The sequence below is a fragment of the Ovis canadensis genome, chromosome X (genome assembly GCF_042477335.2).
Source record: "Ovis canadensis isolate MfBH-ARS-UI-01 breed Bighorn chromosome X, ARS-UI_OviCan_v2, whole genome shotgun sequence".
Taxonomy (NCBI): domain Eukaryota; kingdom Metazoa; phylum Chordata; class Mammalia; order Artiodactyla; family Bovidae; genus Ovis; species Ovis canadensis.
Window position 1 is genome coordinate 115342066 of NC_091727.1, and position 71212 is coordinate 115413277.

The 71212-nt window shown below is 47.9% G+C and overlaps 2 protein-coding genes and 1 long non-coding RNA gene across 4 annotated transcripts in view; 2 read left to right on the top strand and 1 right to left on the bottom strand.

The window, feature by feature from the left end:
- Positions 1-5590: 5590 nt before the first annotated feature.
- LOC138930488 (uncharacterized) lies at positions 5591-43289 on the bottom strand. The gene is made up of 3 exons (XR_011446200.1): positions 43088-43289; positions 30029-30128; positions 5591-7051 (listed from the first exon to the last, which is right to left on the bottom strand). It is a non-coding gene; the product is annotated as an uncharacterized lncRNA (long non-coding RNA).
- On the top strand, positions 33436-60366 carry XPNPEP2 (X-prolyl aminopeptidase 2). Its single transcript, XM_070290801.1, has 21 exons — positions 33436-33747; positions 36792-36862; positions 38164-38274; positions 39396-39459; positions 40276-40380; positions 40583-40669; positions 41692-41838; positions 44500-44601; positions 45251-45332; positions 45616-45811; positions 46585-46674; positions 48377-48486; positions 49147-49224; positions 50296-50367; positions 52610-52670; positions 53888-53957; positions 54402-54506; positions 54942-55001; positions 55263-55339; positions 57898-57987; positions 58261-60366. The coding sequence occupies exons 1-21, from the start codon at positions 33699-33701 to the stop codon at positions 58453-58455; spliced, it is 2022 nt and encodes a 673-aa protein (XP_070146902.1). The 5' UTR covers positions 33436-33698; the 3' UTR covers positions 58456-60366.
- Positions 60367-66712: 6346 nt separating this feature from the next.
- Positions 66713-71212, top strand: part of SASH3 (SAM and SH3 domain containing 3) — a 15104-nt gene continuing 10604 nt past the window's right edge. Inside the window, exons 1-2 of one of the 2 annotated variants that reach the window (XM_070292096.1) lie at positions 66713-66803; positions 67521-67815. In XM_070292096.1, coding sequence (XP_070148197.1) covers positions 67759-67815 — 57 coding nt within the window. In that variant the 5' untranslated portion in view covers positions 66713-66803; positions 67521-67758. The remainder of the gene's footprint in view (positions 66804-67520; positions 67816-71212) is intronic. The other variant, XM_070292097.1, reaches the window with a different exon arrangement.

Below are 71212 nucleotides of genomic sequence, written 5' to 3' on the forward strand. Positions count from 1 at the left end.
CCCAAGAGGCTCCCCAGTTCAAAGGAACACTGCAGTTCATGACAAGTCAGTCAGCAGGCCACGCATCTGAGTTGACTGCAAAGTTGACGGCAAAGCTGATGAAGAAGGGTCCCTTCAGCGTGGCCCTGGCATGTTTCCAAGCTAGGTGGACTGTGGAGAAATCAAGCAAACAGCAACTGCTGGCAGGTCCAGGGCTTGGGAGGGCCCCCCAGCCCATTGAAGAGACAGATAAGAGCCAATGGAAGAACAATAGGCCAACAGAGAATGAATTCAAGTCAGAGTTGGGTGGTGACACCATGGCTAGTTCCTTAGTTCCAGGAGGCGTGAGTGAGGTCAGGAGAGAAGAGTCAGGGAGACCACTGAGGGTGGGCACACAGGATTGGGCTCACCATCCCTGCCAGCACCACACAGAGCGGTGGCCTTTCTGCTGCTCCCTGTCCCAGTGGCTCTGGAGTCCTCCTACTCTGCTCCCTCGGCTTGGCCACATGGCGGGCTGCCTGGGGAGGCGCTGGCATGGTTCCCAGTGCCAGAAGTGGGGGAGAAGATATGTGGGCGGGTTGGAGTGTGGCCAGCCCGCAGGGCCCAGCTGCAGGGCACAGGGCCAAGTTGACAATGCTGGCCTGTGGAGACGGAGTGGCAACTGCTGCCTGTCGCCTCCAAAATACCAGTTGAGGTTTTCTCCTACTTTGGGGTTTAGAAACTATTTCTATTTCTATTATGCGTTTCTTTGCCCTAGTTTTCCATTTCTTTGTCCTACTGTTAATGGTAGTGCCTGGAGGTGAGACAGGCAGGGCCAGACAGAAACCAAAGGAACACTGAAGTGAGCAGAATGGGCCTTGGGACCTGGTGACTTCTCTCCTAGCATCCCTACTCCTATCCCTGGGCTCTGAGCCTCCAGGCAGTACCCCCAGGGCTTCTTCTCCAGGGACAGGACCAACAGGGCTCCCACTTAATCCCATTTCCTCCCCATCACAACTTCCCTGAGCTGTGCCCAGTCTCTCAGCATCCAGCTCTCCAGTAGAAATGAAGACATTCACCAGAGAAGGGCTGCCTTCTCTGGTCACTGGACACCCTCTCCCTGGACAATTTCACCCATTCCCGTGGCCTCACTTACCGTGTCATGTATATGCCATAAACCCCACATTGATGTTTTCAGCCACCAGCTCTCCTGTGAATCTAAGGTTTACATATCTAACTGCCTCCTCTGGTAGGGCAGCTCACCAGCAACTCAAATTCCACATGTCTACAACTGAACTCACTGCAGACAGTATACTCCTTTAAAAAGAGAAAAATAAAGCTTCTTCCTCAGTCTCAGTAAATGGCACTACCATAAGTGGGGGTCATCTTGAATCCCTTATTTCACCTGTCATGTACATCCAATCTATCAGCAAGTCTTGCCAGTCCCACCTCCTAAAGAGCTCTCACATGTCTTCACACCTCTCCAGTTCCCCTGTTGCTCTTCCCATTCAGACCACCATCAGCTCCTTCACAGATAGCTTAAATAAGCTCCTATTCTGTCTTTCTGTCTAGGTATTTACCTCTTGTCCATTCAAGAGATTCTCAGATGGCCACCAGGTTTTCCTTCAAAACAAATATGATCATATACCTGCTTAAAAATCTCTACTGTGACTTCTGATGCCAACCATGTTGGAGCAAATTGTATCAAACTTTTTCTCCTGCCATCACAAAAAAAAAAAAAAAAACACCTAAAAAACTGAACTATATGAAACAGCTGTTTTTAGATATTGGACAACAGACAGTGATCCCTGAGAGAAGGAAAATAAATGAGGTGAAGTCTGTGACAGCCCTTGGCTTCTGTCTGGAGTCACTTTCTGGACCTCGAAGTGAGAAGGAAAAACCCTTGAAGAGCACAGTGGTCTCTGTGAGTTAAAGACAAAGACATTAGAGTTTGGGAGACTGCGGAATCTGGAATTTGCAGGGCAGAGTACTGGAAAAGAGGGAGCAACACAGAGAAAGAGTTTTAGATATCTGCATGGGGACTTGATTGGATTGCTTGACACTAAGCTATTCACACATAGGATGGAATGCCACAAAGTCAGGCAAAGAACTACCACGAAGCTGTAAGCTGACATTCCCAGGGCTCTCACAGTTCCCACCAGCCAGCATAAAGAAACCTTTTGAAAATCCAGGGCATTCAGTAGAAACCCCAAGAAACATCATACCTTAGCAATAAGGATAAGCTAGCCCAGGTTTGGTTCCTGGGCCAGGAAGATCCCCTGGAGAAAGGATAGGCTACCCACTCCAGTGTTCTTGGGCTTCCCTGGTGGCTCAGACAATAAAGAATCCACCTGCAATGCAGGAGACCTGCGTTTGATCCCTGGGTTGGGAAGATCCTCTGGAGGAGGGCATGGCAACCCACTCCAGTATTCTTGCCTAGGGGATCTCCATGGACATAGGAATCTGGTGGGCTACAGACCATGGGGTTGCAAGAGTCAGAAACAGCTGAATGACTAAGCACAGCACACACAGCCCAGGAATAAATGCTACTCTAGATCTGCTCTGATGAAACCAAAAAAAAGCCTGCAAAAGCTCAGGCTGACGTGCAAGTAACTCAACTGACTTGTAGAACAGAGTTAAAGGAAGACATGAAATCCAGATGTTCAAACATTCACAGTATTTAAGATCCAATAAAAAAATTACTAGACATGTAAGGAAGCAGGAAAATGTGCTGCTTTCAAAGCCAGGGCAAAAATCAGTCAGTAGAAACAGAGCCAGAATTGACAGAGGACTTTTATTAATAAAATGCCTAATATAAATATATTTGAGGATTTATAGGAAAACATGAAAATGGTGAGGAAAGAAATTTTAAATTATGTATTTAATGTGCTTATTACTTATTTATTTTTTAAATTGATGAATAGTATATATTTAAATATACAGCCTCATCACTTGGTATAGAGACACGTACTGAAGTAGGTAAGCACGAAAAGACATACTTGAGATTCGTTTAAAAACACTATTAAAACATGTATATTAGCATATGTGAAATAGATCGCCAGTCCAGGTGCGATGCATGAGACAGGGTGCTCAGGGCTGGTGCACTGGGATGACCCTGAGGGATGGGATGGGGAGGGAGGTGGGAGGGAGGGTCAGGATGGGGAACACATGTACACCCATGGCTGATTCATGTGAATGTATGGCAAAAACCACCACAATATTGCAAAGTAATCAGCATCCAATTAAAATAAATAAATACTATAGAAATAAAGAAAAAAGAGGTAGCAATGTGATATACCTATATCTATCACATTTTCTTTATCCATTTATCTGTCACTCATCCATCAACAGATAATTAGGTCATTTCCATGGTCTTGGCTGTTGTGAATGATGTCACAATGAACATGGGGCTGCAGATATTTTCTTGAGATTCTGATTTCATTTCTTTTGGATATATACTCAGAAGTAGGATTACTAGATCATATGGTAGTTCTATTTTTTAACTTTTAAATTATATATTTAAACTTTTAAATTATATATTTTAAAATATTTTTTTAAGTGAATAGGTGAAAATAACAATATTTGAAATAAAAAATTCACTAGATGGGCATAATAGCAGATTAGATAGTGCAGGAGAAAATATTAGTGAAGTGAAAGAAATAGCAATAGAAACTATCCAAAATGAACCACAGAGAGGGAAAAAAAAAGGCTGATTAAAAGTTAACAGAATGAATGGGTAACAAAGTGTGGTATATGCATACAAAGGTATATTCAGTTCAGTTCAGTTGCTCAGTCATGTCTGACTCTTTGCAACCCCATGAACCACAGCACTCCAGGCCTCCCTGTCTGTCTATAAAAAGTCACGAAGCATTGATATATACTACCATATGGAAAAACATTGAAAACATTATGCAGAGTGAAAGAAACCAGCCACAAAGACCACAATTTATATTATTGCATTTATTTGAAATTTCCAGAATAGGCAACACTGTACAGATAGAAAGTAGATTAGTGATTGCTTAGGGATGGGGGATAGCCAGCATATGGAATTTCATTGGAGATGATGAAAATATTCTAAAATTGACCATGGTAATGGCTGCATATATCTATTTATAACTAAAAGCTATTGCATTCCATACTTAAAATGTGTGAATTGTATAGTATATGAATTATATCTCAATAAAACTTTTTTTTATGTTAACAGAGCCTCAGTGACCTATGTTTCAATATCACAGATACTAACATATGTGTAATTATTGTTCCAGGAGGAGCTGCAGGCAAAAAGAAATATTGGAATACATAATGGCTGAAATTTTGGCAAATCTTATGAAAACAATAAACTACAAATTCAAGAAGCTCAACAAACCTCAGGAAAGGTAAAAATGAAGAAAATCATACCAAGGCACGTCATAGAAAATTGCTGAAAACCACAGCTAAAGAGAAAATGCTAACAGCCCTAGAAAAAAGACACATTTACATACAAGGACACCAAGCTGAAGATTACCATGACTTCACAACCAAAATGTTCCAAGCCAGAAGACAATGGGTGACATCTTTAAAATATTCAAAGGTCTATATACTACAAGAAATGTTAAAGGAAATTATTTGGATTAAAGGATAATGATACTGGATAGAAAGTCAGACTTATGAAAAGCAATGATGAGCACCATATATGGTAAACATGGATAAATATGAAAAGACTTGTTTTCAACCTTTAATTTTTTTTTCTTTAAAAGATAATTGACTACTAATTGCCACTGAATTGTTTACTTTAAAATAGTTAATTTTATGTTCTGTGAATTTCACCTGGATGACTTATTCCAAAGATCTAAATGACTATTTAAATATTATTATATTAATTATTATGACTGTTTAAATAATAATATTATTACCTAATAAATATTATCAGGTTTATAATATATGTAGAAGCAAAATGTATTACAACAATACCACAAAGGATAGGAGAAATCAAAGCATGCTGTGTTAAGGTTCTTACTTGTACATGAAGTCATATAACAGAATTTGAAGATAGATTATAATAAGTTAAAAATGCTTATTTGATTTGATTTGGTTTTTTAGTTGAAATACAGTTGTATGGTATTATATAAGTTACAGGTATACAATTTAGTGAGTCACAAATTTTAAAGGTTATACTCCATTTATAGTTATTATAAAATATTGGCTATATTCTGTGTTGTACAACATATCCTTGTAGCTTATTCTATCCCTAATAGTTCATACCTCTTACTCCCCATCTCTATCTTGCCCCTCCCCCTTCCCTCTCCCCACTGGTAACTACTAGTTTGTTCTCTCTATCTGTGAGTTTGCTTCTTTTTTATTAAATTCACTAGTTTTTTGTATTTTTTAGATACCACATATAAGTGACAGCGTACTTATATGGTATTTGTCTTTCTCTGATGTATTTTACTTACCATAATGCCCTTCAAGTCCATTCATATAGCTGCAAATGGTAAAATTTTGGTTTCTTAATGGCTGAGTAATATACCATTGTGTGTGTATATATATATATACACACACTACATCTTATCCACTCATCTAACGGACACTTAGTTTACTTCCATATCTTGGCAATCGTAAATAATGCTGCTATGAATATTGGGGTTCAGGTGTCTTTTTATTTACTTATTTTTTAATTTTTATTTATTTATTTTTCACCTTTTTGTTTTTGAATTAATGTTTTTGTTTTTTTCAGATAAAAATGTTTGCTTTAAGCCCTGGAGAAACTCCAAAAAACACTGATTACAGCTAAGCAGCCAATGGTGGAGTAAAAATAGAAGATAAAAGATTTAGATTATTCCTAGATGCTTTGTCCCTCCAGGAGGTGAAGCTGAATTCCCCTCCCTTTGTGTGTAGGCTGAATTTAGTGTCTTGCATATAATTTAAATTTTTTGAAAAGGGAAAAATTGTAGCTTTATAGTTTAGAAATCTGACAAATAGCCACCTTAACCAAGTAATGAAGGTTAACATCACCAGTAAGTCACATTAATGTCATGTATCCCCCAATATAACAGGATGTCGGGACACATCCCCTCAGTGGTATTCTTGCCCCAAATCCATAACCACAGACTAATGAAGAGAAAATACCAGACAAACCCAAACTGAGGAACAGGCTTCCCAGGTGGCACTAGTGGTAAAGAAACCACCTGCCAATGCAGGAGACAGAAGAGACCCAGGTTCGATTCCCAGGTTCGGAAGGTACCCTGGATAAGGGCATGGCAACCCACTCCAGTATTCTTTCCTGGAGAATCTCATGGACAGAGAAGTCTGGCAGGTTACAATCCAGAGGGTCTCAAAGACTCAAACTCGACTGAAGCAACTCAACACTTCTTGACCAGTACTCTTAAAAACTGTTCAGGTCATCAAAAACCAGAAAAATCTGAGAAACTGCCACAGCCAGGGGGAACCTAAGGAGACATGATGAATAGCTGAAATGTGGGATCCTGGATGGGGTCCTGGAATAGAAAAGGGAAAATCCAAACGAAATCTGTAGTTTAGTTAATCATACTGTACCAATGTAAATTTCTTAGTTTTTGATAAATACACTAACATGTTTATGTAAGATGTGAACATTAAAGAAGATTAGATAAAAAGCATTTGAGAACACTTTGTACTATCTTTGCAACTCTTTCATAAATCTGTAATTATTTCAAAATACATTTTTTTCAAAAGATAACCTAAAACAAGGCAGAGAAAAAGATAAAAGCTGATAAGTATAGATGAGAAGAATAGGAAACAAATAGAGAAATGGGTGACCTAAAGCCAGCCATAACAACAGCTACCTTAAATGTAAATATACTCTAAGCAGGACTATTAAAGGAGATCATCCTGTTGTTCAGTCACTCAGTCATGTCTGACTCTTTGTGATCCCATGGCCTGCAGCATGCCACGCTTCCCTGTCCTTCACCAACTCCTGGAGCTTGCTCAGACTCCTGTCCATTGAGTCCTTGATACCATCCAACCATCTCGTCCTCTGTCGTCACCTTCTCCTCTTGCCTTTAATCTTTCTCAGCCTCGGGCTCTTTTCCAATGAGTCAGTTCTTTGCATCAGGTAGCCAAAGTATTGGACATCATCCTAATGTATTAAAAATAAAATTAACCTCAATTTTTTTGCTGTCTATATGAAATATATTTCAAGTATGAAGATGCAGGTTAAAACTAAAATGATGGATAAAGATATACCAATGGTGGCTATATTAACTTCAAAGTAAGCTTCAGGACACAGAATATTACCAAGAGTAAATGATAATGATGATATAAGGGTAAAATGATAATGATAAAAGGGTTGCCTCATCAGAATAATATAACATTCTTAAACATTTAAGTACCTAGTAACAAACTTCAAAATACATGAAGCTAAAACTGCAGATCTGAAACAATAAGTATTTAAAGTCATAATTATAGTTGGAGAATTCAACAGTTCTCTCTCAGTAACAGATAAAAGTAAACAGGAAATCCATGATGATGTAAAAGATTTGAACAACACTATCAATCAACTTGACCTAACTGACATGAATGAAACTCTGCACCCAACATCTGCAGAATACACATTCTTCTCTGAACACAGTGGAACATTCTCTAGGATAGACCACATGCTGGGCCATGAAATGAGTCTCAATAAATTTTAAAGGATTGAAATAAAAAAGAATATGTTCTCTGACCTCAACATAATTAAATTAGAAATCAATAACAAACAGATGTCAGAAAATCCTTAGCTGTTTGGAAATTAGATGACGCACTTTTAAATAATCCATGGGTCAAAGTGTAAATCAAAAGGGAACTAGAAAGTAACTTTAAATGAAAGAAAATGAAAACAACATATAAAATTTGTGAAACACCCCTAAAACAGTAGTTAGGATGATGTTTCAATGACTTCAGCTTCAAATTTAAGAAGCTAGAAAAAAGAAGAGAAAATTAAGCCCAAAGTAAGTAGAAGGAAGGAAATAATAAAAGTAAGTGCAAAACCAATACAATATTGTAATTAGCCTCCAATTAAAATAAATAAATTTAAATTATTTTAAAAAATCAATGAAATAGCACATCCCCTCAAAAAAAAAAAATTCAATGAAACCAAAAGCTGGTGCTTTGAAAAGATCAGCACCACTGATAAATTTCTAGATTGGTAGTACTAGTTATGTGGTTGTATGTCAGGGTTTCCCTGGTGGCTCAGACAGTGAAGAATCCACCTGCAATGCAGGAGACTCGGATTCGATCTCTGGGTTAGGAAGATCCCCTGGAGAAGGAAACGGCTACCCACTCCAGCATTCTTGCCTGGAGAATTCCATGGACAGAGGAGCCTGGTGGGCTACAGTCCATGGGATCGCAAAGAGTTGGACATGACTGAGCAACTAACACACACATGCACACGCACACATACACACACATTCATTTGTCAAAATTCATTGAATTGCACACTTTTAATGGGCAAATTTTATTGTCTGCAAATTATACCTAAAGAACAGATGACATACAAATAACCAATAAACACATGAAAAGATGCTCAACATCATTAGTTAGTGAAATGCAAATTAAAGCCACCATAAGATACCAGTACACATCCATTAGAATGGCTGAAAATTTAAAAAAATAATAATTACAATACCAAGTGGAAGCAATGGGAACTCTCTTACATAGCTGACTGAAGTATAAAATGGTACAACCACTGTGGAAGTCAGTTCAATAGTTTCTCATAAAATTAAAGATAAGCCAATGCTTTGGCCTAGTAATTCCATTCTTAGGTATTTGTCCAAGATAAACTAAAACATATGCCTACAGAAAGCCTCATTCAAAGTAGCTTTATTAAAAAAAATAAAATCAAAATGGAAACAGGCTAGATGACCAGTAATGGGTGAATAGATAAATGAATTGTGGTATATCTATACAATGGACCAATGGTATATCAATGCAATGGTATATCAATATACATTACAAATTGTATTGATATGCAACCTATATAATGGTATATTAATACAATGGATAGTCAGAAATAAAAAGGAACAAACTACTGATATATGCTACACCATGGAAAACCTCATAAGTACTATGCTAACTGAAAGAAACCTGACACAAAAGGCTAGATATTGTATGATTCCATTTATTTGAAATTCTAAGATAGGAAAACTAACCTAAAGTGACAAAGAGTAAGACAGTGGGAGTCAGGGATACAGAGTGGGAGTGAGATTGATTGCAAAGGTCTTCAAGAAAACTTTTTACCACGAGGAAAATGTTGTCAATCCTGATTGCAGTGGTGGTTTTATCGTGGCTGCTCCCTGGGTGCTCAGAACATGGGAAAATACACTTTTCATGGCCCCTGTCTATAGGGACTATCTGAATCATCCAAAACCTGTGTCAGTTGGTTGCCCTGTTTCATGCATTGTGTCAAAGAAACACTGCAGTGGCTGGAGGCTCAATCTCCTTGCCATGCTGCCCTCCAGAAACCAGGTCCCAAGAATGTAAGTGCCATAGATGAGAATCCTGAAGTTCCCTGGGGTATCTGGGGGGCCCAAGCAGGAGGGGTAAGGGTCGAGAGGTTCAAAGTGTGCCTTGAAGGGGAGAAACTGGTCTCCCGCCAACCTGCAACCCATTCTGTACTCTGGCCAGCCCCTCCCGGATGATATTGCTGACCCCTGACCAGGCACGAAAGGGGACCTTGGAAAATTGTAATGAAGGTGTTGCAAAGCATAGTCCCCCACCCTTGAGATGCAGGGTGTGGAGCAGGGGCCCCATTTGCCCAAGTCTAAGATGGTACTGGTTACGTGGGTATAATATCTATTTGTCAAAACTCATTGAACTGTACACTTACAATAGGTGCCTTCCATTATATATAAATCATGTCTCAATAAAGTTGAGAATTATTACTAACAATTAAAAAACCCCTTCTATGTCAGATTCCCAGGACCTACTCTAGATAGAATCAGATTGTTATCTGTTTGCACACTCTGGGAAACCCTTATGTTGATTCTCAGTTGCCCACAGGATCACATCCAAGCCCTTTAGGTGGGCCTACCACACACTTCCTAACTCAGCCCTAACCCACCCGTTCAGCCTCAGCTCCTGAGACTCCCTTCCCCACCCCATACTCCAGACACACTGAACTTCAATCACTCCCCGCTCGTAAACCTGTTTCTCTACAGGTCAGGTTTCCTCTGCTTGAAATGTCCTTCTAGTGCCTCACCTTCTCCATCCAAGGAATTCCTATCTTTTAAGGTCCATCTGGCATGACATGTGTTTTTGTGTGGCCTTCTTGGATCCCTAGGGTTGGTTGATCCCTTCTCAGTACTCCCACAAGTCGTGGGACACACTTTTCATGACGATGACACTTGTCAGCAGTGGACTCTCAGTACCTGTGCTGGGGTTTTCTCTTATACCAAATTGCAAATTCTTCCAGGGCAGGGACCAGAGCTTCTTCCACCCAGCACAGTGTCTGACACATAATAGGCTCTTGATCCTGTTGTTGAATGAATGAATGAGTCACTGATTTACTCTATTCCTCTTTTGTGACTCTTAATTGGGAGCCATTATTGGAGAGTGGCTTTACCACAAGAGTGACCTATAATAATCAAGAAATTTTAAGAGCTGACCCAGACCAAAGAGGAGGAGTATTTGGCCAAGGTTCCATTTTAACCCCTCAGATTATGTCACTGATATATTTTGGTTTATCCAAGACCTGTATTTGTGAGATGGCCAGACCTGGCCTCAGTCTGTGGCCAATATTAGGTGTCAGATACCCACTGTCTTCATCGTCATCACCACTACCCTTTAGCGGGCACTTATTAGTCAGTGGATACTTTAGTACCCACTTATCCCAGTGGGCACTGGGATAAACAATTTTGTATCTTGCCTTTATTTCATCTGCACAACAACACTGGAAGAAAGGGGCTATTGGGTTGAACCAATATGACATTGGCACTTTTCAACCTTTCTTAACCTACAAAATAGCATTTTCATATGGTTCTACCTAATATTACCATCCTTTTGAGGGAGCTAAGGAAACCAGAGTTCAAAGAGGTGGAGTCCCTCACGGAAGTTGATCACCTAGTGAGAGACTGAGCTCAGATGTGAATGTCTGTGCCTCTGACTCCAGAGCCTGAGCTATTGCCCTCACCCTGCCCGGCTTCATCAGCTGTGAAATTCCTGCTATAAGCCAGTCCACAGAGGCCAAGAGGTCAGCCAGGGGCGGGCCTGGCTAGTGTTTCAAGCACTCTTTTGCAGGAGGGATGAGTTGGCTGGGTCTGTGAATGTTAGCCTTTTAGTGGTCATGTTTCCAATTTCTCTTCATTCTCTCCCTCCTCCAGAATCCACCCCCCACACATACACACACATCCAGAAGGGAAGAGCCAAGCAGCTGACTCACACACCACACTGCCACGGCCTTGACTTTGTTCACGTACGCTCAGCGGCTTGAGACTCCTGCCCCACCTCGGTGTTGTCCTCAGTTGGCACCTTGAGGAGCCACTGCATTCTCCCTTGCACTGTGAAGATGGCTGCACTGATGGCCCTGGAGAAAGCCATAGAAGTTGGCAGAAGCTCAAATCCTAAGTCAGAGGTGATGCCTGGCATCTGACAGGGCACAGGCAGAAGTGGATGAGTCGTGCCAGCTGGATCTTTGGGTCTGGAGAGGAGCCAGCAGCAAGTAGCACAGACCCCAACCTCAGCAACATCTCCCCTGCCCCAGCTGCCTCTTGGAACCACAGGCCTGGCGATGTTGGGGGCTAGGAAGGGAGAGCCATGGTGCAGAATCCAGTGACCTCCCAGGAAGAGCTCCCAGTGGCCCCAGTTCATAACATGATGGCAATGATGGAGCAGGGCTGGGACTGGGATGGGCAAGGAATGGAGGCAGGGACAGGAATGCAGACTTGGACAGTGTCTCAGGCATCAGGTGGACCTGAGGGGGTGGGCTGAGGGATGGAGGGAGAGGTTGGAAGCTCAGGCAGACCTCCTGTGACGTTCCATCTTGAGATGAGTGTTGGCGTGGGGGTGGGAGAGTCAGCCTGGCCATGAGGGAGTCTGGGGCTACAGAGCCTGGGCCACAGGATGAAAGATGAACCGGAAGGGCTTCCTGCAAGAACTCCTGAAGCCCCTGGCCTATCCTGGCATAACTAGAAAGAGAAAAAGACCCCAGGATCTCACTAACAGACGGCTCAAAGGCTAGTCTTCCTCTTTCCTCTCTCATGAGGGGGTTGCCTGAGATGCCGCAAAGCACCCTGGGCTAAAGGTCAGGAGGCCTGGCTGCTAGTCTGTCCTGCTTCCTGGAACTCTCCCTTTCTGGGCCTCTGTGTTCCCATCTGTACAAGTGATGAAGCAGGATAGGTAAAGTGGAGTCATGGCTTTCAAACTTTTTCAGTCTGAAGTACTTTCTTTAAACAAAGCCTGACAGAAGAGCTCAACATATAACTCAGATGAAAATTGGGCTACTCCTCTCCTCCCCAGAGATGCCCCCAGAACCTCCACAGCAGCGGAGATTCCCTTTTAAAGACCCCTGGGTTAGAGTACTGGTCTCTAGACTTGAATATGCATCAACATCCCCTAGGGGGTTTGCAAAATACAGCTTTTTGGGACCCCCGCCTGAGTTTCTGATGCAGTACATATGGAATGGGGCCAAGAATTTGCCTTTCTAACAAGTTTTCAGATGATGCTGATGTTACTGGTCCAAGGACCACACTTTGAGAACCACTGGGTTATATGACATACATGTGCCTTTCTATGATTCATGCTCAATCAGTGTTTACACTAATCCAACTCAGATGTTTTAAGATATTCAAGAATGGGGGAGCACCCGGCCTTGTGAGCATGGCATCTCTAAATGCTCTGCCTATGGGTCTCTTTAAGTTTAAAGCCAGGCTAATGACTGGTCCAGGAATTGACAAAATCATAAGCCTCTTTAATGAGTTTACAGTCTGATATGGCCCCTCCACTCCCCAGGAAATAACTCCCCCGCTAATTCCAGCAAAGGAGGTTATTCCATGTTAAGCATTATCCTTTCCAGACATCCCCTTTTTTCCAGGTAAACACCCTGGAGAAGAGGTGGCCATTTGGTCTCTGACCCCTCAGTATTTCTCAGATATTTTCTTCGGGTATAATGAGCATCACCTTTGTCCTCTGTGAGCTTTCCCAGGGTAAGGACCTCACCTGTATCATTCTTCCCAGCATCTCCCATGGCTCCTGGCCCAGTGCCTGGCACACAGTGGACATTTGTTACAAGTTTGCTGAATAGAATAAAGAAAGCATGAGAGCCCCAACTGGACTCAGCCCTCGCAGGCCACCAGCCCCCCTCCCAGGCCTGGCTCACAGCCTCCAACCCCAGCCTCTGGTCAAGGTTGCTCCCTTGGGGACTGTGGAAGGGCGTGTGTGGAGGGGTGGTTTCCCCATTCACCTGGGATCACTGCCGTTTTGCAAACTGCTTCCAAGAATGTCGGGGGCCTCCCATTCCCTACATCCTCCTTTTCAGCCTCACCACTTTCTTAAATAAATTGGCACTGACCCTGGTGACAGACTTGATCATTTCCCTTTGCTCCGTGATTGTGTGAAGTGACTGCCAAAGACCGTTCCTGAAGACTCAGCACATTCCATGGGAGGCAGTGGGGAGCCCATCTGCTCCCCCCCCCACCCACCCCCGAGCGCTTCCTCTCCTTTATTGTGCTATTTTGGCTTCAATGTCCCATTTGGACCAGAGCATCTTCCAGCCAGTGGGGAAGGGGAAAGGGTGGGGAGGAGTGCCTGCTTTCCTTCTTCTCTTACTTGTCTCCCTGGTTTCTTGGGAAATAAATCAACAATGCTCATACTATGTGCCAGGCACCACTCTAAGCTCTCTACACATGTTTAGGTAGTTAATCCTACAGCAGCCCAGATGGGAAAACTGATGCCCAGAGAGGTGAAGTCACTTGCTCCAGGCCACACAGTCTGCGCAAGATGGAAGATGGGCCCCAGGCGGGTCTGGCTCTGGAAGCTGAGTTATTCGTCCCTATGGGCTCTACCGCCTTGCAGGCCTTGAATTCTTGAGGCTTTGGATCTGGGCCCAGTGGTACCTGAGGCCATGTCCTCTCTCCATCGTTACTATCAGCAAAGCCTAAGGTCAATTGCATTAAAAATGAAATTCTTAACAAACTTATGGTTACCTGGAGGTAAGAGGGGTGGAAGAGATAAATTGGAGGATTGGGACTGACATATTCACACTCAGTTCAGTTCAGTTCAGTCGCTCAGTCATGTCCGACTCTTTGTGACCCCACGGACTGCAGCATGGCAGGCTTCCCTGTCCATCACAAACTGCTGGAGTCCACCCCCAACTGCTGGAGTCCACCCAAACCCATGTCCATTGAGCCGGTGATGCCATCCAACCATCTCATCCTCTGTCATCCTCTTCTCCTCCTGCCCTCAATCTTTCACAGCATCAGGGTCTTTTCCAATGAGTCAGCTCTTCGCATCAGGTGGCCAAAGTATTGGAGTTCCAGCTTCAACATCAGTCCTTCCAATGAACACCCAGGACTAATCTCCTTTAGAATGGACTGGTTGGATCTCCTTGCAGTCCAAGGGACTCTCAAGAGTCTTCTCCAACACCACAGCTCAAAAGCATCGGTTCTTCTGTGCTCAGTGTTCTTTATAGTCCAACTCTCACATCCATGCATGACCACTGGAAAAACCATACCCTTGACTAGACAGACCTTTGTTGGCAAAGTACTGTCTCTGCTTTTTAATGTGCTGTCTAGGTTGGTCATAACTTTCCTTCCAAGGAGCAAGTGTCTTTTAATTTCATGGCTACAATCACCATCTGCAGTGATTTTGGAGCCCCCAAAAATAAAGTGTGCCACTGTTTGCACTGTTTCCCCATCTATTTGCCATGTTAAATAGTGATTTCCTGGTGGCTTAGTGGTAAAAAATCCGCCTGCCAATGCAGAAGACTTGAGGTCAATCCCTGGGTCAGGGAGATCCCCTGGAGAAGGAAATGGCAACCCACTCCAGTATTCTTGCCTGGGAAATCCCACGGACAGAGGAGCCTGGTGGGCTACAGGAGTCGGAAACGACCTAGTGACTAAACAACAACAATATGTAAAATAGATAACTAATAAGGATCTACTGTATAGCACAGGGTTGTTGTTATTGTTGTTTAGTTGCTAGGTCATATCCAATTCTTTGTGACTCCATGGACTATAGCCCGCCAGGCTCCTCTGTCCATGGGGATTTCCCAGGCAAGAATACTGGAGTGGGTTGCCATGCCCTTTTCCATGGATAGAACCTGGGTCTCCTGCATTGCAGATGGATTCTTTACCACTGAGCTACAGGAAACTCGAGACTAAATACTGTGTAATGGCCTATATGGGAAAAGAATCTAAAACAAGTGGATATATGTATTTGTGTAACAGATTCACTTTGCTGTACACCTGAAATGAACATAACATTGTAAATCAACTCTACTCCAACAAAAATTAACTTTAAAAAATTCTTTGCATAGCAAAGAGTGTTCCCCATCCCTTGCCAATGATCCACTCATTTAATGTTTGAACTCCCAGACTGACATCAACAGGAGAATGTGGATTCTAGGGTGAGTTGCATAGGCTGATGTAATTACGCAAAAACAGCTGTGGGGAATCGAGGACTCACTGTGCGCCCTTCTCTTTCTGCACCGCCTGGTTTACATCTCACAGGAACCCCAAAGTGGGTTGCAGGGAGGAACTAGGGCTCAAAGAGCCCCCAGTCAACCACAGCCCTAACCCTTGTGCACTTCATTGCCACACAAGATGCTAACTAGCTAGGTGGTCCTCACCGGGATGTCAGGCATTGATTCATTCAATCCTGTATTGATTCGTTCAACCCTCACAACAACCCCAGGAAGTGGGTTCTATGATTATCCCTACATCCCTATCTCACAGATGAAGCAGCTGAGGTATGGAGAGGTCAAGAAACTTGCTCAAGGTCACAAGCCAGGAAGCAGCAGATCTGGGATTTGAACCCAGATGAGTGACTGGGACTGTCGGCTCACCGATGTATGCTCTTCCCCACGACACTGTACTGCCTCTTGGTGTGGGGGCCATCTCAGGGCCCTTGAGGTGCCATGCTACCATAAATCCGGCCCATTCTTTCTTCTCCATGTTTCCCTGCTATTCCAGGTGGACTTGATCTTTCCAGTAACCACAGCTGGAGGCTCTGGAGTCAGTCCTCGGTTCAAATGTCAGCTCTGTAACTTACCAGCTGTGTGATCTCTGTTTCTCTCTGTGCCTCAGTTTCCTGATCTGTAAAGTGGGGATAATAAAGGTAATGACCTCCTAGGGTGGCTCTGAGCATTTAGATCAAGGAGGGTAGATTCCCCCACTACCACCACCTCCTCTTCTCCAGGCCAGCCCCAGCATCCTGCCAGGGAAACAGTGCTTCACGCCCTTGAACTTATCAGTCTCACCCTCCGTGTCTGTCTCTTCCTGTCCCCAAAGAAAGGCAGCCTTCAGTTACAGATTCCCTAGGCTTTTCAAAACTTGGTGATTACAATTCCTCCCAGGAGATCAGAGAAACCCATTTCCCTAGCATTCTGAGCAGGAATTCTATTGTCATTCAGTAAGTCAAACATGGCCAAGGTGGCCCAGCCCATCTCCCTTCCTCCCCACCCTGACTATAGGCAGAGAAAAGACAGCTTCGCTGATACAAGCTCCAGCAGCTCCCCATGGCCAGAGCCTCCCAGGGAGGAATTCACAGCAAAGGCACCCATTTCAAATATTTATTTGGAATCTGAGAAGGCCTTGCCAACACCAATGATTGTGGAAGTGACCCTCTCCTTCTTGCCTTTTTCACAAAAAGTGCTTAAGTACTGGGCAGGGAATAAGAGTTATCCAGCATCTTTGCCCACCTTCCTGAATGTCTTTGTCCTGTAATTTTAGTCTCCTCTAGTGTAGTGTCTCTTATCTTAAGCTTAGTGGGGTAGAGCATCAGACTGCGTATGAGCAAGCAGTCAGACCCCTTTGCTTAGTTCTTCATCCACCCGGTTGAGCCCTAACCCTGGCCACTGACTGCCCCTAGTCACATTCACAGGCTAAGTATACTGTCACAGAATGAGGGAACTCAAACCTAGAGAGGTAAAGCAACTTGGTCAGTATCACAGAGAACCAATCCTCCATCCCAGCCGCATACTGACCATGAATTTCAGACACATTTTATATGGATGTGGGGACTTCCCTGGTGGTCCAGGGGCTAAGACTCTGAGCTCCCAATGCAGGGGGCCTGGGTTCAGTCCCTGGTCCAGGAACTAGATCCCACACATGCCACAACTATGAGCTTGCATGCCATAACTATGAGCTTGCATGCCACAACTAAAGATCCATCATGGAAGTTTCCTGGTGGTTCAGTGGTTAAGATTCCATGTTTCCACTGCAGGGGACACAGGTTCAAGCCCTGGTCTGGGAAGACCCCACAGGCTGTGGGGCAGCTAAACCTGAGAGCCCTAAAGCCTGTGCTCCACAACAAGAGAAACCACCACAGTGAGAGGTCTGCACCGCAACCAGAGAGCAGCCCCCGCTCTCCACAACGAGAGAAAGCCTGCACAGCAGCAAATCCCCAGCACAACTGTAAAAAATCAATTAAAAGACCGAAATAATCAAAATAAGACCCAGTGTGCTACAACTAAGACCCGGCACAGTCAAATACATAAATATTGTTTTAAAAACGAGTATATGGGAGAAGGCAATGGCACCCCACTCCAGTACTCTTGCCTGGAAAATCCATGGACAGAGGAGCCTGGTAGGCTGCAGTCCATGGGGTCGCGAAGAGTCGGACGTGACTGAGCGACTTCCCTTTCACTTTTCACTTTCACGCATTGGAGAAGGAAATGGCAACCCACTCCAGTGTTCTAGCCTGGAGAATCCCAGGGAAGGGGGAGCCTGGTGGGCTGCCATCTATGGGGTCACACAGAGTTGGACACGACTGAAGCGACTTAGCAGCAGCAGCAGAGGGAGGAACAGATGCTCGCCGGAGGCCCCAGAGCTTTTGATGGTGGAGCCAGGACTGTGGCTGAGGACTCCCAGCTCCCAGGCCTCTCTCACCAGATAGGAGCATGGAAAACTAGAATCTAAAATATGCCCAAGGGCTTTCCTGGAGGCTCAGTGGTAAACACTCGCCCCCCTGCCAAAGCAGGGGATGCGAGTTCCGTCCCCGCTCTGGGAAGACCCCATGTGGCACAGCAGCTAAGCCCATGCATTACAGCCACTGGGCCGGTGCTCTAGAGCCCGGGAGCCACAACTACTGAGGTCTGTGGGCACCGCAGCCCGTGCTCTGGAACAAGAGGAGCCACTGTGGTGAGAAGCCAACGCACCACCACTAGAGAAAAGTCCACGCAGCATGAAGACCCTGCACAACCATAAATAAATAAAATCATTAAAAAAAAAAAAGTATATGGATGTATCAGTTGAAAGGGATCCCTGTTACTAACATTGCAACTGAAGGACAGGTGAGTGGCCAGCACATCTTTGTCTCTGAGGGGGACCCTGTCTTCCCACAGTGCTGGGGCTGTTAAAAAGTGTTCTTGCCTAGTGAGAGCGATTTCTATGATGAAAGAAATCAATAAATTGCTGTTGAATGCAGTCCAACTTCACTTACTCAAACTAATTGGAGGTAGCCCTTCAAATTAGTGATTCATTTGTATTGTAGGTTACTTGTAAAGAAACAAAGCTTTATTGCTTTGAATAATTCACGATCACCCCAAGTAGGCTAACAAATTGTAACCTAATCGAGCTCTTAGGAGACTTGCCTGAATGAAAAGATTCCCCAGCATCAATCATTTGTACACAAATGATGCTGCCAAAGGAATAACAAAGTTTGTTGCCTTGAAGTATGGAAATTCAGTGCATGGCGCCCATTTATTCAGATAACTCTTGCTGCTGAAAGTGAGCAAAGTAAGGCCAGGTAAGGCCCAAGCCATCCACACTTGGTACTCGTGGAGTGTCTTCTAATGAGGTTTTACTGTAAAAGGAAACAATCATAGAGTGACCTTAGGAGTAGCAGGTGCAATCTATCCACTGATGGAATAAAAGATAGTTTTGGAATACTGTCACTTCCTTTCATTTTTATTCCTGAGAAGACATTAAGGGGGAAAAAAGTTACCAACGCAAGTCAAGTACCTCAGCGCTTTGTCAAAACCCGGAACAAACATTAAAAGGAAAAAAATCTGAAGGTCGAAGAAGGGAAATAAACAAGAAGAGTAAGTAAAGCATGAATCATCCACCACCACCTGATGGTTCCTTAAAAATAAAACCAGGGAAGGAAGTAGAGTCCGTGCCACAGCTTAGCATTTTGCTAGAGGACCTGGCACAGACTCTGCACCCTTTATCTCACAGAAGGAACTGACCTTTGGCTTTTGACTTGTATTGCCTTTTCCTCAAGGCCCCAGAGAGCCCAGAATGAGATGATGCTCGCCCACAGTACTGGTACTCACCTCTCTCCTGGATGCTGGGAGTGGAGACAGAAGAAATGCATCCTATTTGCATCAAATTGAATTACTTACACCTTGTTTCCCAAAGATTTCAGGTGGCTTACAGCAATAAAATAACATTAAAATAGAAACAGAGAGTCAGGAGCAGTGGAAATATCAATAGAACTTTTTAAAAGCCAAGTGTAAAATACCCTCAAGGCCATCTCGTGTTGAACCCCAGGGAGCTAAAAAGAACAGAGCTGAGATTCAATCTGGCTCAGTACAATGGACCATCTCCTGAAAGAGCACAGGCTCCCCAGATGGACCAATCTTTAAGTGCAATCTTGGGCTAGATCACTGACCTCTCTGAGCCTCAGTTTCTTTAGAGAATTCAGTGAGATGATGGCTGCAAACCACTGAGCCCCACTGTCTGGCAGAGAACACATGCTAAATAAATGGTAGCTGTGAGGACTCACATGAAGACAGCCTCACATTAGGCAACACAAAGCATTTGCCCATGATGGCTCTTGTCTGATTCTCACACCATCCAGGACCTAGACCCAGGATCACAGAGAAGGGAAGCAGAAAAGGGTGGGGTGTTTTAGGGCAAGCATCCTGCAGGCCATGGTACCTCTGAAGGATGGATGGGATTGTCAGAGATGGAAGTGCAGTATGGCCGTGGAATGAGGCAGCACTGTATAGGGACATTAAGAAGACCCTCCTTAGAGCAGAGGAACAGGTAGGAAATAAGAGAGGGGAGGGGGGATAGAGCAGGATGAGCTTGCGGAATTGCTTGACTCTGGCCAGATGGTGAAGGAATTTGGATCCCATTTAACAGGAAACGGGGAGTCATTGAAAGATTTTGAGCAGGTTGAGCAGGGAAGGATGTGACATGTTGAAAGGGATGTTTTCAAAGGTGGAGTCCGTCTGCTGCTGTCTGCTCTGTGCAGGCTGGGGTGGGGGTTGGGAGGAGGCAGAGATGGCAGGCCAGCTCCAGGGACCCAAGGAAGAGACAGATGGCAAGAGCTCAAGCTGAGGCGGTGGGGATGGAGAAGGCGGGCGATGCCCAGTCCCAGTGAGAGGGGCACATATTGTGCATCTAGACTTAACATTCCATGAAGGCAGGAACAGTGTTCACTTTGCTCATCATGGGGTCCCCAGGATCTAGCATAGTGCTTGGCACAGAGTAGGGGATCAGCAAGTACTGAATGAATGAATGAATGTGTTTCTGCATGCCTCCATGCAGACAGATACTGAATAAGCATAAGAATGACTGCTTGGCAGCCAACAAGCAATAGTACAAGGAAAACAAAATAGATGATCATCCTCCCAAAATCTCATTGCTTTCACTAACTTTCTTTCACTGTTCCTGGACCTACGTTGACAGTCTGATATAGGAAGGCGTCCCAGGAAAGCCAGAGCAGGCTGAGAAAGATGCCACTTAAAGCAGAACACGTATTGACATTAATGTTCTGTAGGAAGCATACCAAATGCACATTCCCCAGACAGTTCACATAATACAGGAACATCACAGAGAAGGTAAATTATGGATGAGAGGAGATTTTTTCAATGGGGGTATTTACCTTACAAAAGAATTAACTGAAAATCCACTTAAAGAAGCAAACTGCCTTGTTATTATACTTAAGACCAGGATTTGACTTACTAAAATTGGATTTCCATCCAAGACAATGTAGAATAGTGATGAAAAGCCCTGATTTGGGAGTCTAGAGACCTAACCTTTGGTCTAGGTGAGTAGCAGAACAAGGTAGTTAATAAAACAGCCCTAGGAAACAGCCTGGGTTTACGTCCTGGCTGCACCTCGGGCAAATGGCTTAGCCTTTCTGAGCTTCAGTTTCCAGTGATAAGAAAACATCTGATTCAGCCTCATAAGGTTACTGTGAGGGTTAAGTGAGGTCATGTGTATAACGTGTGCAGCAGTACCTGTAGGGTCTCGGTGAGGATTGCCTTTAACATTGAATCTTAGCTATGTGACATTGGCAAGTCATTTCCTCTTTCTAGGTTTTGGTTTCTCTTCTTATGAGCCTGAGGTTTCTTTCATCCCTGCTTTAGGAATATGGTCCCTACCTATACTACAAATTCATCACCAAACACATATAAGGGTGTCTCCACCCTCTAGGGTCCCCAGTTGATAGTTCTGCCCTTAGAAGGACCAGTGGGACTCCAAGAAAAGTGAGAAGGCCCAAATGGACACAAGACTAGGATAGATGCATTTCTTTAATATACTTTGAGAACATTCCAACTTACTCAAGTTCCATCCCTAATTTCAAGCTTTTTCGGCCCCTTGAAAGCTTCCCTACTTTGTGAATCATCTTCATTCCAGAGCCTAAGGGAGCGTGATCCCGAGAGCATGTCCCTTCTCTGAACAGCTTCCCCAGCCCAGTTTGAAATTAGGATCCCGAGTACTCTTTTAGGGTTTCTCTTCCCCACCCCAACTCTAACCCAGGGAACTGTGATAGAATCAACCTCTGCTGCCCTCTGCTGTCTAGCCCCAGGCATGCAGGCTCCACTTGGGCAGGTTCAGTCTCCCCAGCCCCTAGCTGCCACCCTGAGCTCAGGAGCACAATGCTAATGTCATCTGCAATATTTGCCCTCAACCCTAATCAATACAAACGCGCACTTAGTCTTTCCTATTCAGAGCCAACAACGTTCCCAAGCCACAGCTGCCGTGGTCCATGAGTTTGGAGCTGCTGCCTTCAGCAAAGAAACAGCTGCTCGAGCCAGCCATGTTCCCATCTACGCCTCATTCTTAAAGGTTCCACAGTCATTTGTTGATCCTGAGCCTTTGCTGTGTGCAGGGCACTGTGCTAAATGTTGCATATGCATTATCTTAATGAATCCTGGCCACAAGCTTGTAAACAGGTAAAATTATGATCTCCTCACATGCCGTAACTAAAGATCCCACATGCTGCAACCAAGATCAAAGCTCCTACATGCCGCAACTAAGACCCAGCACAACCAAATGATTTTTTAAAGTTATTGTTATCTCCATTTTACAGAAGAAAGTGAGACTCAGAGAAGTGAATGTCTTGCCTAAGGTCACAGAGCCAGGGAATGGCAGAGATGGAGCAATTGCCACCAATCCTAACTGGTTTGCCTGCCTCTACTCTCTTCCCCTCAAACTGCCCTCCACACCATAGTCTGTGGGTGAGAACACAGACTCTGGAGCTGCTCTAGCAGCTCACCTTCTTGGCTGAAGGAAACAGTTCCAAGCTCTTGGACCACAGCAGCTGGGGCTTGGGTACATCAGTTCTGATTATGGAAGATTGTATGTGTGTCCGTGCTGATCAGCGGAGACTGCAGATGCTTCGGAAGACAACCACAAAGATCTTCAAAAGAATTAAGAGGTGGAATTGACAAAATATGGTACCTGACTGACTGCGATGGCAGGGGAGAAGGAAGGGTCTGAAGTGGTTGTCTATGTTCTGGCTGTGGCAACTGGGTGGCTAGGGATGCCAGTCACAGAGTTGGGAACTTGGAGATGCTGGATGAAAAACCTATTGGGGTACAGGAGAAATGAAGAGATCCATTTTGGAAATGGTGAGTGTGAGAGATCCAAGGGGAAATGGTCCAGGGGCAATTGGTTTTATGAGTCTTGAGCTCAGAAAAGAGGTGTGGACTGGCATCCCCTTGGTAGATCAGTGAGATTGTCCAGGGAGAGTGAGATACAAGAGAAAAGAAGATGGCTGAGGGCAAGGCATCAAAATTGAAGGTGGAGAATATAAAGCAGTGTAGGGAGAGGACTAAGAAGCAACCATGGAAAACCAGGAAAAATTGTCAAGGACATCAAAGAAAGGGAACGTTTAAAGGAGGGGACATTTCTACTAGATCAACTACCACAGAGAGGTCAGTGCCCTTAAAACGGTCTTTTAAATTTTGTCACTAGTAGGCTATTTTGGTTATCTATTGCTATGGTTTTTGTTTGTTTGTTTGTTTGTTTGTTTGTTTTTTAAGAAAGTCACTCTAAAACTTAACGGCTTAAAACAACAAAAATCATTGTATTACCTATCCTACTTGCTTTTGTAGTTTGCACGCGTTGGGAATTTGGGGCACTGAGCAGTCAGGCTCAGGGTCTCTCGCACAATCGCAGTTAAAGTGACTGGAGCTAGAACGCTGGGTAACAGAGGCGGTGGAGCAGCTGAGGCCTAGCCAGGCAGCTCTCTTTCTCCATGTGGTCTCAGGGCCCATCCAAACCACGTATCTGCATGGGCTACCTTAAGCTTTCTCACAGTGTGGAGGTCTCAGCCTATATATAGGTGGGCTGCTGACATGGCAGCTGAAGGCTTCCAAAGTGAGGCTTCTGTATTTGTATATGCCAGAAACAAACAATCCAAGAAGAACTTCAAATAATTCCAATTATAATAGCATGCAAAAAGATAAAAAATATATATCAGTAAATATAGCCAATGAAGTGAAAGACATGTATACTGAAAAGTACAAAACATTGCTTACAAGAATTAAAGAACACCTAAATAAATGGAAAGATATTCTGTGTTCCCGGATTAAAAGACTTAATACTGTTAAGATGGCAATACTGCTCAAAGTGATCAACACGATTCCTGTCAAAATTCCAGTGGCCTTTTCATAAATAGAGACACATAGAGAACAAACATATGAACACCAAGAGGGAAAGAGGGGGTGGGATGAACTGGGAGGTTGGGATTGACATATATACACTAGTTGTTGTTGCTCAGTCGCCCAGTTGTGTCTGACCCTTTGTGACCTACTACGTATAAAGCCTACTGTACAGCACAGGAACTCTACTCAAAGCTCTGTGGTGACCTAAACAGGAAGGAAATCACACAAAAAGGGACTATAGGTATATGTATAGCTGATTCACTTTGCTGTACAGAAGAAACTAACACAACATTGTAAAGCAACTATACTCCAATAAAAATTCATTTTAAAAAGTTCTAATGGCCTATTTTGCAGAACTGGGAAAGCTGAGCATCGAATTCCTGTAGAATCATAAGGGGCCTTGAGAGCTAAAACAAACTTGAGAAAGAATAAAGCTGAAGTACTCACATTTCCCATTTTCTAAACTTACTAGAAAGCTAGAGTAACTAAAGCAGTGTGATACTGGCATAAACACACACATATAAGCCAATAAAATAAAATTGAGAGTCCAGAAATAAACACATATCTATGACCAATACATTTTCAATAAGGATACCAAGGCTGTTATATAAAAATTTACTCAAAATGAATCAATGGTGTAAATATAAAAGAAATAATTATAAAACCCTGAGAACAAAACATAGAGGTAAATCTGCATGACCTCCCAGATTTGACAATGGATTTTTAGCTGTGACACCAAAAGCACAAGCAACAAAAGAAAAAATAGATTAATTGAATTTCATCACAATGTAAAACTTTTGTTTATCAAAGGGCATATCAAGAGAGTGAAAAGGTAACCTACAGAATGGGAGAAGATATTTACAAACCATGAATCTGATAAGGGTTTAGTGTCCAGAATATATAAAAACTCTTACAAGTCAACAAAACCAATCTTGAAATGAGTAAGATACTTGAATAGGCATTTCTACAAGAAGATATACAAATAGCCAAAAGGCACTTGAAGAGATGCTCAGCATTATCAGTCATTAGGAAAATGTGAATCAGAACCATGAGCTACCACTTCACACTCCCATAAGCATGTCTCTAATTTTAAAAATGGAAAATAACAAGTGCTGACAAGGCTGTGGAGAAACTGAAACCCTCATACATTGCTAGTAGGAGGGTAAAAAGGTGTGAAAAATACTTTGGTGATTCCTTGAAAAGTTAAACATAATTACCATATGACATAGCAATTCGAATCACTCCTAGGCATAAGCGCAAAAGAATTAAAAACTGGTGTTAAACAAAAACTTGTACATGAATGTTCCTGGCAGAACTCTTCACAATGGCTAAAAGGTGGAAATAACCCAAATTTGGATTGGATCTATGGATGAATGGATGAGAAAATTGTGATATATCTATACAATGAAATATTACTCAACCATAAAAAGAATGAAGCACTGATACAAACTATTGATCCAACTTGCATGAACCTGGAAGACATTATGCTAAGTGAACGAAGCCAGGCACAAAAGATCACATAATGTATGATTCCAATTATTTGAAGTTTCCAGAATAGGTAAATCTACAGAGAGAGAAAGGAGATTAGTGGTTGCCAAGCATGGGAAGATGAGAGGGAGGAATGGGGTGTAACTGTTTAAAGGGTGTGGGGTTTCATCTTGGAATGGTGGAAATGTTTTGAACTAGATAAAGGTAATGGTTGCACAACGCTGTAAATGTACTAAATGTCACTGAATTGCTCACTTTAAAGTGATTAATTATATATTTTGTGAATTTCACCTCCATTAAAAAAATGTTCCAGCAAACAGGGCAGGAGCCGTATAGTCTTTTCTGACCTCTCCTCAGAAGCCACATGGTGTCACTTTCATCACATGCTATTGGCCAAAATTGTCACAAAAACCTGTTCAGCTTCAAAGGGAGTAGACACAGTCCCCCAGTCTCCGTGGGGGAACACCCAAATCTCCAAAGCTCATGGCTGACTCTAACAAGAGCAGCTGGAGTGGAGTGGTAGGGGCTAAAATCGGGCCACAGTGGAGGAGGATCAGGATGGAAAACATAACCAAAGGGCATAAAATATCTGAATCAATAAAAAGACATGAAATGTTCCAGAATAAAAAGAAGTCATCTTAGAAAGACAAACACTTACCCCAGATTAACCCATACATTCAAGGCAATCTCAACTTGAATCATGACATAGATTTTTAAGGGACTTGAGCTGATCTTGAGATCATGTAGAGCAGAAAATATGTAATTATGACAAAAGAATTTGAAAAGGGTTGGGAGGGGGAAGGCTTGCACTACCGGCTCTCAAAACGCAACACAGATTCTACTAATTAAAAGAGTGTGGGACTTCCCTGGTGGTCCAGTGGTTAAGAATCCGCCTGCCAAGGCAGGAGACATGGGTTCCATCTCTGGTCTGGGAAAATGCCACGTGTCACCGGGCAACTAAGCCCATGTGCCACTACTGAGTCCTTGAACGCGAGCCTGTGCTCCGCCACAAGAGAAGCCACCCCAATGGGAAGCTCGTGCACCACAGTGATGAGTAGCCCCTGCTAGGCACAACTAGAGAAATCTCACATGCAGCAACAAAGCCCCAAGGCAGCCAAAAATAAATTTTAAAAAAAATTTTTAAAGAGTGTGATGGCACAGTAACAAACAGATCAATGGAAGAAAACAGTCTAGTACAGTCCCAGGTATGTATGAGAATACAATACACACTAAAAAGGCATTGCACATCAGTGAGGAAAGGTATACTAGTCAATGGGCTTTCCTGGCGGCTCAGATGATAAAGAATCTGCCTGCCATTCAGGAGACCCAGGTTCAATCCCTGGGTCAGGAAGATCCTGGAGGAGGGCATGGCAACCCACTCCAGTATTCTTGCCTGGAGAATCCCATGGACGGAGGAACATGTCAGGCTACAGTCCGTGGGGTCACAAAGAGTCAGACGTGACTGAAGTAACTGAGCATGCACACACGTACACTAGTCAATAAATGGTGTTGCGACAATTAGTTCTCAAAATGGGGGGAGGGGAAAGCCGCAGTACTATTGGATTTGTACCTCTTACCATATCCAAACATAAATTCCAGATGAAATAATGAGCTATAAGCACACATGCACTCATAAAAAATAATCTAAAACTCTGAAGAAAATATGAGATAACATATCCTTTTCAAGTAAGTCACAAATTCTAGAAATTCTAAAATCATCTCTTGATAGATTTTTTTGACTACATAAAAAATTTAAGTCTTTTAAATCAAAAACAGACAAAGCTAAAAGGAAGAAAATATTTGTGGTTTATAAATATTTGTCATATGTCAGATAATGGAAAAATATGTAAAGTATATAAAGATCTCTTTTTTAGCCATGCCATGCAGCATGTGAAATCTTAGTTCCCTCACCAGACACTGAATCCATGCCCCCTGCAGTGGAAGCTTGGAGTCTTAACCACTGAACCACCAGATAAGTCCCAAAGATTTTTTTTTTTTAATCAATAAGAAAAAGACAAACCACCCAATAGGAAAATGAGCCAAGACTTTCCTTGGTACTTAGAATGAAAAAAGTAAAGGGCAAATAAAAGCATATAAAACATATAAAAATATAATTAACATTTACTAGCAATCAGGTAAGTGTAAATAAAAGAATGTGAGGCTACTTTTCACCCATCAAACTGACAAAATTCTAAAACATTGAAGAGGGACTTCCCTGGTGGTGTAACTGTAAGGGTTAATTTTGAATTCACACTGGATCTGCTTCTGTGACTGTAAGTAACCCTTATTTTGTCGCTTTTGTTATTATAGGCATACATAATGACCTGCCTCAGGGAGATAACCTAAGCCCACCCACCTGTGAAGGGCTGTGACATTCTTGAATTCTTTATGTGGCAAATGGCACTGCGCCCCTCGTCTGCTGTTTACTGGCATGGCTCAGAAATTCCCATTTGGGGAGGCCTGAATCACAGATAGATGTGGCATCTTTGTTAATATGATAGGAGATACTCCGTTTCACACCACCCATGAAATGGCTGTAAGGAAGTGAAAGTAACACATCCTCCTGCCTGAGGCTTGCCATTCAAGGAGATTTTATTTGAAGGATATCTCCTAGAGGATTGAATGGTCTTTTTACTTTGTTTCCTCACTTCCCTCATCTCTGATTCATAAAAGAACTTGGCATCCAGGCCCCAACAAGATGGTTCTTTTGAGACGCTGGCTTTCCAAATAAAGTATTCCTTGCCTCAACCCCTGGTCTCTCAGATTTATTGGCCTATCCTGCAGTGAGCAGAGAGCTTGGACTCTGGTAACAGCAGCCCAAAGGTTAAGACTTCACTTTCCAATGCAGGGGGTGTGGGTTTGATCCCTGGTTGGGAAGCTAAGGTCTTGCATGACTTGGTGCCAAAATATAAAATATAAACAGAAATATAAACAAAATATAAAACAGAAGCAATATTGTAACAAATTCAAAAAAGTCTTTAAAAATGGTTCACATCAAAATAAAAAATAAAACATTGGTGAGATCTAGTGTTGATGAGATTGTAGAAACAGTTATTTTCATACCCTGTTGGTAGGAGTGTGAACTGGTACAGCTGTTCTTGGAAGGCAATTCAGCAGAATCTATTAAAGTGAAAAATGTACACTTTTCTACTTCTAGATATGGGAACAAGAAAGGGAGCTAAGGCAGGATAAGTAAAAGGATTGCCAGGAAGCATCGAGAGACCTGCTGAGGCTGGACACCATGCATTCGGAGTGGCTCCAACCAATAGAGTTGTGATATTTTCTCCTGTGGAGAAGACACGTGGTTCAAAAGCCCTGGGGTTCACTCAGTCATTAAACAAATATCTGAGTGCCTACTAAGTGCTAGACAGTGTTCTGGGCTCTGGGATACAGCAGTGAACAAGATAAGCAGGGTCCCTGCTCTGGTGGAGTTTGCATACTAGTAAGAGAGATGGACAAAAATAAACAGATACAAAATATAATGTCAGGTGGACGCTCTGAAGATAAAGCAGAATAAGGGGATATGGAATGACAGAGGCACTGTTTAGATAATGAGATTAGGGAAGGCCTCTCTGCAGAGGTGACATGTGAATGGAAGTCTGAATGAAGTAGAGTGAGCCATGTTGATATTTGAAAAAAGAGCATGCCTATTAGTGGAACAGTGTATGTAAAGGCCTTGCAATAGAAGCACACTTTGCTTGAGCATGGAGACTGGCAGGATGGATGTGGTGGAAGGAGGAAGGGACAGGAGAGTTAAATGTGCTGGTAAAAAGGCTGCAGTGATGGGTTCCATCATTTGAACCTAAGGAGGGAAGAGAGACCAGGGGATGCTGATAAATGGAGAGGGAGAGCACAGGGAAGTTTGGTGACAAGAAGTTTTGGTGACGTTGAAAAGCAGGTGTAATAGAAATGAGGGAAGGAGAACTATTGCCAGAAGGGTAAGAGGATGTGGTCAGAAAATGGGAGGCCAGAGTTCATATCAGAAGATGGTGATCCCAAGAAATGATGAGGCCAGAGAATACTGCCATGGCGGGGTGCGGGGGGCGGGGGGGGCGGGGGCGGAGCGTTGAAGAGGAGTGGAGGAGAAAGGGCTCTGAACTTGAAAAACTAGGACATGAAGTGGATCATGGACAGGAACCTTGACGTCACCCATAGTAAAGGCAGACATGTGGGGGAAAGGCAGCCAAGAGCTGGCTGATATGGTCATCTCCACGGCTGGGGAGGTGCTGGGAAGCAGGCGGCAGGAACCATGACAATGGCAGCAAGAGAACCAATGGGAGGTTCGACCTAGCCAGGGGGTCAAGGAAAGCTCCCCAGATGAAGGGACATGAGACAAGACCTGAAGGAGAAGAAATTCACAGGGCAAGAGAGACAGGAAGGGCACTGAAGGCAGAGCAAAGGTCCTGTGGCAGAGAGAGCACTGCGAGTAAGAGGCACTACTGGAAGGGCAGTGTGACTGGAGAGGACAGAGGCAGGGGAAGACAGACAAGTAAAGGGCTCGGGTTGGGAGAGTGCCCAAGGACCACGAAAAGGATCCTGAAGTGGAATTGGCAAGAACCTTGGTGAGCCGGGGTGAGTTCAACTCACCAGGCTCGTTTTGAGGCCACTCTTTGCTGGGCTCTGTCTTGGATGACTTGGTGCATACAGTGGTTTATAAAAGCAGGTTCTTGCCCTCAGGGATGGTGACCTAGGAAGAGATAGTCAAGAAAGCAAAGGGTCAATGCAAGCTTTTAATATAGAAGCTCAAATGAAATGTTTTGGGAGCCTCCACAGTGGAGGGATGAATTTGAGATAGGGGTCAGGACTGCTGGACAAGGTGACCTTTGAACTAGACTCTGATGGTTGGAGAGAATGTGGGAAAAAAGAGATGGGTGATGGGACATATCAGGGAGGAAGGACTTGACTGCTCAGCTGGAGAGATTGACTTCTATCCTGAGGACAGTGGGAACCATAGAGGAATTTCAGATGGGGGTGACAATAAGGTCTAATGGAAGGAGCAGGGGCTTTGAAGCCCCCAAATCCAGATTTGAGTCCCAGTTCTGCCACTGATCAGCTCGGACCTGGGCCACACCACTATTTTTCTCCAGCCTGCCTCCTTTTCTGCAGGTGAGGACCACCCTGTCTCGCAAGATGGTGGACTAACATGATGGAAGAGTGGAAAGGGGCTTGGGAAGCAGCAGACATGGGCTTCACCCACATGGCAAGGGGGGCTGGTCTCTCGCCTCAGAGGTCACATCAGCAGTTAGATCCGAAGTCCCCTCCCACCTGCAGAACCACAGGACCACAGGTCCCCTTTCAGGCTTCATCCTCAATACCTTGCGACATCCCCAGCATGCTCCAAGCGCACACCCTTTGCGTCTCTGACTTTCCGGCTGCCACAGGCTGCTCCAGGCCATGGTGCCACCTGCCTGCGCTCTCTCGGGCTGTTGTTTATGTCAGCACCACCAATCTGGCCCTGACCCCCATGACCACTGCCTGCGGTGCTGTTTCCATGCCTCTCCTGCCAATGCTCACCTCACTGGTACTGCACAAGGCTGCCAGGATGCTCTCTGCAGCTCTGGCCTGCTGGCTTTCCCTTTGCTCTTGGGCCATCCTTGGATTCCACTCTTCCAGAGAGTCCCACAGCAGGACTGCTTGCCACCCTGGTGCTAGACCTCCTGGCGTGCTAGTCACTTTACATGCATTTTTCTCAGTCACACACATGACTCAGGACATCTATTTTCACCCAGTGGGAGAAGACGAAATTTAGGAAGATACGTTCTGATGAAGTCAGTGTAAGGCCCCAGGGCCTTGATGGGCCGCCCCTCTTCTCTCTCTCCCGCTGGCGGGGAAGTCCCTAATGGAAGGAACCTCCCAGATCCCGGGGACCAATGACAGCACATTTCGCCAGCTAAAGCCGCCCCACCCCAGCCACGTAGAAGGACCTGTCAGCCCGCGACGCCTCAACCTGGCGACCTATCCGAACCCCCATCCACTGGCGCGGACTTCCTCGACAAGCCTCGTTTGGGTCCGGGAACCCCGCCCAGGAGCGCTTCGCCATTGAAAAGCCTGTTAGACGCTTTTTTGGGGTCCTGGTCTTTTACCTAACAGTCAGGCCATCCTGGGTGCCCAGATCAGGCAGATCCAGGTCAAAAGGCAGAGTGGCAAGCCTAAGGTGGGATCAGGGTGCCAAAAAAAGAGACGTGGACAGGAAGGACCCTGAAGAACACCTTCTCCCATTTCAGAATTTGGCCTCGAATTCAGCTGGACTCGGAGGACTTGGCTGCCTGCACTGTCGCAGCCAGACTCCAGTGGGCAACGGGTCACCTGAACAACACTGATACAAAGACTCTTGGCCACTCACCCTCTCCACCCTGAGTCACTCTTTTCCACATCAGGCCTACTGCCAATGCGGGTTCAAGTCCCAAAATTGATGAGTAAAAACATTGCTTTTGAGATAAGGGAGGAGCTGAGCGTGAAGGGAGATGAGGTCATCTTTACCACCAGGGCCAAGACAGGGACCGTAGGGACAAAATCAGAGGGCTGAGTCCTGTGTGCAGCCTTGGGACCATCCCAGGGCAGAGTCCAGAAAATGGGGGAGGGATGTCTGCTCAGGTTATTTTTTCCAGCTAATCTTGGCTAAAACATTAACTGCCATTTCAGCAGTACTAGGTGCCAGGGGCAGAAAGCACCAGGTACAGATGAGAATGGTTTGAGTTCTAGTTATGCATTTGATTTAACAAACTCTTAGACAGCATTTACTCCTTGCGGCAATGCACATTCTGAGAGCTTCACAATCATGAATGCATTTTGTCCTCATCATATCCCTAGGAAGATACTAAAAGTATTACCCATTTCACAGGTGATGAAACTGTGGGCTCAGAGAAGTAGCATCATTTGCCCAAGACCATGAGGCTAATGGTCAAGCCTTCCCTGGTGGCTCAATGGTAAAGAATCCACTTGCGATGCAAGAGACAGGGGTTTGATCCCTGGGTTGAGAAGATCACCTAGAGAAGGAAATGGCCACCCACTCCAGTATTCTTGCCTGGGAAATCTCAAGGACAGACGAGCCTGGTGGGCTACAGTCCTCAGGGTCATAAGAGTCAGACATGACTTAGTGACTAAACCACTAGGAGGCTAATGGGTGACAGAGCTGGGATGGAAGCCCTGGCAGTCTGGCTCCTAGGCGATTGGTCCAGGCAGGGCTGCTTGTCCTAGAAGACTGTCTTCAGGGCCCCTCCCCTGTGTGACCCATGAAGTCCACCCGCTTGCAGTTGAGGATGGCAAATACAGTGCACAGGAGAGGGAAAGGCCTTTGAGGGGGCCTTTCCCCAGTCCTCCGGTCTTGGGCATAACCTCAGCTCCAGTCCTGGTCTGTCCTCTAAGGCCCTGGGCTCTGCCTCTACTTTTATTCCTGGAGGTGGAGTTTCCTGAACCACCTCACTCATTTAGATTCCCTTCCTTCAACAAGTCCCAAACTCCTCTTTCTGGGTGTTCCCTCTTCGATGTCATCCCCTGATCCCTTCGAACAGGACTTCATTCCGTCAGGTGCAAATGGCACCAGCAGCTGAATGAACTCCACCATCCCGGTCATCCCAAGAGAAGGGAATCTCCCTCTCGGCCAGTGGCTACTGCCACTTTTGCAGAAGGGGCTTTCCTGAGGTGATTCAGCCCTCAGTTCAGGAAAGTCAGTCTCCGGCCGTAACTAACTCCCCTGAGGGTGCTGTGGCACTTCGCAGGCAATGGGGAGAGAGGACACTGGCTTTTCCTGAGTCAGGCCAGCTCAGAAGAGGCGGAAGGATAAACATCCATCTCCATCTCGAAGCAAAAGTGGGGCCGTAGCCAGAGCCTGGGTGGGGGAGCTAATGGGAAACAGCTTGCAGGAGGGAGGGGGACAGAATTCGGGAATGGCCGAGGCTGGCTGCTGAAGAGGGGGCTGGGAGAAGCAGGCTGATTGAGACCAGCTGCCGCTCCTCTGTCTCAGATCTTTGGACTCTGCCCCGGGGCGGGCTCTTACCCTATTCTGGATGATTGGAAGCCAACAGAGGCTGCCTGGGGCAGTTGAGTCTTCTCCACCCAGCCCGACTCCTGGAATCCTCAGAAACGAAAGGCCAGAGGAAGACTCTCCATCCACCAGCTGGACACCTCCTCCCCATTGCCAGCCCCCACCCTCTGGCTGCTGCTGCCCCGGAAAGGCCTGGAGGAAGAGGCCAAGGAAACAGCCTTGTCCACTTTCCCTTGACCCTACATCCACCCAGCACCAGCATCTGAAGACCCCATGGCCTGGGCTCGCTGGGGTAGCCACCCCTGGCTTGTCCTCCTCTGTGGTATGTGCACCCTGGCCTCCCCGCTCTGGGCTCAGAAAGGGTTGGCATGAAGGCTGGGCCCAGGTTGTCTCTCTTTTCTTGATTCCTCTCTGTCTTGAGCAAGAGGAACCCCAGGACAGTCCTGGGGACCCTCAAGACCCATCTCAAGTCTGGTTTGGCACCTTTCCATTCCCACCTGTTAAAGAAAAAATGATTCTGGCACTTGTTAAAAGAGTAAGGAAGATTTTATTCAAAACTATTGCAATAAGACTATTGGACTTATAGTCCAACTTACCAGACTTCCTTGGTGGCTCAGACAGTAAAGCGTCTGCCTATGATGCGGGAGACCTGGGTTCAATCCCTGGGCCGGGAAGATCTCCTGGAGAAAGAAATAGCACCCCCCTCCAGTATTCTTGCCTGGAAAATCCCATGGATGGAGGAGCCTGGTAGGCTACAGTCCATGGGGTTGCAAAGAGTAGGACACGGCTGAGCAACTTCACTTTTACTTTATTGCAATAAGCTAAAAGTTAGTCACTCAGTCGTGTCCAGCTCTTTGCGACCGTAGCAAGAATACTGGAATTCCTTCTCCAGGGGGTCTTCCCAACCCAGGGGTCAAACCTGGGTGTCCTGCATTGCAGGTGGATTCTTTACTGTCTGAGTTACCAGAGAGGCCCTAAATTGTTAATTGCTCAGTCCTGTCTGACTCTTTACAACCCCATGGACTGTAGCCCGCCAGGCTCCTCTGTACGTGGATTTCTCCCAGCAAGAATACTGCAGTGGGTTGCCATTTTCTTCTCCAGGGGATCTCCCTGACCCAGGGATCAAACCCAAGTCTCCTGAATTGCAGGCAGATTCTTTACCCACTGAGCTAGCAAGGAAACCCTCTACTGCAATAGGGGCACTGCAATAGGGGACAAAGGGCTCAACTCTGAAAACAGTAAAGATGGATGAGAACTTCTTGAGCAGAGTGAGAGGGTCAGTGGATGTAAAACTACCAAGAGGAGACATCAAGGGTGAAGCAATTTTTACTAAATTGACTTCATAGGATTCTTGCTAAAGGCAGGGTGATGAGATATCAAGGGTGGGAGATGAGGAATTTGATCAGATTTCAAGGCTGATAAGATACAAAAGGTGAGTGATTCTCTCTAAAGTGACTTACCAGGATTCTTGCTAAGGCTGCTGCATGCAGGCTCAGTAAGGACAGGATGGAGGTGGAACTCCAGACCTAATGGAGGAGACGGCTTGGAGGAGCCTAACTACAGTTTGGTCTTTGTCACCATTATGGTGCCCTGTTCGTTCTCTTTGTTCACAGTCAAGTGCCCAGCTCAACATCCTCCACATCCACTCCACGCTGACCTTACGAAGGCCTCCTCTTTGCTCTGTGGCAGCAGGTCCCTGCTCATTCATTCAGTACCCAGCTCCTGACACCTCCCCAGTACCAGGGACCACAGGTTGCAGAGCTGGCCGTTGTGAGCCATAGCCCAGGCCTCAGACAACAGTAATTGGGGTGTCCAGAGGGACACAGGTCGGCTGTGTCTTGCTTCTTATGTAGGTGTTTTAGCCTCACTATTTTGCCAGATCTGCTCCTATGGAAACAAGTATTCACTTTCTGAAATCAACGGGTGGGTCTTATCTCCTCCTTGAGTTTATGTGACTGAGAGAGACAGCCAGGTGTGGCACTGACAGTGTTAGAACCCAGGTGTACTAATTCTGTACTCAGAAAGGATTCCCCCAAAACATGGGGGACTGGAGGGAAGGCCTATCAGAGACCACTGGACTTTCAGAGTGTGAAGGCCCAGAGCCTGCAGGAGCTAGCCCAGGACCTGGCACACAGCAGGCACTTAGGAAATGTTTGCTCCATGAATACTGGGCGACTCTTCTTGGAACACACCAAATTTGTGGCAGAGCCTCAAGTAAGTAAATAAGGAAGTGTTAGTTGCTCAGTTGTGCCCAACTCTTTGCAACCCCGCGGACTACAGCCCACCAGGCTCCTCTATCCATGAAATTTTCCAGGCAAGGATATTGGAGTGGGTTGCTATTTCCTTCTCCAGGGGATGTTCCCAACCCAGTGATTGAACCCGGGTCTCCTGCACTGCAGCAGATTGTTTACTGACTGAGCTACAAGGGAAGCTGGTGGCACAGCCTCAAATGGAAACTAAGGCTCCATACATTCTGTCCCTTCTGGGACACCAGCCTTCCATGGTTGGCTCTTTTGTACTCAGATGGCCCAGTTTCAAATTCCTGCTCTGCCACAGACTCACTGTGGCAAAACTTGGGTGAGTAACTAAACATATCTGGGCTTCGACTTCCTCCTCTGTAGAAAGCAGACAATAAGACCCAACTCACAGGGTTGTTGCAAGTTATCAGATGATATATAGAGTTGGCCAAAAAGTTCATTCAGGTTTCTTTGTTACAGCAGATGGGGCTGTAATCTAATACTATATAGATAAGTAGCACAGTTCAGTGTCTAGCACACAGTAGGAGCTCTTTAAATGCTAACCCACCTTACCCCACCAGGGGACGATGTCAGCCTGGGATTGCTTGTCTTCTGTGGCCTGGAATGAGCCGCAGTGATTTGGAGTGTAAGAAATGGTATAAGTGGGCCTTGAATTTAAGTAAACCCAATATATATATAATTAGATTTATAGAAGGGTAAAGCGAAGGTGGGGTGATTATTTAGTGAGATCCTCTAGAGCATTTAAGGGAAAATCTGATTACAAAAATTTAATTTACACACAACTTTTCCAGTTTGGTAGACCCTGAAAAGACCCAATTAGATTAGAAGGGAAAAATTGATTTAATGAGCACTAAAACCCATCCAAAGGTGGCAATCACTTGTCAGTGAAACAGGTTTCTTTGATTGTGACCCAGAGTGCCATGCAATTCAGCCTGATTTCCTATGAAATGTGATTATTTTTATCCTCAAGTAGAGTTGGACAGCATCTCAGTGCTACAAAGGATGGCGGCTCTGCTGGGGTTCAGAGGGGCGTTGAGGGAACATGTTCCCGTGCTGTCTAGGACTTATATGGTCTCCGAGTGACCCTGGATTTTTCTCCGGTTTCTAGTTTATGCCTGGGGCCACCCAAAGTCACTGGACCAGAGAGAAGATGTGAGAAACTGTTCCATCAGCCCTCCGGTGAGGCCCTCCCTTCGCCCCGCCCCACCGCTCCCACCTTCCTGCCCATCCCCCACGGGCCCAGCTGCTAGCCTCGCCCTCTGCCAGCCTTCCTCCCGATTTCCGGACTCAGGGGCCACAGTTTCTGATTAACCTCCCCCGGGGCGGGCGGCTCATTCTCAGGTGTCTGACATCCGCCCCATTCCGCCCTCTCAGCCATTCCCGAGGCAGGCTATCTAGCCTTCCCTCCAGGCCTGGGCCTGGGCAGCCCCTGGGAGAGGGAGGGGGTGGGAGGAGGGGCGGTAAGGAGGCGAGAGGCCCCTAGCTAGCCTAAAGGCTAGGCAGAGGCCGGCAGGAAGGGAGGAAAGAAAACAACAGTTCTGGAGGAACTGGGAGGAGGGCGGAAGACCGAGGGCTAGAAGAGCCAGCGGAAGGTCAAGAAAGGGAGGCCTCGGGTGTGAAGACTGGTGAGAAGGCCCAGCACATTGGAGCCGAACGGTCGTCAGCTCCTACTTGGAGACCAGAGCAGTTCTTTCCACAGCTAAATGAGAGTGCGAAAGAGCTGCCTGGGCAGGAGCAGCCCAGACGTGAGGGCTCATGGGCCTGCCAGCAGGTCACTACAGTCTCAAGACATGGGACACGTGTGCGTGCCGTGCCCACTGAATGTGACCCGTGGGGCAGGCAGGTCGGTGGGCACTTTAATATTACAACCAACACGGATGTGTCCTTGAGTAGAAAGCAAAACCAAACAGAAAACCCACACTTTTTAAGATCAAATAACCTTTAACAAGGTAGGGCTGCCAGGTGAAATACAGGACAGCCCAATTACATCTGATTTGCAGATAGTGAATCATGTTTTTAATATAAATATGCCCAAATAGTACATGGGACTTCCTTATATGAAAACATGATTCACTGTTGACCTGAAATTCAAATGTGACTGGGTGAACATCCTGTATGTTTATTTGCTAAACTGGTATCCAAAGAGGGACCATCCCCTGGCCTGGCCCAGTGCCTGGGCTCAGACCCCTACAGTTCTTACCCACCCCTCCCCACCTCAGGTCTCATCACTGTCACAGAAAGTCCCTTTCCAAACTTGCAAACACCTCTATCCAAGCACCTTAATCTAGAATAATCCATAACATCCGCTGCTGCCCCATCTCTGGCCAGGCTGGCCCAGCCTATGCACCCCCAACCCCTACCTAAAGGGAGGCTGGAGGCCCCTGCATCCATCGTTTTCTCAAAGCAGTGTGTGTGTGTGTGTGTGTGTTTGTGTGTGTGTGTGTGTGTGTATGTCTTCTTGTCTTCCTGTCACCTGTCAGTACCTTCCAGTTACTGCGGTCAATACCACAGCGCAGCTCACAGCCCTCCGCCAGCAGATGTACATCCATAATCTCTCTGCCTACATCGTCCCCGACACGGATGCCCACATGGTGAGGGATGACTCCTCTCCCCAACCCCCACCCTCTCTGCTACCCAGGCCACAAACAGGACTGTTGAGACTCAGAAGATGGAAGACAGAGAAAAGGTTTGACAGGCAAAGGAAAGGGAAGTGGGTAACCTGGACACGGGTGTTTTAGGGCAACTGAAACAATGTATTCCTTTACATAGGACAGAAGACATTGCCCAGTCTTCTTGAACTCAGGCCATGAAACTATAAACAACTTCAGAACAATTTTGATCAGTTCCTAGATGGTGGATCCAGAATGAATGTTTAGGATACCCCTGCCCTAGAAGGTTAGAATATAGGCTGGAAATTGAATTAGAGGAACCCTGAGATGCCTTCTGGCTCAGCCCTTCCCATCAGCTGATGGATGGAGTGCTGAAATGATCACACGTCCAAGAGTATGAGGTACAGGCTGGAAGAGGGGGAGTAGTCAGGGAAGATGCTTGTCTGAACCAGAGCTGCCCAGCCATCCCACTCTTGCCCACCCTGGCTCAGCCTCCACCCCATTCACCCTGCCAGCACCAACCCAGTTGGAAGAGAAGGCATTTTTAGAGTCAATATCATTACTTGAATTAGTTTCCCCACCTGCTGAAAAGGGCTAAGAAGCTTAGGTAAGGATCTGAACTTCTCAGAGCCTCAGTTTTCTCTACTGCAAAATGGGAATAATGAGATCTGTCTCCAAGAATTATGGGGACCAAAATGCAATAATGTGTAAAGCTCTCTGCAGAAGTTATTTATGATAGACCCATTCTACTGTGCTAGACTGGGGAGGAGGACTATTGCAGGGGAGAACCAGTAGAACAAAAAGGCATGATCCCAACTGTAGAGAATTTGCATCCTGGCTGGGGAGACAAAACTTCTTGGCAAAACAATCCAGTGCAGGACTGTGGGGTTTTGATGCCAAGAAATACAGTTGTTCAAAGGACGGGAAGATCCTGAGAGCTGGGGGAGTTCCAGAGGGCTTCCTGGAAGAGGTGTCCAGTGAGCTCAGGCTTGTAGGACTGATTGATTCTGACTAGACAGAAACAACTGGGATGTGGCTGGGGGCCTTCCAGGTGGGGTGTCACTCCATGAAGGAGACTAATGACAGTGTTGTTGATTTCCTAGAGCGAGTACATTGGTGAATATGACCAGAGGCGTGCATGGATTACAGGCTTTACAGGGTCTGCAGGTAACAGCTATTACCTGCCCCTCATTGCTTCTGTTGGGAGACCAAGAGTGGTCAGAGAGGCCCTAGTGTGACTAATTCTTAGCAACCAGGACCCCAGGATTTAGTGTCCAGAGGCCCCTGCTACTCTCTCTGTCTCCCCTCCATCACTCCTAAAGGGGTCACCAGGGCACATCTTAAAGCCGACCAGCCACACTTCTGCACGAGGCAAATGGCCCTCCTGACTTCTTTCCTGTGCTCACGGCCTCAGCCACAGCCAGGCCCAGCCTCACACTCCCTGGGCTCCATTTCTGGGTCAGTTGCTACCTCTATATCTAGCCACTGATTTCTTTCACCCGATGGCTCATATGGGGGCAAAGTTTTACTTTGCTGGTCCCTTTATGGACAGCATCACCTCACGTGATCCAATGAGACACAAACATAGAGACCCTTTCTAGGGTACTGGTTTCGGAATTGGCCTCTCACCCTGACCCTGGCTCCTTGAGTGAAACCTAAGCTTCTCTTACTGATGCTTAAACATCCCTCCCCTGGGCTTCTAGCTGCCTGGACTTGCCTATCACTGGTCCTTCTCTTTGCCAAAGTCACCAGGTTTGGCTTCTTTGCCTGTCCTCAGCAAAGCCCCTGGATTAGTGTCCACATCAGCCTTCCCCCCAACACTCTCTTTAACATCTCCTGGCTCACTTCCTTCCAAGGGAGGAGAGAAACTCTTTCTAGAGGCCCCTTGTGACACTGTCAGAGACTACCGCATCACGCATGTGCTAACTAAAGCCATGCTCTGCACTGTCCCCCTCCCCTCCAAGAGTCTCTGTTCTGCCCCAGGAGTCGCGGTGGTGACCATGGGGAAAGCCTCTCTCTGGACCGACAGCCGCTACTGGACCCAGGCTGAGCGGCAGATGGACTGCAACTGGGAGCTTCATAAGGAAGGTAGGAGACTCCTGGGGAAGGTACAGGTGAGGGGGTGCCTGCAAGGCCATTCTGGGCTGCTGTGAGGAGCTTGGGAAATTTGGAGCCATCCCTAACCTTTGAGACGGATATCATGGAGGACAGACCTGACAGGACTGTCACAGACAGAAGCCTGGCTGGAGGGCTGTGGTAACCTCAATGTACCTTCTTGTCTTTCTCTCAGTTGGCACCACTCCCATCGTCACCTGGCTTCTCACTGAGATTCCTGTTGGAGCACGTGTGGGCGTCGACCCCTTCCTCTTCTCCATCAGTACGTTCTTCCCTCAGTTCCAGTGTGTGTGTACACACCAGCGAGGGAGACTCAGGCCCTCGGGATGTAAAGAAACCCATCCTGGCAGAAGGAGGTGCAGGGGGACTCTAAAAATAGAATGTTTGAATTTGTGGTTGCAGAGTATTTTGCAACAAGGCTGTATTCCGGGATTGTGTAATGAAAAGACATTTAAAAGAATAGAGTTTTTTAAAAGTCAGGAGTGCAGAGACCCAAACTAGAAGATTCAGGGAGTTGTTAAGACCTAATCAATGAGTAGGCTAAGATGGTCTTCAACCTAGAACCATCCTCTGTACCCTGGGACTCTACTGATCGGGGCACTAGAATCACTTGAGAGCCCTCTTCTGGAAGGCAGCTTGGAAGGGTTGGAGGAGTTGGAAGGGTTTCTGAGTAAAGAAGCACAGTCCCTGGGACTTCTCTGGTAATTCAGTGGTTAAGACTCTGCACTTCCACTGCAAGGGGCATGGGTTCAATCCCTGGTCTGGGAACTAAGATCCTGCATGGTGTGTGGCATGGCCAGAAAATAAATAAAAAGAAGCAGCAGCACAGTCCCCTCTTCTCCCCTCTAGGAACATGGCTCCTTGAGCCCTGGTGCCCCCACCACTGGCCAGCCTGCCCCCAAAGGTGGCGTCCTCAAGAATATGTAGTGGAAGGCTCCTACTTCAGACCTGGTTTCTCTGCCAGCCTTTCCAGTGGCCTGAACCTCAGCATTCCTTTGGGCTGTGGCATGCAGACAGGACCGAAAAGAGGGCCCCACAGCCATTGACACTTAAAAAGATGAGCTTAGCCAGCTGACTGTGGACAGCATTAGGGTGGGCTCAGGACAACTGAGCTTTGAAAAGTGAAGGAAGAAGGTGAAAGGGCAGAGCTCAGAAGGTTCAGACTGCTTGGACAGGCTCTGGCAGCCAGGCTGCAGGAGTGGAATGAGAGACAGAGGGGACAAGAGCTAACTTTGCCTTAGTCACAATTTTTCCTGAAGTCTAAACTCCTTCCTGTCTCTGTAGACTCCTGGGAGAGTTATGCCAAGGCCCTACAAGTCTCTGACAGAGAGCTGCTGTCCATCCCCGTCAACCTTGTGGACCTGGTGTGGGGGTCAGAGAGGCCTCCAGTGCCAAGTGAGCCCATTTATGCCCTGCAGGAGGCATTCACAGGTAATTTCCTACGCTCGTCCTCTTTCCCAGCTTGAAGCAGCACTGACCGCAGTGCTGCTCCTTTGGCTGAAAAATTCATCCTAAGAGGTTCCAAAGCAATGGTTTCATGTGCACCTTTCATGCAGGTTTCTAGGCCCCCTCTCCTCAGAGAATCTGAATCAGAGGGTCCTCAGACCATACTTAGAAAATGCTGGAATAAAGAGTGTTACGATTTAAAGCAGGAGGGAACAGGAAGGGAGGAAACAAGGGAGTCAGAGAATGATGAAAAAATCCCTACCCCTTTGCAGAGAGAAAAAAACATGAGTTGCTTCTCTGGTACTGAAGACTGCTTTGTATTGAATCATTCAGACCTTGACTTCTCGCCCTCCTGTGATGAGGAATTCAGATGTAAGATGGCTGGGGTCAGATGGGCTGGTGTGGACAAAGCAAGCATAAACTAAACTCAAGGTCAATCTGTGGCACAGATTAAGATTCAAGTTTTGGCCAAACCACAAAGGAAAGTTAACTGACCCCCTAAAGTTCTAACATCAAAAATCTTGACCCCACTGACACCATCTAAATATGTCATAAGGGAACAGTATGCTCTATGATTCTTGTAAGTAGTAACTAAGCTCCTGACAGGACCCAGGCTGCTGATTATGAATCAGTGTCTTGACCACCACCACTCCCTACCTTCCTAGGAATTCTGATACAAGCCCTTGACTTGAATTCCTGGGAACATTGGGCAATCTGAGAGGCCCATTTCCATACACAGGTCTACGTACACTTCTTGTTTGGAAAGGAATCTGGAAAACAGGAGAGAAATTTCAAAATTTTGGGTCTGATGAAACAAGTCGCAATTGGGTCCAATTTTCTTTATCCATTCTGATGTAACTTGCAGAATCTTTCTGCTGCTTGACACAGTTTTTAAAGAAACTTGCTATCCAAGACAGTTCCATCATAAATAAAACTCATCCCATTCAGATAAGGAAGGCTGCAGTTCCATCAGGAAGAGGAGGGGATAAAGAGGGAAAACCTTCCAGGGGCTGGGAAAGAATTCACATGGGTTTTATCACTTCCCACAAGTGAAAGGAAACCAAGCCATTGCAGGCTGTTAGTCTTCAAGGAAAGGCCACGCAGAGCAAGAATTTGGCCTGGAAGCCCAAGAACAGAGTCTTTCTAAGCTTATAAGAGAGACTTTCTCTCCAGTCACTCACAGGTTTTAAAGGGGATGAAGTAAAGAGCATGAAAAGTAGTTACTCAAAGATACCTCTGTGTATCCAGCCATTGAAGTTGCCTTTCATTTGTTGTCTCGAAAATGTATCACATCCATGAACCTTGAAAACATCATTCTAAGTGAAAGAAGCCAGCGAAAGCCCCATGTTGTATGATTCCATCTGTGTAAAATATCCAGCATAGGCAAGTCCGTGGAGACAGAAAGCAGATCAGTGGTTGCTGGAGCTGGGGGGAGAAACGAATGAGAGGGACAGCTGGAGGGCAGGGTTTCCTTTTGGGATGATGAGAATGTTCTGGAATTAGTGCTGGTGGTTGCACAATCTCGTGAATGTTCTTAAAGGCACTGAGTTGTGCACTTTAAAATGGTTAAAATGATACATTTCATGGTATGTGTATTTTACCACAGTAAAATAGAATCAACCTTAAAAAACAGTATTACACCCAAAGCTTTGGTTCTTGTTGAATAGTTTTACCTGTTTGCATAAAGATTTTTTAAATTGAATTATGTTATTTATGCTAATCTCCAAGCCCAGCTAGAACTCTTCATGCTTATGATCTTCTGCCAGCAAATTCCTGGCCCTGCAGAGGGGCAGACTCTTTAGAGGGATTGCAGGGAGCAAGAAAAAAAGATGAAAACCAAAGTCCTAGAACCAGTATACAAGCATCTCCAAAAGGACAGGTCTGTGACACACAGTTTAAGGACAAGGTGGAGACTAACAAAGTTAGCAAGGTCATCCAATGTCTGTACCAGTAAGAGTGCAAGCCATGTAGTCAAACAGACCTGGGGTCAAGTCTCAGTTCCACCCCTTGCCAGCTATGAAAAACCATAGATGAATCACTTTACCTCTCTAAAGCCTCAATTTCCTTATCTGTAAGATGGGCCAAGTAAGGATTAAAACAATGTACACAGAGTGTTTAGCTCAGACCCAAGTGGCTTTAGTAAGTGCTGGGGTTACCACAGAGAAGAGGATTAAACATGGGCAAGCCCTATCTGTTTGCTCTTCACCTCAGACTGCTCTGCTGATTTCTCTTCTGCATGCCTATTTATTACTCAGAAAGTTATACTGGACTTTCTATACGGCAAGACACCATTCTATATACATTACAAATCTTAGTTAATTCGACCCTCACAACTCTATTGAGGTAGACACTATTATTATAATCCATCTCCATTTTACAGATGTGCAAAATAGGGCACAGAGCAATTAAGTAATTTTCCCAAGGTCACCCAGCAAGTAATCACAGAGCTGGAATTTGAACCCAAACAGTCTGGATCAAGAGCCCCATGTCCTTACTGACTACACAAGTAAGAGTCTGATTAAAGAAAGGGTTCTATTGCTTTTTAAAGGAATGGAGAACGATTGCCCTAAAGGGAGCCCTCTCAGGAACAGAGTGGCAAAGAGAAGGTAGGTCACTCATGCTTTCTTTGGGCTCTTTCATTTCCAGGGAGCACCTGGCAGGAGAAAGTAGCTGGCATACGCAGCCAGATGCAGAAGCATCTTGAGGCCCCAACTGCTGTCCTTCTATCTGCACTGGATGAGACAGCCTGTGAGTATAGATCTGTGGGTACAGGGAGGGCCTGGCTTGCCCAGGAACCCCTAAGCTTCCTGGGCCCTGCAGCAATGACCATGTACCTGTGGGTTCTGAGAGCTCCTTGGCCTTGACCTGTAGGAACTGAGGTGAGGGCAGTAGCTTATGCCTACCCAGTAAGGAAACCAGGAAGCCCCATGTGATCTGGGGCCAGCCCACGGACCACTGGAGGACCAGGCAACCAAAGCAGTAGAGGTTGTTGTCTCATGAAGGGGAGGAGGCCCAGCAAACACCTCTTACTGCCTGGCCATGAGTCCAGGGCGCTCACACGCCCAGCTTTAGCACCCCATGCAGCCCCACTCTCTCCCAGCATGGCTCAGCGCTTCTCACCCGACCCCAGCTCTGGGCTGGAAGCCCACTGACACCCTGCGCAGACTACTGGCTGAGTATCTGCTTTTCCTGGGAGAAAGAGTCCCTAGAGCTCATTAGTGCTTCAAAGACCCGCCCCTCTCCAGAAAGACTGAGAAACATTCAGGGGTAGAGGATGCGGGTAGGCATGCTGCTGAGGATCTTTGGGGGCCAAAGCAGCCAAGAGGGTAAAAGGTGCCATTTGCAATTGCCTCAGGCAGGTCAGCTTCAGCTAGGCCCCATCAATTCTCTTCCCCAGGGCTCTTCAACCTGCGTGGCAGTGACATCCCTTATAATCCCTTCTTCTATTCCTACACGTTGCTCACCGACTCCTCCATCAGGTAGGACTTGTCCTTGGCTTGAGGTCATTGACTTCCTCCAACCCCTCACAGCCCTGACCTGCAGCCTTCCCAGAAGTGAGGTGCCTGCCCCTGCCGGACCCTCTAGGAAGCCTCTGATCACCTTTTCCTGACCCCCTTTGACCTTTGTTCCTACATACTCCAAATCTGGCCTGCACAGTTGCCTGGTGCGGGCCACCTCTGACCTCCAGGAACACAGGGCCTCTGGTCTTTTGCATTGCCCTTAGAGACTTCTGGGCCCTCCCGGTCTTCCCTGTCCACCCAGGTTATTTGCAAACAAGAGTCGCTTTAGCTCAGAGACCTTGCAGTACCTGAACTCTGGCTGCACCGGTCCCCTGTGTGTGCAAGTCGAAGACTACAGCCAAGTCTCTGGCAGTGTCCAGGCTTACGCCTCAGGAGATGTGAAGATCTGGATCGGGACCAGCTATACTTCATATGGGCTCTATGAATTGATACCCAAGGTGGGTTTGCCAGGCCCCGGCTCATGCCAGGCACCATCCCCCTACCCCCACCAAGAGCCCCGATAAGTCTCAATCTAACAAGGAAAGGGGGAGAGCCCCTTGTCCATTCTGGCAGTTGGTCAGTCAGCAGTGGTGCAGTGAGTCTCCTTCTAGGCCTCCCTGGAAAGAGACAGGAGAAGCAGTAGCAGGACATTGTCCACAGAGATCCCAGACATTGTCACAGAGGCTGGGGGAGCAGAGGCTCTGAGGTCACCAGATGAGAGGCGGAGAACCGACTGTGCCAGGACCTTGGATGAGTGACTTCATCAGTCCAGGCCTCTGCTTCCTCACCTGTAAAGTGGCACTAAGAGTCACAACCTCAAAAGAATTGCTCTGAGGAGCTTAAAAGGAGACAGTGCATATAAAAGCCCAGTGCCTGCAGCAGGGCAGGCTCTCAGTAAGTGGCAGTTGTTATGATACGAGATGTGCAGGAAATAGACTTGTCCGAACAGCCCACAACTGGCAAGGGCCAGGCTTGCATCCATCCCAGAGCACTGTGGGGATCCAGGACCAGGGAGGGAGGAGGAAGCAAGGGAGCGGGGGAGAGAGGGAAGGTTAGGCTGGACAGAGAAGACAAGGAAAGCCCTGCATAGTCAGAAAGCACACACAGGAAGGGCACTGCCACTCCAGGAAACGGCAGCTCTCATCTCAGCCAGGATTTCCTGCTAATCCTTTTCAAACCCCACCATGCCCTAGACAGGGCTCCCAGACCATCTCCTCTCTGCTCCTCACAGGAGAAGCTCATAGAAGACACCTACTCCCCAGTGATGGTAACCAAGGCGGTGAAAAACAGCAAGGAGCAAACCCTCCTCAGGGCCAGTCATGTAAGTCCATGGGCAGGCAGACACACAGGCCTCTGGGGCGCTCCCAGTCTGATGGGTTAGAAAGGAGACCATGCACGAGGAGCCTCAAGAAGGCCCTTAGTGAAACATAGACGTGGACACCAAACTCCTGGACACCCACTTATGCTCCACCCCCTCACTCACAGCTTGGTTCAGCGGTTTATAACCTGAGCCCCAGAGCTACAGTGTCTGAGTTCAAATCCTAGTTCCTCTAGCCACCTCCTAGCTGTGTGACCTTAGGTAAGTCACTTCACCTCTCTGGGCCTCAGTTACCTTCTCTGTAAAGTGAGGATCATAGCTGTAACTATGTAACTATCATAGCAGCAGAGGATTGTTATGATAATTAAAGATAAATCTCTCTCTACATTATATAGTATAAATAATAAGTTAAATATATTAATTGTAATACATAATATAAATATATACAACATGTACACGCTTAATCACTCAGTTGGGTTTGACTCTTCGTAACTCCTTGAACTGTAGCCCACCAGGCAAGAATACTGGAGTAGGTTGTCATTTCCTCTTCCAGGGGATCTTCCTGACCCAAGGATTGAACCTGCATCTCTTGCATCTCCTGCATTGGCAGGCAGGTTCTTTACCACTGCACCACCTCAGAAGCCCTAAATATATACAGTATACACTCCAGTACTCTTGCCTGGAGAATCCCATGGAGGGAGGACCCTGGTAGGCTACAGTCCATGGGGTCGCAAAGAGTTGGACACAACTGAGCGACTTCACTTTTTCACTTTGTACATATTTGCATTTATATACATCTATGTATATGTGCAAAATATACCTATAAATATATAATAATTGTGTAAATATGTGATACTTATAATTATAGAGTTCTATGTGTATAAATACAGTTATATATTTATATATATATTAAATATATATATATAGCTTTTAATACCGCCACCTGGCACACTCCAAGTCTTAAATATGTTAGCTTTTATAATTTCTTCACCCTGGGGAGAAGATGGTTTGCCCCTTTGGATGTTGCTGCTGCTGCTAAGTCGCTTCAGTCGTGTCCGACTCTGTGCGACACCATAGACAGAAGCCCACCAGGCTCCCCCGTCCCTGGGATTCTCCAGGCAAGAATACTGGAGTGGGTTGCCATTTCCTTCTCCAATGAGTGAAAGTGAAAAGTGAAAGTGAAGTCGCTCAGTCATGTCCTACTCCTAGCGACCCCATGGACTGCAGCCCACCAGGATATTCCTGTTAAAATTGGGATATGTTGCCTCATTTTTAAAAGCTTTTCTTGTGGAAAATGTTAAGCATGTACAAAAGCAGAGGAAATAGCTTAGTGATCCCCGTCACTATCATCCAGCTTTGATAATCATCAACTCAAGGCCAATCTCATTTCCTCTACAACCCCACAGTCATTACCTCCACTCCCCATCCTCTGCTGCTGGATAATTTTAAAGCAAATGCCATCTATCACATTGTTTCTTCTAGCAACATTTCAGTATCTCTGACAAGACAAGAATTCTTTTTAAAACATGACCATACTCTGATCATGTATATAGACATGAATAAGAATCCCTTAATAGTGTCACATGGCCAGTTAAACCCTCACGTTTTTACAGCTCAGCTCCCAGAGCAGTCACCACATCTCCTGCATCCTGGAGCCCCAGCTGAGACCGTTCCTCAGTCTGCCTTTCTGCTTGTCCTGCTCCAGGTGCGGGATGCTGTGGCTGTGATCCGCTACTTGGTCTGGCTGGAGAAGAATGTGCCTCAAGGCACCGTGGATGAGTTCTCTGGGGCAGAACAACTGGAGAAGTTCCGAGGGTGAATGACCACAGCCATCCTTTTCGGCTAAGTGTGGGAATGGGGGCAGGGAGGGGAGCCTGGTCTTCTTACTTACTGGGGAAGGAAGACCCTCCTTGTATTTGAGGGCTCTCTGGAATAAGGAGTGACAGGTTCTTGAGTGGTCAGGAAGCTGGGCAGGGGTATTGGATGACATTCCCCAATGCTGCCAAGAGCTGGGCACCTAGAAGGGCCACAACCCAACAGCGCCCCCTAGTGTCTTCTTCAGGCACGGGCCTCTGAGGAGAGGCCGGCTCAGGCCAGTAGGACCTTGGACCACTTGAGAATATCAGGCTGAGCTGCTCCTGGGCTGGGGGAGTTTTCAGATACAGGGAGCTAGGTTTCTTCACACTTGCTTTACTAGGAACTCACTTTGGGACACAAAGCTTTGGTTTCCCCATCTGTAAAATGGAGGTGGAGGAGGAATAATTGGTGTCTGCAGTCTCTCCTTCTCTGACCTTGAGTGGTCTATAAGTGACAGGTCAGGGCTTGGGAAAGGACAGGAGGTGGCACTGGGAAAGCCAAATGGAGCCTGGCCAAGGGAGGGGCAAACATGACTTTTCACTTGCCTTTGCTAGCTCTCCTGGGCCCAGCCTAGTCCCTGAGCCCATTCATTGACCATTCCTGCCTTGTCCTTTCCAGAGAGGAGGAGTTCTTCTCTGGATCCAGTTTTGAAACCATCTCTGCAAGTGGCCTGAATGCTGCCCTGGCCCACTACAGGTACTTCAGGAGGAAAAATTTTCTGGGGCCCTGTGGAGGACTTGAGTCCACATTTAAGCTTTGAGGTCTTTAGCACTGTGGGAGCTGGGGCTGGGGAATAGAGCCTAGTCAGGTGTTGGGAGTCTCCTTTGAATTAAAAGACTTGAGTAATTTCACTGCCCAGGAGGCTGGGACTTTATGAGCACTTAGGACAGAAGGATCTGGAAGGCAGATGGTGGGACTGCTGCTGGATGTTTTTCCTTTGCTTCCTGTGAGTTATTTAATTCTTAAAGCTCACAAGCACGTGGGGAAGAAGGGCCCATTCACTCTCCCTGAACCAACCAAGGTGGCCCCCAGATATAGGCTGGGCAGATGTTTGGCTCCATAGCAAACAAACACCTGCAGCCAGCCTGATGAAACTGGGGAAGGGGAGTGATCAAGCTCACCAGATGCCTCTGGCTGGCAAGGGCAAAACTGGGAGAGGGCAGAGACCCTCCAGTGGTTGGCCTAGCCTATCCCAGACTTCCTTCTCCTGGTGGCCCCAAGCCTTCAGCTGCCTTGGCCCAGCCCCCTCTCCCTACTAGAGAGGAGCATGGTAGGAATTCCTCAGCTCTACCAACTGCTGCTCTCCAGCCGCACCCTTGAGTTCCCTCCCTTCCTGTGCCCTGGTTTCTTGGGGCCGTCTGCTCCTAGAGGCAGCAGGAAGTTAGAGAAAGCCCTAGACTGAGCATCTGGGTCCAGGCCCAGTTCCCTCATGGCTTTCCTGAGGGGCCTCCTGATGTAAAAGATGGCTGGACTGGGTGCTCGCTAAGGCCTCCTCATCTCCCACATTCAGGGCTCTTTCCTTTCTCCCTCCCTGGAGACCAGGGCCTGGCCTGGGGAGATGTAGGATACACAGATGTGTGCCGAGGACATTAGCAGCAGAAGTTCATTAATCTTCCAGGGCCCTTTGGGAGATGATGACGTCCCCAAGGGAGTTAGCTGAAAAGCCAACCCACAGGGAGGAAGGGGTTCCTCTGCTTTCACTCAGGACCCCTCCCTACCTGGCTCAGTGTTAGGCTGCTCCTTTCTCAGCATCTTTGCCCTTCCCAGCCCCACCAGAGAGCTGCACCGCAAGCTGTCCTCAGACGAGATATACCTGCTGGATTCTGGGGGACAATATTGGTATGTACTCCACCTCACCCCCGCCCTGGCCCGGCTGTGTCAGCTCAGACAAGAGCCAGCCAAAGGTTTCCCTTCCTGGGCATGGATTCTGCATCTGAGAAAGGAGAGGCCTGGATTGAATTGCTTAAGTAGCCTGTCCATTTTCACACGTGGGAATCCCTGCCCGGTGGGCAACCGACAGAGGCCAAAAGTGCGGCTGCCCACAAATGCCTAAAAATCAGGAAAAGACTCCCCTTGTGCAAGTAAAAGGTTTTTTTTTTTTTTAAGCCCAAACATTATTACACAGTCCCAACTGCCCTGCTTGACTGTGCAAAAAGTATGCCCATATTCTCACCCAAATACCCTGGACACAACCTGCATGCCGTGACAGCACAGTGCACGCCCCCACCCCGCCCCTCACTGCGTGCTTGGTGAGGTGACCGCATCATGTGGAGCGGGGGCAGGATCGGACCTTCAAGAGAAGCGGACAGGTGAGTGACGCAGCGTCAGAGGACAGCCAGCAGCAGAGCTGGGACAAGGCACTACCATCAGCATGGGATATGTTTGTGAGTAGACGTGTGTGTGTTCTGAGTATGTGCATGGCCACAGATAGGGTTATGTGGGAGGCACTGTCCCCTGCTCCAGGACTCCACAATCTGCGTGTCTGCTTGTGTGCTCTCATTGAAATTAGTATATACCCATTTGGTGAGTGGCATTTTTTAAGATATGTTACTTTTGTACAGTGCACAACCTGAACACCTAGACATGATAGCCATGCGGGCTAAGTCGATTCAGTCATGTCTGACTCTTTGCGACCACATGGACTGTAGCCCACCAGGCTCCTCTGTCCATGGGATTCTGCAGGCAAGAATACTGGCATGGGCTGCCATATCCTCCTCCAGAGGATCTTCCTGACCCAGGGATCGAACTCACATCTCTTATGTCTCCTGCATTGACAGATGGGTTCTTTAACACTAGCACTACCTGGGAAGCCCTGTTATGGAATACTGGAGTAGGTTGCCATGCCCTCCTCCAGGGGATCTTCCCAGCTCACGAATCGAACCCAGGTCTCCTGCATGGCAAGCGGATTCTTTTCCAGCTGAGCTACCAGGGAAGCCCACGATAACCATGAGAATAGGCTAAGCCCATTCCTTCCAAATGTATGACCAATCATTCACACAGGAGCTGAGTTGAAATGGGCTGGAGGATTTTCCCTTCTCATCTGGGAAGCAGTTGGACTCTGGGAAACTTGGGGGAAAGGAAGGGATGTGCTGAACTGATGCAAGAGCCAGGAATCATTTCCCATCCTCTATCCTGTGGTGAATGTGCTAATGACAAAGGCCCTTCACTGGGAGCCAGCCTGGCGGGCGTTCAGCCTAGCAGCCTTTGCAGTCACCAGTATGGCGCAGTGCAGACTTGAGATGGCTGATGTGCAAAGGGGAAGTGAATTCTCGGTGTGTTGCTGGATTGGGGCGTGCTCAAGCAGGGTGAGGCCAGGGAAACGGTCACCTCACTTCCTCTTCTCTCCTTCTGAAGAAGTCAGCCACATCCTGTGACCTGCTCCCAAGCTGGAGTCCCAAAGGCCCTGGGACCATTCCCCACTTCCCTGGGGGTGGGGGTGGCCGCAGGGGCCATTCTGGGGTAACGACTGCAGGTGGTGGTTGGCAGTCAGACTGTTTGCCTTCTGGCAGCTTCGGTTCACTGAGCAAATCCCTGGGGCAGATTCATGTTTACAATGGAGAGAACTGTATAAAGCCACTGCTTGAGCCAGGCCCGGCCTCCGTGAGGCCAGCGAGGGAGAGTTGTCTCGTCTATGAAATGGGGATAATGAGGTTTGTTCTGCATCCCTCATTCTGTAAATAGTAAATAAGTGTATGAATGTGTGAGAGTGTTATGATCTCTCAGTTTCCCCATCTGTAAGAGTGGGACAATCCCTTCCTGCCTCACAGGAAGCCTGGAGGGAGCATTTCTTTTAGAGCCAAACTGGCCCAAGGAAACTTTTGGTCAAAATGGGTGGGGTTGGGGTGGAGGATGTATGTGGGGACTCAGGATTCCTGACGACTTTGCAGAGCTCCTTCAGACGCACATGCTGAGGATGGGAACTGCATCATGGCTGCCATCTTCTTCCCTTGGCCTCCTTCCCCACCGCCATCCCAGTCCTGCCACTCAAACCCCAGTGGTGAACACTCCAGAAGAACAGGGCCACGATCCCTACCCCAAAGTATTCACCTGAGCTGGACCTGATGATTGTCCTTCTCCACAGGGATGGGACAACAGACGTCACCAGGACAGTCCACTGGGGCACCCCCTCAGCTTTCCAAAAGGTAGGCATCAGACCAGATTTCCCTGCCTATGCTCACCCAAGGAACACCCAAGCAACCACTCCTGCAAGAGCCATTTGATTATATAGAGTCTGAAACTAAAGCCCAGGGAGGTTAAGTAGTTTACCATAGGTCACACAGCAAATTAGTACCAGGAAACCCAGTGCCCCGGACTACTTCCCCAGAGATACTTCAGGCCCCTGGTAGGGCCTCAGCCCAAGCTTATCATCATCCCATTTCAGAAACTCAATGAACAAATATTTATTTAGTGCAGTCTGAGCCTAGCCTTGTGCTGAGCAGAAAGGAAGAAGACAGGCATTCCATTCCAGGGGAAAAAAAACTGGCACCAGCATAGTCTCAGAGGTGGAAAGGGACTTCACTGTTCAGGAAACGATGAGGGGTGGGTGTGGGGACACGGTCTGTGCACCTCTGGGACCACATTCGTGCATTCAGCAGGTGAACTGTGGCTCAGACATTGTACTTGAAACAGAGACAGAGAAAACAAACACTGGTCAGGCCTCCAGGAGCTCAGTTTAGCAGATAGATCCAGTACCCCGGGCTGTCATGCTCAAGATGACAAGCCCTGTGTGTGTGGGGGGGGTGAGGAGGGGGTGAAGGGGACTCACCACATCACCACAGGGAGTGACTGGGAGAAGATGCCTCCCTCTCTCTTTCCACGAGGTAACAGCCCCAACAGAGCAAGGCTGGCCTGCCCATTATTAGGCCTCAACTTAATCATAAGGCCGTAAGAAAACTCAAGGGTGATCATGATAAGGGCAGAGGGGCGCTGACCTCTATTTGACCCATTTACTTTGTTGAGAGCACCCTACACGCACAAGTCTACCCACTCCTCCCAACGACCTGAGCTGGTACTATGATCATCCCATTACAGACCACGAAACTGAGGCACAAAGAAGCTCAAAACACTTGATCAAGGTCAAGTTTGTGAGTGGCCATGTTAGGATTCTAGCCCAGGGAGTTTGCCTTCTAAACCCTTACTGTCGCAGCCTCAGCTCACCCCCCACCTAGACAAGCCAAAGGGAACCACGTGGACCAAGCCCCAGCTTTGGGCAGGTGCCCCTCCGCCTCCTTTGGCCATCTTCCGGAACCCGTGTGCCCACACACAAGCATGCATGGGTCCCCCCGTATCCCCCTGGGCCCACATATGAGTTTTTAGCCACTCAGGCCTCATGCACATTTTGTCACCTTCTCTCCATCAGGAGGCATACACCCGCGTGTTGATAGGAAATATTGACCTGTCCAGACTTGTTTTCCCAGCTGCTACTTCAGGTGGGTTTTGGAAACCAGGCTGGACCCAGAGCCTCAGGCCCTGATTCCACTGCAGCCAGACCCTGGGAGGCCAGTGGGGCAGGGGTTAGGTCATCACCCCCTCCACTGTATAGATCCAGTCCAGCCCAGAGAGAGAAAGCCACTTGCCCAAGATCACACAGAGGGTTAGTGGGAGAGCCAGGCTTTGAGCTCAGAGGCAGGGGTGTTCAGTGTGCTGCAGCAGTCATGGGAGGATTCTGGGAGGAAGCAGGTGTCTTGACACATGGGGAGGTCCAGGTAATGGGTACAACATAGAATAGACTGGAGACAGGGCATGCCTACCTGCCTCTCGGTCCCCTCTCCTCATGCACCATCCTGGTGGTTAGTCTGGGAAAAGTTAGCCAGAAGGGGCAAAGCCAATACTGTGGCATCCAGCCAATTGACTGGAGGTCGTCTCTCTTCCAGGACGAATGGTGGAGGCCTTTGCCCGCAAAGCCTTGTGGGATGTTGGGCTCAATTATGGTCACGGGACAGGCCACGGCATTGGCAACTTCCTATGTGTGCACGAGTGTAGGTATCTCTTTGGCACTCCCCTGCAGTCCCCCCTCTTATGAGAGAGGCAGAGTATTTCACAGGTATGGAAAGGACTGGGACCCGTGGAGGGGCAGTGACCCAGGCCAGGGGACCCAGCTGGTGGGAAGTTGGTGCTCCACAGGGTAAGTGAGAAATGCTGGCAGTTGGCCACTCCAACTGGCATCCAGGATGGGTCCAGAAAGAAGAGAGGCAGGTCAAGACACAGTGGCTGACTGGCCTAGACCCCAGAGAAATAATAGCCAGAGCCGACCAGTCACTGGTAGACGAGGACAGTGGATGCATGCTGCTGGGGGTATCCAGTTACCTGCACTTTCCCAGAACCTGCCAGATGCCATGGAGCCTGCTAGATGCCATGCTGGCGAGTGCAGGAGAGCTGACGCTGGCCTTGCCTCTCCCTCTCTCCCTTTGCAGGGCCAGTGGGATTCCAGTCCAGCAACATTGCCATGGCCAAGGGCATGTTCACTTCCATTGGTACGGTTCTCGGACTCCTCCACGACTTCATTCTAGCAAATGCCAGCCTTCAGGGAGCACAATCCCACACAGGCCTGCCCAGACTCCACTGCTGTACTCCCTCACCCACCTCCCCAGTCCCAAATAGGCTGTCCCACCATAACACCAAGCCCCTTCTAACATCTAGCAAGTGGTGGGACTGCCACTCCTCATTCAGTACAGGAAACCTGGGCTTGGGTCTTCCCCCTACCTAATGTCACCAGCATCTCTTCTGTCTCCCAGAACCTGGCTACTATCTGGATGGAGAATTTGGGATCCGTCTGGAAGATGTGGCCCTTGTGGTAGAAGCAAAGACCAAGGTAAAGACAGGCTGGAGGGGTAGACAGCGTGGCAGGGACTTTGGGCTGCATCAGGGGTGAGGAAGGTCAAAGGAGAACTCAGTGTATGGGCATGAATTTCTTTAGAGTCTTCCTTAGCACCAGAATAATTCCATAAAACAGTTTCTCAAACCTGTTTGCACATTAGAATATTTGAATCATCTAGAGTTTTGTGTTTTTTTTTCAAGCCAATGCCCAGGTCTCACTCTGAACCAAATGAATCAGTAGCCCTGCCCTAAATCATTGGTTCTCCATGCACATAATAAGCACCAGGGGAGCTTGTTAGTTATAAAGATTCTGTATAATAACAACCAAGAAGATAAAATACCTAGATATAAACTTTAAAAGACTTATGTGCAGAAAATCTCTACTGAGGGACATTAAAAAAAGATTTAAGTAAACGGTGCTCTCTGGAAATAAGCCTCAATATTATGAAGATGTCATTTCTCCCTAAATTAATCTACAAATTCAAGACAACCACAATTTCAATGTTAACTGGATGCTTTTGTAACTTCACAAAATGATGGTAAAGTTTATTTGTAAAGATAAACATGCAAAGATAGCTCAGTAGCTAGGATAATTCTGGAAAAGAACAATAAGGGAAACTAGCTCTTGCAGATACTAGCCCACACTACAAAGCTGCCATCACTAAAACAGTAAGACAGCAGAGATGGGAAAGACGGATGGAACAGTGAGACAGAATAGTTAGTCCAGAAATAGACCCTCTAATTTCTATAAAACGAGATGGGAATTTAGTTTACTATAAAGCTGTTGCCTCAAAACAGTCAAGAAGAGAGATTGTTTGATCACTGGGCAGGGGAGACAAATGGCTAATCATTTGGTTGGGGGAATTAAACTGAAGAACCTCGTTGTTACTCTAAAAAAAATTGCAAATGGATCAAGGTTTAAAGGTGAAACCATAAAAGATCTAGAAGAAAACCTATATGAATTCATTTATAATCCCAGGGCAGAAAGGGGCCTTTATAACTCTGACTCAGTTAAACAAAGAACGTCTATATGGGAACAATGCCAAAATGAGGTCAAAAGATGTGTGATAAGTATAGCACATATATCTGAAAAAGGGGGGATGTCCTTTTACCACAAGCTTTTAAAAAATCAGTAAGACCAGGCTTCCCTTGTGGCTCAGCTGGTAAAGAATCCACCTACAATGCGGGAGACCTGGGTTTGATCCCTGGGTTGGGAAAATCCTCTGGAAAAGGGAAAGGCTTCCCTGGTGGCGCAGAGGTTAAAGCATCTGCCTGCAACGTGGGAGACCTGGGTTCAATCCCTGGGTCGGGAAGATCCCCTGGAGAAGGAAATGGCACCCCACTCCAGTACTCTTGCCTGGAGAATCCCTTGGATGGAGGAGCCTGGTGGGCTACAGTCCACGGGTCGCAAAGAGTCAGACACAACTGAGCGACTTAAAAAAAATTTAGTAAGACCAAACTAAGGAAGAAAGAAAAAATGATTAAAAGACATAAAGAGGCAATTAACTAAAATCAACACAGATGGCCCATAAATTCGAAAAGATGCTCAACTTTATTGTTAAAAAGATATAAATCAAAGTGACAATGGAGTACCACCTGATAGACAAAAGCGAAAGACTTTGATGATACCCAGTGCTTGTGAGTTTGTGGGGACAATGACACTCTCATACGTTGCTTGGGTAGGTACAAATACCTACAAACTTTCAGGAAGGCAGTTTGATAATATCTATCAAAATTTATACTAAAAGTGCCTGTGTTTTTTGTCTCTGCCTTCCCACTGCCAGATGTGTACCTTTTGGCTATAGTCCCCAAATGCCACTTTTGTATAAAGATGTTTATATGATGATGTTGATTGTAGCATTCACAGTAATAGTTTAAAAAAATGGAAACAGCCCAAATATCCATCATTGGTTAAATAAATTATCATCCACATACTATGGGCCCTTAAAAAGAAGGAGGTCGACCTTCCTGTGCTAATATGGAGCACTCTCCTAAGTTTACTATGGGGGGCGGGGACAGAGTTGGGGAAGGTGCAGGAAAGTGTCTAGTAGGATCCATTATGCTTGAATTTTTTTAGCATATACTTGTATATATATTATATATGCCAAAAATGTTTTCAGGAAAGAAACCGGGCAAGGAGGAATCTTTCCATTTTTATTGAGTCTCTTTTTGTAGTTTGAATTTTCTAAGCACATACATGCAAGAGCTCTCTGGGAGATGGGAATTATGGGCTATTTCTTCTTTATGCTTGTCTCCATAGATACATCAATTGATAGAAACAGAGATACGGATAGACAGATAGAGAGATGTAGAGATGGAAATTAGATCTCTACATCTGAGAAATATAGGCCTAAGTCTAAACTTCAGGAATCATGAGGGAAGCACCAAAGGCAGGTGGCTAAGTGGTGGGCACAGGGGTGGCCAAGGGCACTGTGGGGGCTCAGGCTTGACAAGGCCAGTTCCCTGTGCCCCGGGCTTCTGGGTGGAGTGTTCTCTCTCTCCGTCTAGCCTTGCTCACTTCCTGCTTTCCTCCTTTACCTGTGGGTCCCCCAGTACCCAGGGACCTACCTGACCTTTGAAGTGGTGTCCTTGGTGCCCTACGATCGGAACCTCATTGATGTTAGCCTGCTGTCCTCTGAGCAGGTGAGCGGGCACCCCTCGGCGCTGTCTATCTCCAGCCCTCAAGCCAGTGACTGCCTTCTCCCTGGCCCTGGCCCTCTCTTGCCTCTGTTCCCCCTACCCTAAGACCCTCTGCCCCTTCCCTCACTTTGGGAGGGTCCACACGGGTGGCATCTATAGGCTCACACTGGGCATCCCTCCCCTGATCACCTGAGGATGGCTGGGGACCTGGGCCAAGCTGGCACCAAGCTCCCACACCTTGGCCTGTGAAGCCCTCACCCCTCCTATGTCTTGCAGCTCCAGTACCTGAACCGCTACTACCAAATAATCCGTGAGAAGGTGGGCCCGGAGCTGCAGCGCCGCCAGCTTCAGGAGGAGTTCTCCTGGCTACAGCGGCACACAGAGCCCCTGACTGCCAGGGCGGGGCCCACCACCTCCTTGGCCCCTCTGGTGACAGTCTCTGCTCTCGCTATCCTAGGCTGGAGTGTCTAGTGTCTGAGACTCCCCTCCTGACCCTCTCGCTCAACTCCCCTCGCCCCACAACACCCATGCCCCAAGAGCCCCCGCCAACCCATTGCCTAGAAACCACCGCTGCCCTCAGCCTCCTCCTCCGGAACCAAGCCCTAGGGGTGTGGGGCTTCTTGGTCACTGTCAGCACCTCCCCAAACCCCTTCTCCGCCCTACACTCCGACCTTCAGGCTGGGACATTCACCCTCAGCTCCCAACCCCTAGCCCCTGGATACAAGAGCCAGGTGGTCCCCTTTCCTCCTATGAATCCAGCAGACCAGCCACTGACTTGGCAGACCCACCTCCTCCCCCACTTCAAAAGACCAATACAAGATAGCACCCTACCTCCCAGGAGCTCCAAGACCCTGTGAGAGTCCCACTCTGTCACACCTGCTGGATACAGCCTGACATACACTGGCTCCTGACTTGTGGGTATTCCCGCACCCTTGAGGCTGCCTCTGGCCTCCTGCCCTGGCCCTGACCCTGCAGTGGCCTCCTGGCTGCAGTCCACAGGCTGAAGGAACAATTGCTGCCTCCAGGCTGCTGCGCCCCTGGAGGGAGAGGAAGAGATGGTGGCTGAGGCCTTTGGCTGTGTTACTGCCACTCCAGGGTCAGACAGACCAGCCCCTCTACCCACCCATGTGTAAGCCCATCACTCCTAAACCCTGGATGGGTTTCATTCCTACCGACAGCATGGGGAGTTAAGCCATAGGAATCTGCCCAAGGGGTAGGAGAGGACTCTGGAATATGGCCCTAGTCGAAGTTGGGAACAACCTGAGCAACTCTACCCAATCACTACCCCAGACTTCCCAGCACGTTGGTCACCCAGTGAGCTTTCCAAAGCATAGGCCCTGGGACCATGCTGAAAAATCCTCCAGCATCCTTGAGTGATCATTAACCTGTGTGCATGAAATCTGGTCTCCCCATTTTACAGATAGGAGAACTGAGTTCCCAGTGGGGTAAGACCTGCCTGAGGACACACTGTGTTTGGTGGGAAAATGGTGGGGCCAGAATGGATCAGCAGTCCAGATCTTTTGCCCCTTGGTACCGTGCAGAATGCCCTAGCCTACTTGCTAGCCCTTTCCAGGTTCGCCGAACCAGTGGCTGGAGCATGAGGGAGGATAGGGAAGGGCTGTCCCTGGCCAGCTGAACCATTAGCCACCTGGGCTCACATCCTGCTAAAAGCTTGAAACAGCCTGGCAATGAAGCCTGCTTGTGGGTTTTGCATTGTCTGCTGTGCAGCCGGGGACTACTGTTACCTGTGGCTTTTGTGGTGGGGGCGGAAGGGGAGGAGGTGAGGTGGGGGTGGGGATGTGAGGCTCCCAGAAGCTCAGTTAGGGAGCACATGTGCTTGAGAAGGTGCAAGTGAGCATGCGTGCGTGTATGTGGATTCGCATGCATGCCACGCCCAGCCAACCACCTCCTGTGGTAAAAGTTGTAGCTTTGTGGACAGGACCAGAGGAGCCCCATGCTGGGGGACTTGCAAAGGTGGTCCCAGAAAGTTGGGGCCAGCACCAAGGGGAGGAGAAAAGGAGAACTCTGGGGCAGAGTGTTGAGCAAGGGCACCCGGCTGAGGAGTCCCCCAGGTGGGAGCACCAAGTGTGAGGGTGGACCTGTGACAGTTATTACCACCAATGTTGCACCCAAAGTCCCCAGCTCTGAGCCATCCTCACTGAGAGCCTGTAGCACCCCATGGTGGGCCCCTGTTTGCTGAGTCATTTGCTCCCTCACAAGCTCACCCAAAAAGACGTAGTCATAATAAAATGAGTCGTCACCACCATCACGGTCATCACACCTATCATCCACTGAGTGTTCACCATGTACCAGGCACTGTGTTTTACATTTTTTCAATTTTATTGTGCTAAGAACATTAAATGTGAGATCTACTCTCTTAAATTTTTAAGTGTACCATACATTATCACATTTTCCCATTTTATCCCCACAACCTCTGAGAAGGTACTTACATTGTTCCCATTTTACAAATGAGAGAATGGAAGCTAGGTTCATAGAGATTAACCAAGTTGTCAAGGTCACTTGTCAAGGAAATGAAAAGAGCAGAATTTAAACCAAGCAAAGGACTCCAGGACCCATTCCCTTAAAAAGGGGAAAAAGTTCTGTTTCTCACTGTTTGACAGATGAGAAAACAGGTTCAACCAGGATCACACAGCTGGTGAGTTGGGACTTAGCTCACGTTCTTCACACCATCCTATTTCCCCAGGGCCTGCCTGCCCTGGTCTTTACTTTTGACCCCTGATACTTGCTCCTGGGGTTCCTGGGCAGCAGGGGGGCCCGAGTGCCTGGCCAAGACCCCCTCACAAGGCTTTCACCCTAGGGTAGCTCACACCCCTTTCCTCCCTTTTGCGCAAGACCCAGGGCTCCTGGCTGCAGAGGGGGCCACAGCCCCTCACCACCTCCCTCCCTGGGCCTCAGATGCCCGGCCTGCAGAGCATCTTGCTTCAAGGGCTTCCCTCTGGATCAAGCAGGGAGACGTTCAGGGCACACAGCAGGGCTAACAGGGCATTTGAGATATTAGAAATCAAAGATAAATAAATGTCCCCTTGGGCTCTGGTCCTTGGTTTTTATACTGGAGAATAAAGCTTGCCAAACCCCTCCTCACCTGCCAATCGCCACTGTGGAGCGGGCCATGTGGAAAACTCCCTTTTCCTATGAGTTAGGATTCTAGAGTTCTTGTGCCAGCTGTGTGGCCTTGCTCAAGTCACCACACCTCTCTGGTCTTCAGTTATCCCTGCTGTAAACTCCCTGGCCCACCTTACTCATGAGGTTATGATGAGAGGCCCATGAGATTCGGATGTGACAGCGCCCTGTAAGCCAGGAAGCCTCACAGATGAAAATGCCATCATCTGCCCACTTTTGGAGGGAGGTAAGGAAAAGGTTTGGGCTCAACTTTTACATATAAATTGTCAAAACCAGACAGGCTTTTGAACAAGTCTCTGTGTTTTCCCAGCTATGCTCCCTGGAGCCCAGGGCTCCTCAGAAATGCCACAGGGCAAAGCAGAGTGCCAATTCACCTGAAACTGATGCTATGTTGTCAATCAACTATACTTCAATTAAAAAGAAAAAAGCATCCAAAGGGGCTTCCCATACAGGTGTACTGGAAGCAATTGCAGGGCCACATTCTGACTGATTGACCTGTGCAGTTGCCTGAGGCCTTGTGCTTAGAAAGGCCCCAAATTTGATGTGATGTTCTGATGTCATCATCTTGAAATCTTTGAGTTTTTTTTAACAAGGGGATGGTTGGATGGCATCACCGACTCAGTGGACATGACTTCCAGCAAACTCTGGGAAGAGAATGAAGGACAGGGAAGCCTGGCATGCTGCAGTCCATGAGGTCGCAAAGAGTCAGACTCAAATTAGTAACTGAATAACCCAGCTTTTCACTTTGCACAAGGCCCCACAAATGCCATAGCCAGTCCTGACTAATAGCTCCAGGACCAAATAAACAAAAAGCAGGTTTGACCCTTTCAGTATCCAGATGGGAAAACTGCAACAGCAGACAAGAAAAAAGAAGGGACTTGCCCAAGGTGACGCTGTTCTTTGGGGTAGGAGCTCAGATGAAGCCCCCAGTACTCCTGACTCAGCTCTGAGCTAGCTCCCCTCTGACTCCCAGAATGGGCCTCAGTTACTCCCCTACTGGTGCTAATGAGCAAACTGAGGCGCACGGAGACCTCTTTGAGGTCACAGAGCTGTGACGGCTGTGGTGAGGATGGGATTGACCTCCATTTTTGGCCCTTTATATCCTTTCTGGAATACAAAAGAACGTGGATAAGATGACATACCTCTATATGTGAACAAAGACTCTAAACGGTTCATTTTCAAAATTATGACATAGTCCTCTCTCACTTGCCCGCCAGCTGCTCCAGCTGTTCATGGGCTAGAACCACAGAAGGGGCGGGGCTAGCCACCCTTCACCCAGCTTAACCACGTCAGCAGTGAACGTTACCAACTCACTGGGTACTTCCTCAATCGGTGATTGGACCCTGTTGGAGCCAAAAAATAGAAATATGAAAGATTCAATAACAACCGTTTCCTCTCAGTCCATCTTGTCCCTCAAAGTTCTCTCAGCAGGGAGTGGGAGGCACTCCCCAGCCCCGCTCCGCCCAGCCAACCCTTGCCCCGACGCCGGCCCATCTCTTCACTTCCTAGTTTCTTTGTGAAACAGGAACTGAGCAAGCAGTTCAAGTGAGGTAGGCTGGTGGTTGAGAAAGTCCCAGTGGTCCATGGCAAGACCCTGAAGCTAAAAAGCTGATTTCCCTCCCAGTGGTCCTGAGTAGTCCTAGGACTTCTTGCTTGTCGCACCTCCTGTGTTCTAGAATTGCTTGGGCTGAATGACCCTGCCCTTGACAAGGTGGAGACATGCAGGATAATGGCCACCAGGTCATGAAGCAGAGATTTTAGCTGGGGTCCAGATAAGATGTAGGAGCAGGTGCCAAGGCTGGAGGAGAAACTCTGAGTGGAGCCTGGAGGGAACTGAGGTGGCATCACCCAGCAGGGACCAAGCTTTCCAAGCACTGGACACTGGGCCAAGAGCACTTTCTCTATACATGTCATCTGAGTAACTCTGGTTATACTTACACACACACCACACTCCTCCCCTCCAACCCCCACGCAAGGCCCACATTATCATTGTCATTCTCTTCATTAGAGCTCATGGCCCAAAGTCACTTGCCCAAGGTCATAGAGCCCAGCCTCTTCCTCTGATGGTAAATGCCACTGCTGCCTGCAGGTGTTTTTTTTGTTTTGTTTTGTTTTTAAACCCAGACCTTATCATGAGTTCAGAGATACAGAGATGACTGTCTTTCCTTCCCATCAGCCCCTGCTGCCAGGGGCTCCCTGGCCTTCCCAGAGCTGCGAGCTCCCCATGTGCTGTCTGTATGTACGGAGATGGTGGCTTCCTGCCCAGGCTCCTGGCTCTCTTCTACCCTCCTCTCACTTGCACTTCTGCTCTCCTTGCCCTTGACCCCGCCTAAAATGACCATCATGAAGTGTGACAATGGCTCTGGCTACCAAGATGGACTTTACCTTGGAAATGCCCAGGTATTTCCAAGGAACTGTGCGGTCTCCACTTGAAATGTTTCTAGAGACAGGAAGATCACTATTTACCAGGGCTGAGCTAGTACCATCTGAATATCAAAAAATGTCTTCCATGAAATGAACCCAAATCTTCCATTTATCTCTTCCCCATCATTCCTGGCCACCTAGAATACTGCCCTTCTGTCTATACAACAGCTGTTTGAAGTGGCTTGCTTCCCCATTCCAACCTTCTAAGCCAGGTATTACAGATGTGAATACTCCCTAGGTTGACAAGGATGCCCCTGTAGATCGCCTGCATTTAATCAACCCTAACTCTCCAGCTATTGTGTATGGGATGCCCCTCTCAGATGCCCTCCGCATCCTCTTCACCCTGCTTTGTTTCAAGGTGGCCCTGTGGTACCCCAACCAGGATAGGGTGGCAATTCTCTCACCTTCTTGTTCAGAAACTCTATATCAGAGGCACTTGAACCTAGTGGTTAATAACACGGGCCTTGAACCCAGACCAAGCCTGTGTTTAAGTTAGCCCCATTACTTCCTAGCTGTGTTGGCTTACACAGTTTGCTGAACCCCTCTGAGTCTTGGCTTCCTCCCTGGAAATGAGGATAACAGCAGTGGCTGCTTTATAGGATTGTTGTAGTGCCCACTGCCTGCCACATAGTGTTCTTATTTTCAACTGCATGTGTGTGGGTGTCAGGGAGAGGTGAGAATCAGAATCATTTGGGAAGTTTTCCAAATTTAGATATCGCTTATCTAAACTTACTCTCTCACAGCAGGATTGTACCCATTTGCAGAGTGACGGATGCGTTCATACATGTCTGGGTCGCATCAGCCACAAATATTCCACCCATGATCATCTAGCAAATTAGAATCTCTTGAGATGAGGTGCAAGTCAGGGGCTGCTCTATGTGAATGCAGTCTACAAAGACCTTTGTGTCTATGGAAGCCCAGGATCTGCCCTCTGAAGGTTCAGACAGTTTTCACTATTTGTGGAATACTCCCCCTACCCCACAACACACACACACACACACACACACACACACACCACAGTACTCCTGCCCCACCTATTATACTATACATATCTTTGCCATAATAACCCCAATTTAAACTGCTTCCCCTGGTTGGGGATGGCGGGGCCTGTAGTGGCATTAAATGTTTCTGAAGTGCCTCCTGTCGTGCTTGGCAAAGAACAGTGCTGGGCAGATGTAAGCTTGCCGCCCCTACCTAAGATGGAAGCTCCCAGGTGCAAGGGACCCTGACAGCTATTATCCCACATCTCCTCAGAATGCCTGGCACAAGGCTCTGGGCAGAGAGCTCTATCCTGGGTCCTGTTTGCCTGCCCATTATCAAGTTGGAGGTGGCCTTGTTCCCTGAACTACTGACCTGGATCGCTTTTTCAACTGAGGGCTTTGTGTACCTGGAACAGAAACTATAAAATACAAATGTGTTGCCCGGAAGGCAACACCTATTAAAAACGTTTTTAGGGCCCATTAGCTAGCTGGGGCCTGACCTAATGGGACCGGGGCCAGGGCAGTCTGCTGGGACTAACGTTCCGAGAAGGCAAGTGCGGAGGAGGGAGCCCAGGACCCCCTGAGTGGACACAGCGGACCAGAAGAGAGAGATCTGAAAAGAAGCCAGAGGGGAAGGGCTGCCAGAAGCCCGGGGGCGGGTCGCCCCGCTGTACTTCTCTCGAGGTCCCTTCACCCCTCCCCCACTCCTCTGCCTTCTCCCGTCCTCGACGAGGCGGTAGCGCGCCGGGCTGAGGTGGCTGCCTTTGAAGACTGCGGTTAGTGTGTGAGCTCGGCTCGCGGCCGGGGCTGAGCAAACAGGAAGCCGGCACATCCTGCGCAGGCCCGGGACGCGCGCTCGCGGCGCGGGCCGGGAAGGTTGGGCCAGCGGCTCCTCCCCGGCTGCTCCGCTCCGGCCGCCCGAGTCCCATGTGCCCCAAGCCCCGCAGCTGCGTGTCCCGCGCCTGGCGCCCCCGATCGCCGTCTCCTGTCCCCCAAGGCCCGCCGGGTCCCCCACACCGCGCAGCGCGGCTCGGCAGTTCCCGCGGCCCGGGGTCGGCCTGGGAAGGACTTTGGGGCTGGAAAGCACAGGCCCCGGGGAGGGTAGAGGAAGGGGTGCGAGCTGGCGGCGCTGGTCTTTTTGCGAGTCTACCGGGCAGGCTGAGTAGGACGGAGCCAAAGAAGTATGCTTTCAGCTTGGGGGGAAAGGACCTAGGCTCTCCTGAGCTCACCCCCCCACCGATGGATGGTGGGAGGACATAGGGCAGGCTGGAGAGTAGGGGGAAGAAGTCAAGAGAACATCTTGGGAACAACCTCGAATTTCACAAGTGGCCCGTAATGGAAAGCCTTAAAAGGTGCACATCTTTTCCCCCAGGGATTCCCCTTCTGGAAATGTATCCTAAGGAGAAAAAAATAAATAAATAAATTGTAGCTGTGAATATTTCCTTTAAGGATGTACGATGAAGCGTCAAAATATCAAGCCAAGGTAAATTCATCTGTAGAGGCCTGGTGAAATAATCGTGGTGCATTATGCCTGGGCTTCTCGGCGGCCATTACAAATCACCTCTAGCAGAAGGTGCATAGCGCCAGAAAATCTTGGTACTGTGGTCAGCTTGACAAGCAGATACCAATGCACTGTGTGAAGTGGGACTTGAACTTTTGAAAATTTAAAAACAACTTTATTCAGGTGTAATTGAACTACAATAAGTTGCACTTTTGAAAAGTATATGGTTTGTTGAGTTTTTACACTTGTATACAATGATGAACCATCTCCACGACCAAAAGTGTGATCCATCACCCCTCAAAGCATCCTTGGGTCCCTCCTGATCTCTCCCTTCCTTCCCCAACCCCCCAAACCACTAATCTGCTTTCTGTGCAAATTGTACTGCAGAGAGGGAGAGACCAGAAAGGGATATTTAAACTTTCTTCTTTTTGTTTATCCTTCTTTTCTAAATTGTATATGATACAAATGAGTTGCTTTTGTGATAAGATTGTCATTAACGTCATTAAAATGTCTGCCACCAAAGACCCACAAAGTGAACATTCTAAACTTAGCACACAGACGGTCGAGAAATGCCTGCCGAAAGGGACGTTTGCTGGTGGTGTGGACTGACTTGCAATTGCTTTTTTTTTTTTGTGATGATGACTGTGGTGGTGATAAATATAAGTGGTGATGGCCAAGGGATGTTGACTCTGGGTGTGACTGCTCTGGTGAGGATGGCTGGAGGTGTGCCGGTGGTGAGGGGGATGACAGCTGCAGGGTGATGATGACGGAGGGTACGTGGCTCTAGGAGTTACAGTTGTAGGGGTGAGGGCATCACTGGGCATGACTGGCTCTAGTGATAGTGTCTGGAAGGGTGGTAGCTAAGAGGATGATAGCTGCATGGGTGATAGTGGCAGTCGGGAGGCAGATACAAACAGATGACCCAGGTGTGTTGACGGCAGGGATGAGAGCCCAAAGGTGCTGGCTACAGGAAAGTGGTCATGGTGGTAGAGGTGATGGTCATATGGGGAAGAGTGTCATGGGGATGACTGGTTGTAATGTCTGTAAGGGTACAGTTGTGACAGTCACAGAGGCAGTGATGATGACTGTAGAGGTGATGGCTGGAGTTGTTCTAGCAATAATGGCTGTAGATGTGCTGACGGCAGTGGGGATGACTTCAGGGCTGATCTGTAAGATGATGGCTGTAGATAGGAATGATGACTCTAGGGTGATGGCAGAGCTAGTGATCGCAGTGATGATCTTGGTGATACAAGGTGACTGGGAGCATTGGCCCAACACCAGCAGAGAGATGGTCCCACCTGCAGTATCTGGATTCTGGTCAGTGAGATAAAAGGCTTGAGTAGGCTGTATAACATCAGGTTGATTGGCCAAAGGACTGGCAAGGATTGCCATGAGATGGCAGGGTAGGGACTTTTCTCTGCTTGTTCAACCCAAAAGCTGTCTGCATCAGAATCTCTGGAGACTGAAGCTGGGACTTCCTTCCTCCCCAGGGGCCAGCAGGGGCTGCGATTGCTGTAAGAGTAGGTCACGTGACGGGGCTTCCTGTATGCCGCTGCCGCCGGGTGTCCATGGCCCGCACCCCCAAGCTGCCAGTGCAGCAGTCAGAGTGGCAGCCACAGGCTCGGTCCATGCCGTGGCCCCTGGACGGTACTGGCGAGGCTGAGAAAGAGGCCTCCGCATCTCGACACCTAGGAGAGCAGGCACGGAGTATCACCAGGATAGAGGACCATGTTGCGCCGTAAGCCCTCCAACGCCAGCGAGAAAGAGCCTACTCAGAAGAAAAAGGTGAGGAGCATCTTTGGGAACTTGTTGCTTCCTTCCCTCTGCTCTCTCAGCTCATCCTCTCCAGAACTCACAGAAGTGGGAAGAGCCAAAGACCTTCTGTTGAGTCTGTAGGTGAGGGCCATTCTCCCAAGGGCATGGGACTAGTAACAGAAATCCAGGAGAGACGTCCCAAATTGTAGAGAAACAGAGTTATAGAATACACTCTTGGAAGCCTTGAGTTGTAGGATTCAACACTACCAGGGTAAGAGACTTAAAATTGGGGACTAGAATCCTAGACTAGAATTTAAGAATTACAGAATACAATTCTCAAGTTGAACCTAAGACTGTATTTAGTCTCTCCCCTACAACGGTCCCTCGCGAGCCTGCGTCTCAGGAGCCATCTCACTCACAAGGCTCCACTGGGCTGCCCGGCCAGGAGCCATGATGCTCACAGAGCCCCTGCCCTTTGGCCCTAGCCTGAGCTTGGCCATCTTCATTCAGCTTTGTTGTAGCTCCCAGGGGCCCACAGGAGAGGGGGCCACCTGAAGATGCAGCCCTGATTTCCAGATTCAGGGAAAGGGCCTCCAAACCCGCAGTGGGTTGCAGGGGGCATGCAGGTTCTTCCCAGCTGGGGAGAAATTATTTGTGAAGAATGAGAAATGAAGCTGCTGAGATGAGGCGTGGGAGTGAGGGCTGAGGGGGAAAAATTCTGTGGGTGGGGGGCAGGCATATTTTAAAGGCCAGGAAGAAAAGCATCTGCTCATCTTCCTGGAGTTTTGAGGCCAGCCTAGAAGATTCCTTGAAGGCTCTGCCACATTTAGGTTTCTCTAGTTGAATTTGAGGATTTCTACACTTCAGTCTTGGACTCAATTGTCAGATTCTCCCCAACCATCAGCAGGTACATCCACACACCCAGCAGGATCCTAGGACCATCCCAACTAGGCCTGAAGCAGATCGGAGAGGCCAGGCATAGCCACAGGCCAAGGTCCGGGGCCTCCAGGTCTCCATGGTGCCCTGCTGCTTTCCCCTGGAGCCTAGCCCAGGTGCTCCGTGGGGGAGCCCCTTTGTCAGAGGAGCGGCTCCCAGGCAGAGACCAAACCAGCTGAGAAGCCGAGCCTCGGGGCACTGGGGTGTATATCCTGCTCCCCCTCAAGTCCTGGGGTGGCTGCCACTTCCGGCTGTATTCTCCCCCACCCCAGCCGCTTCGCTGAGGTTGCAGTGGAGGTGGGCGGGTGGGAAAGAGATTCACCACTCTTCACACAGGCTCTGTCACCCCTGTCCAAGCACCACACAGCGCCAGCCGCCAGCCCCGGCGGACTAACCTGGCAGACTTGCCATTGGCTGGCCCTCCTCAGCGAGTGGGTCCACTTCCCCTTGCTCTTCGGCTGATGGGGGTGGGAAACGGAGACCGCCCAAGACACTACTGGGCCTCAAGCCACAGGGGAGCTGAGCGGAGAAAAGAGTCTGAGAAAGAGCTGACACTTCACACAAGCAGCCTGTGCCGCCTCAGGTGGAGGGGCCTGAAGGCTCACAAGAGCCAGAAGTCCCATTTTCTCTCTGCACTTCCATCATCCAGATTCTGGGTTTGGTGGATTCCTGGGATTCCCCACAGGCCTCTCCCAGGAGAGTCCAGGCTGTTGCAGCCCTCTGAGGGCCATGTCCTCTAGGGCAACATCGGCCTGGCAAACCCTGTCTCAGCCCATCAGAGCCTGGGCCAGCCCCCAGAGCCACTCTCCCAGCCGCATCCCCTGGAAGCACTCTTAGACAAACCAGCTTTCCAGAAGGCGGACACAGCAGCTTCCCCAGGCCAGGAGGCAGCGGCACAGCTCCAGCTCTGTGACTTGGGCACGTCCCTGCCCCTCAGAGGCCAAGGCAACATGGTGGAGGGAATAGTACAAAGGCTAGTGTGGAGTGAGTGGAGGATGTGCTGGGGACCTTGACAAAGAGGGATAGGTCCTGACCTGCCCACCTCAGGAGGTTGTATGGATCACTTGCAACAGTACATGCCAGTGCACTATCACATGTGTGCCTGTGCACATGAAGGGGTGCACGCTGAAGCCGTGGGTGGGGGCAGAGAGCCCACTGCCAAAAACAAGCCACGGCCCCAGCCCTGAAGTGGAGAAAATAAGACCTTGTAGCTCACCAGATGTCGGGTGCTATGCTCTGCACTCATCTCTTAGCTCATTGGCTCTTCACAACAGCCTTGTGAGGTGGGGGCCAGTGTTGTTTTTACTTTACGGCCAAGGCGCAGAGAGGTGAAGTGATTTACTCAAGGACACACAGCTAGGAAGCTGCCAAGCAGGGAGTGAAGCCAAGATCTGTCAGTGTCCAGAGTCTTAACCCCTTCTCCCTCTACTCTCATCTCTCTACTGACCTCAAAAACACTGGAGAAGTCTGATGAGCATAAAAGACTCAGCCTATCAGCAGAAGGGCTCTGCATGGCAGGCCCAGATGGCTATGGACTGAGTGACCTTCCAAGGAGCCCCAAGAAGAGTCAGGAACAAGCCTTCCAGGGTGGTGGGGTCAGGATGTGTGTGTCATGAAGGACTGAGGAGATGCCCAGGTTGAAGGGGGAGGGAGGTTGGGGGAGGCAATACCCCTGGGCTGCCTTTTGGAGACTCTTGCCTCCATCAAAGCATCTCTTTGCACTCTCTCTGATCTGCTGGAATATAGGCAGTAGACAGGAGTTTGTCCTAGGACCTGCCTCCCCTAAGGATAGTCCTACCCCATCGCACACCTACTCTTCACTACATCCCAGACCTGCCACCAGGGAAAATGGAGAGGACTCAAGGCTCCTATCTGAGGGGTCACTTGTCCACTCCTTCCAGTCTCTCCCTGCTCCTCTCTTCTGCAATCTTGGCACATTACTTTTGTTGGCTCCCTTCCTACAGCACACCTTGGTATGCCACTCCCTACCCCTGCCACTAGCAAGCGCTTCATATTTTCCATGGCTCCTCATTGCTCACAGGCTAACACCATGGCTGGCAAGGGCCTTCCGTGGCCTTTTCTGCTCCACCATTCACCCCAAACACTGGTATACTCACCATTCCATCATCATTCTTGATCAAACCCTTCCCAGCTTCACCTGGAGCAATCCTGGATCCCCAGGACAGCCTAGCTCAAAGGTGCCTCCTCCTCCACGAAGCCCTCTAGAGCCCTTCTCCCTCCATGCTCCCACCTGCTCTCCTGGTAGCTTCTTCCAAATCCCACCTGCAGTCACCATTACCCTTAATCCACTTCTGTATGAGGAGGTGACTTCGTGAGCTCTGAGCACAGTAACAAGCAGAAGCTTCCAGAATCTCAGACATGGGCTTGACGCTGGCCTCCACCTACTGTGTCACTCCATCTAGGATGCTTCATTTCTCCCAGTTTCAGTGTCCCTAGCTGGAAAGAGTGGGTGTAAGACGGGGCTGCAGGG

Bases quoted from the DNA above. Each gene is read 5' to 3' on its own strand.
- XPNPEP2 (XM_070290801.1), top strand. From the start codon at position 33,699: ATGGCCTGGGCTCGCTGGGGTAGCCACCCCTGGCTTGTCCTCCTCTGT. The intron at 46,675-48,376 runs GTAAGTCCATGG...GTCCTGCTCCAG, and splicing joins CCCTCCTCAGGGCCAGTCAT to GTGCGGGATGCTGTGGCTGT. The intron at 54,507-54,941 runs GTAGGTATCTCT...CTCCCTTTGCAG, and splicing joins CTTCCTATGTGTGCACGAGT to GGCCAGTGGGATTCCAGTCC.